This window comes from Lissotriton vulgaris, chromosome 4_1, assembly GCF_964263255.1.
Source record: "Lissotriton vulgaris chromosome 4_1, aLisVul1.2, whole genome shotgun sequence".
Lineage (NCBI taxonomy): Eukaryota > Metazoa > Chordata > Amphibia > Caudata > Salamandridae > Lissotriton > Lissotriton vulgaris.
The window spans coordinates 1,158,218,948-1,158,291,036 of NC_141691.1; positions in this window are offsets into that span (position 1 = coordinate 1,158,218,948).

The following is a 72,089-nucleotide window of genomic DNA, read 5'->3' on the forward strand; positions in this document are numbered from 1 at the left end:
AGTTCGGGCTGGACTGTTCTCGTGAGGAACAGGGTCAGACTGATTTGCATATAGCCATGTCTGAACTGGGGTGGCAGAGTGGGCTAAAGAACGGTGATGGATTAAACCCAGATCTTTTGACTGGGTGTGAGTGTTTGATTGGTTCAGATGCTCCGTCTATTACCACCCCCTTTTGTACCGCTTTTGGCCGCCATAAGTGTGGCGGGGTATGCTCAGACGAGAGTCCCTTGCTCACTTTGCCACTGGATTCAAGCAAGCCGAGCTGAAGACGGCTGGAATGCCAGTAACCGGTCCTCGGAAGCTTGTTTCCGGTCCAGGGAAGGCATGGCTTGGCAGTTCGGGCTGGACTGTTCCCATGAGGCACAGGGTCGGACTGATTTGCATATAGCCATGTCTGAACTGGGGTGGCAGAGTGGGCTAAAGAACGGTGATGGATTAAACCCAGATCTTTTGACTGGGTGTGAGTGTTTGATTGGTTCAGATGCTCTGTCCATTACCACCCCCTTTTGTACCGCTTTTGGCCGCCATAAGTGTGGCAGGGTATGCTCAGACGTGAGTCCCTTGCTCACTTTGCCACTGGATTCAAGCAAGCCGGGCTGAAGATGGCTGGAATGCCAGTAACCTGTCCTCGGAAGCTTGTTTCCGGTCCAGGGAAGGCATGGCTTGGCAGTTCGGGCTGGACTGTTCCCATGAGGCACAGGGTCAGACTGATTTGCATATTGCCATGTCTGAACTGGGGTGGCAAAATGGGCTGAACAACGGTGATGGATTAAACCCAGATCTTTTGACTGGGTGTGAGTGTTTGATTGGTTCAGATGCTCCGTCCATTACCACCCCCTTTTGTACCGCTTTTGGCTGCCATAAGTGTGACAGGGTATGCTCAGACGTGAGTCCCTTGCTCACTTTGCCAATGGATTCAAGCAAGCCGGGCTGAAGACGGCTGGAATGACAGTAACCGGTCCTCGGAAGCTTGTTTCCGGTCCAGGGTAGGCATGGCTTGGCAGTTCGGGCTGGACTGTTCCCATGAGGCACAGGGTCAGACTGATTTGCATATAGCCATGTCTGAACTGGGGTGGCAGAGTGGGCTAAAGAACGGTGATGGATTAAACCCAGATCTTTTGACTGGGTGTGAGTGTTTTATTGGTTCAGATGCTACGTCCATTACCACCCCCTTTTGTACCGCTTTGGGCCGCCATAAGTGTGTCAGGGTATGCTCAGACGTGAGTCTCTTGCTCACTTTGCCACTGGATTCAAGCAAGCCGGGCTGAAGACGGCTGGAATGCCAGAAACCGGTCCTCGGAAGCTTGTTTCTGGTCCAGGGAAGGCATGGCTTGGCAGTTCGGGCTGGACTGTTCCCATGAGGCACAGGGTCATACTGATTTGCATATAGCCATGTCTGGACTGGGGTGGCAGAGTGGGCTAAAGAACGGTGATGGATTAAACCCAAATCTTTTGACTGGGTGTGAGGGTTTGATTGGTTCAGATGCTCCGTCCATTATCACCCCCTTTTGTACCGCTTTTGGCCACAATAAGTGTGTCAGGGTATGCTCAGACGTGACTCCCTTGCTCACTTTGCCACTGGATTCAAGCAAGCCGGGCTGAAGATGGCTGGAATGCCAGAAACCGGTCCTGGGAAGCTTGTTTCTGGTCCAGGGAAGGCATGGCTTGGCAGTTCGGGCTGGACTGTTCCCATGAGGCACAGGGTCAGACTGATTTGCATAGAGCCATGTCTGGACTGGGGTGGCAGAGTGGGCTAAAGAGCGGTGATGGATTAAACCCAGATCTTTTGACTGGGTGTGAGGGTTTGATTGGTTCAGATGCTCCGTCCATTACCACCCCCTTTTGTACCGCTTTTGGACGCCATAAGTGTGTCAGGGTATGCTCAGACGTGAGTCCCTTGCTCACTTTGCCACTGGATTCAAGCAAGCCGGGCTGAAGACGGCTGGAATGCCAGTAACCGGTCCTCGGAAGCTTGTTTCCGGTCAAGGGAAGGCATGGCTTGGCAGTTCGGGCTGGACTGTTCCCATGAGGCACAGGGTCAGACTGATTTGCATATAGCCATGTCTGAACTGGAGTTGCAGAATGGGCTAAACAACGGTGATGGATTAATCCCAGATCTTTTGACTGGGTGTGAGTGTTTGATTGGTTCAGATGCTCCATCCATTACCACCCCCTTTTGTACCGCTATTGGCCACCATAAGTGTGGCAGGGTATGCTCAGACGTGAGTCACTTGCTCACTTTGCCACTGGATTCAAGCAAGCCGGGCTGAAGACGGCTGGAATGCCAGTAACCGATCCTCGGAAGCTTGTTTCCGGTCCAGGGAAGGCATGGCTTGGCAGTTCGGGCTGGACTGTTCCCATGAGGCACAGGGTCAGACTGATTTGCATATAGCAATGTCTGAACTGGGGTGGCAGAGTGGGCTAAACAACAGTGATGGATTAAACACAGATCTTTTGACTGGGCGTGAGTGTTTGATTGGTTCAGATGCTCCGTCCATTACCACCCCCTTTTGTACCGCTTTTGGCCGCAATAAGTGTGTCAGGGTATGCTCAGACGTGACTCCCTTGCTCACTTTGCCACTGGATTCAAGCAAGCCGGGCTGAAGACGGCTGGAATGCCAGAAACTGGTCCTCGGAAGCTTGTTTCCGGTCCAGGGAAGGCATGGCTTGGCTGTTCGGGCTGGACTGTTCCCATGAGGCACAGGGTCAGACTGATTTGCATATAGCCATGTCTGAATTGGGATGGCAGAGTGGGCTAAAGAACGGTGATGGATTAAACCCAGATCATTTGACTGGGTGTGAGTGTTTGATTGGTTCAGATGCTCCGTCCATTACCACCCCCTTTTGTACCGCTTTTGGCCACCACCAATGTGGCAGTGTATGCTCAGAAGTGAGTCCCTTGCTCACTTTGCCACTGGATTCAAGCAAACTGGGCTAAAGATGGCTGGAATGCCAGAAACCGGTCCTCGGAAGCTTGTTTCCGGTTCAGGGAAGGCATGGCTTGGCAGTTCGGGCTGGACTGTTCCCATGAGGCACAGGGTCAGACTGATTTGCAAATAGCCATGTCTGAACTGGGGTGGCAGAGTGGGCTAAAGAACGGTGATGGATTACACCCAGATCTTTTGACTGGGTGTGAGTGTTTGATTGGTTCAGATGCTCTGTCCATTACCACACCCTTTTGTACCGCTTTTGGCCACCACAAATGTGGCAGTGTATGCTCAGACGTGAGTCCCTTGCTCACTTTGCCACTGGATTCAAGCAAGCTGGGCTAAAGATGGCTGGAATGCCAGAAACCGGTCCTCGGAAGCTTGTTTCCGGTCCAGGGAAGGCATGGCTTGGCAGTTCGGGCTGGACTGTTCCCATGAGGCACAGGGTCAGACTGATTTGCATATAGCCATGTCTGAACTGGGGTGGCAGAGTGGGCTAAAGAACGGTGATGGATTACACCCAGATCTTTTGACTGAGTGTGAGTGTTTGATTGGTTCAGATGCTCCGTCCATTACCACCCCCTTTTGCACCGCTTTTGGCCGCCATAAGTGTGGCAGGGTATGCTCAGACGTGAGTCCCTTGCTCACTTTGCCACTGGATTCAAGCAAGCCGGGCTGAAGATGGCTGGAATGCCAGTAACCGGTCCTCGGAAGTTTGTTTCCGGTCCAGGGAAGTCATGGCTTGGCAGTTCGGGCTGGACTGTTCCAATGAGGCACAGGGTCAGACTGATTTGCATATAGCCATGTCTGAACTGGGTTGGCAGAGTGCGCTAAACAACGTTGATGGATTAAACCCAGATCTTTTGACTGGGTGTGAGTGTTTGATTGGTTCAGATGCTCCGTCCATTACCACCCCCTTTTGTACCACTTTTGGCCACCATAAGTGTGGCAGGGTATGCTCAGATGTGAGTCCCTTGCTCACTTTGCCACTGGAATCATGCAAGCAGGGCTGAAGATGGCTGGAATCCCACAAACCGGTCCTCGGAAGCTTGTTTCTGGTCCAGGGAAGGCGTGGCTTGGCAGTTCGAGCTGGACTGTTCCCATGAGGAACAGGGTCGGACTGATTTGCATATAGCCATGTCTGAACTGGGGTGGCAGAGTGGGCTAAAGAACGGTGATGGATTAAACCCAGATCTTTTGACTGGGTGTGAGTGTTTGATTGGTTCAGATGCTCCGTCCCTTACCACCCCCTTTGTACCGATTTTGGCTACCAGAAATGTGGCAGTGTATGCTCAGACGTGTGTCCCTTGCTCACTTTGCCACTGGATTCAAGCAAGCCGGGCTAAAGATGGCTGGAATGCCAGAAACCGGTCCTCGGAAGCTTGTTTCCGGTCCAGGGAAGGCATGGCTTGGCAGTTCGGGCTGGACTGTTCCCATGAGGCACTGGGTCAGACTGCTTTGCATATAACAATGTCTGAACTGGGGTGGCAGAGTGGGCTAAAGAACGGTGATGGATTACACCCAGATCTTTTGACTGAGTGTGAGTGTTTGATTGGTTCAGATGCTCCGTCCATTACCACCCCCTTTTGTACCGCTTTTGGCCGCCATAAGTGTGGCAGGGTATGCTCAGACGTGAGTCCCTTGCTCACTTTGCCACTGGATTCAAGCAAGCCGGGCTGAAGATGGCTGGAATGCCAGTAACCGGTCCTCGGAAGTTTGTTTCCGGTCCAGGGAAGTCATGGCTTGGCAGTTCGGGCTGGACTGTTCCAATGAGGCACAGGGTCAGACTGATTTGCATATAGCCATGTCTGAACTGGGGTGGCAGAGTGCGCTAAACAACGTTGATGGATTAAACCCAGATCTTTTGACTGGGTGTGAGTGTTTGATTGGTTCAGATGCTCCGTCCATTACCACCCCCTTTTGTACCACTTTTGGCCACCATAAGTGTGGCAGGGTATGCTCAGATGTGAGTCCCTTGCTCACTTTGCCACTGGAATCATGCAAGCAGGGCTGAAGATGGCTGGAATCCCACAAACCGGTCCTCGGAAGCTTGTTTCTGGTCCAGGGAAGGCGTGGCTTGGCAGTTCGAGCTGGACTGTTCCCATGAGGAACAGGGTCATACTGATTTGCATATAGCCATGTCTGGACTGGGGTGGCAGAGTGGGCTAAAGAACGGTGATGGATTAAACCCAAATCTTTTGACTGGGTGTGAGGGTTTGATTGGTTCAGATGCTCCGTCCATTATCACCCCCTTTTGTACCGCTTTTGGCCACAATAAGTGTGTCAGGGTATGCTCAGACGTGACTCCCTTGCTCACTTTGCCACTGGATTCAAGCAAGCCGGGCTGAAGATGGCTGGAATGCCAGAAACCGGTCCTGGGAAGCTTGTTTCTGGTCCAGGGAAGGCATGGCTTGGCAGTTCGGGCTGGACTGTTCCCATGAGGCACAGGGTCAGACTGATTTGCATAGAGCCATGTCTGGACTGGGGTGGCAGAGTGGGCTAAAGAGCGGTGATGGATTAAACCCAGATCTTTTGACTGGGTGTGAGGGTTTGATTGGTTCAGATGCTCCGTCCATTACCACCCCCTTTTGTACCGCTTTTGGACGCCATAAGTGTGTCAGGGTATGCTCAGACGTGAGTCCCTTGCTCACTTTGCCACTGGATTCAAGCAAGCCGGGCTGAAGACGGCTGGAATGCCAGTAACCGGTCCTCGGAAGCTTGTTTCCGGTCAAGGGAAGGCATGGCTTGGCAGTTCGGGCTGGACTGTTCCCATGAGGCACAGGGTCAGACTGATTTGCATATAGCCATGTCTGAACTGGAGTTGCAGAATGGGCTAAACAACGGTGATGGATTAATCCCAGATCTTTTGACTGGGTGTGAGTGTTTGATTGGTTCAGATGCTCCATCCATTACCACCCCCTTTTGTACCGCTATTGGCCACCATAAGTGTGGCAGGGTATGCTCAGACGTGAGTCACTTGCTCACTTTGCCACTGGATTCAAGCAAGCCGGGCTGAAGACGGCTGGAATGCCAGTAACCGATCCTCGGAAGCTTGTTTCCGGTCCAGGGAAGGCATGGCTTGGCAGTTCGGGCTGGACTGTTCCCATGAGGCACAGGGTCAGACTGATTTGCATATAGCAATGTCTGAACTGGGGTGGCAGAGTGGGCTAAACAACAGTGATGGATTAAACACAGATCTTTTGACTGGGCGTGAGTGTTTGATTGGTTCAGATGCTCCGTCCATTACCACCCCCTTTTGTACCGCTTTTGGCCGCAATAAGTGTGTCAGGGTATGCTCAGACGTGACTCCCTTGCTCACTTTGCCACTGGATTCAAGCAAGCCGGGCTGAAGACGGCTGGAATGCCAGAAACTGGTCCTCGGAAGCTTGTTTCCGGTCCAGGGAAGGCATGGCTTGGCTGTTCGGGCTGGACTGTTCCCATGAGGCACAGGGTCAGACTGATTTGCATATAGCCATGTCTGAATTGGGATGGCAGAGTGGGCTAAAGAACGGTGATGGATTAAACCCAGATCATTTGACTGGGTGTGAGTGTTTGATTGGTTCAGATGCTCCGTCCATTACCACCCCCTTTTGTACCGCTTTTGGCCACCACCAATGTGGCAGTGTATGCTCAGAAGTGAGTCCCTTGCTCACTTTGCCACTGGATTCAAGCAAACCGGGCTAAAGATGGCTGGAATGCCAGAAACCGGTCCTCGGAAGCTTGTTTCCGGTTCAGGGAAGGCATGGCTTGGCAGTTCGGGCTGGACTGTTCCCATGAGGCACAGGGTCAGACTGATTTGCAAATAGCCATGTCTGAACTGGGGTGGCAGAGTGGGCTAAAGAACGGTGATGGATTACACCCAGATCTTTTGACTGGGTGTGAGTGTTTGATTGGTTCAGATGCTCTGTCCATTACCACACCCTTTTGTACCGCTTTTGGCCACCACAAATGTGGCAGTGTATGCTCAGACGTGAGTCCCTTGCTCACTTTGCCACTGGATTCAAGCAAGCTGGGCTAAAGATGGCTGGAATGCCAGAAACCGGTCCTCGGAAGCTTGTTTCCGGTCCAGGGAAGGCATGGCTTGGCAGTTCGGGCTGGACTGTTCCCATGAGGCACAGGGTCAGACTGATTTGCATATAGCCATGTCTGAACTGGGGTGGCAGAGTGGGCTAAAGAACGGTGATGGATTACACCCAGATCTTTTGACTGAGTGTGAGTGTTTGATTGGTTCAGATGCTCCGTCCATTACCACCCCCTTTTGCACCGCTTTTGGCCGCCATAAGTGTGGCAGGGTATGCTCAGACGTGAGTCCCTTGCTCACTTTGCCACTGGATTCAAGCAAGCCGGGCTGAAGATGGCTGGAATGCCAGTAACCGGTCCTCGGAAGTTTGTTTCCGGTCCAGGGAAGTCATGGCTTGGCAGTTCGGGCTGGACTGTTCCAATGAGGCACAGGGTCAGACTGATTTGCATATAGCCATGTCTGAACTGGGTTGGCAGAGTGCGCTAAACAACGTTGATGGATTAAACCCAGATCTTTTGACTGGGTGTGAGTGTTTGATTGGTTCAGATGCTCCGTCCATTACCACCCCCTTTTGTACCACTTTTGGCCACCATAAGTGTGGCAGGGTATGCTCAGATGTGAGTCCCTTGCTCACTTTGCCACTGGAATCATGCAAGCAGGGCTGAAGATGGCTGGAATCCCACAAACCGGTCCTCGGAAGCTTGTTTCTGGTCCAGGGAAGGCGTGGCTTGGCAGTTCGAGCTGGACTGTTCCCATGAGGAACAGGGTCGGACTGATTTGCATATAGCCATGTCTGAACTGGGGTGGCAGAGTGGGCTAAAGAACGGTGATGGATTAAACCCAGATCTTTTGACTGGGTGTGAGTGTTTGATTGGTTCAGATGCTCCGTCCCTTACCACCCCCTTTGTACCGATTTTGGCTACCAGAAATGTGGCAGTGTATGCTCAGACGTGTGTCCCTTGCTCACTTTGCCACTGGATTCAAGCAAGCCGGGCTAAAGATGGCTGGAATGCCAGAAACCGGTCCTCGGAAGCTTGTTTCCGGTCCAGGGAAGGCATGGCTTGGCAGTTCGGGCTGGACTGTTCCCATGAGGCACTGGGTCAGACTGCTTTGCATATAACAATGTCTGAACTGGGGTGGCAGAGTGGGCTAAAGAACGGTGATGGATTACACCCAGATCTTTTGACTGAGTGTGAGTGTTTGATTGGTTCAGATGCTCCGTCCATTACCACCCCCTTTTGTACCGCTTTTGGCCGCCATAAGTGTGGCAGGGTATGCTCAGACGTGAGTCCCTTGCTCACTTTGCCACTGGATTCAAGCAAGCCGGGCTGAAGATGGCTGGAATGCCAGTAACCGGTCCTCGGAAGTTTGTTTCCGGTCCAGGGAAGTCATGGCTTGGCAGTTCGGGCTGGACTGTTCCAATGAGGCACAGGGTCAGACTGATTTGCATATAGCCATGTCTGAACTGGGGTGGCAGAGTGCGCTAAACAACGTTGATGGATTAAACCCAGATCTTTTGACTGGGTGTGAGTGTTTGATTGGTTCAGATGCTCCGTCCATTACCACCCCCTTTTGTACCACTTTTGGCCACCATAAGTGTGGCAGGGTATGCTCAGATGTGAGTCCCTTGCTCACTTTGCCACTGGAATCATGCAAGCAGGGCTGAAGATGGCTGGAATCCCACAAACCGGTCCTCGGAAGCTTGTTTCTGGTCCAGGGAAGGCGTGGCTTGGCAGTTCGAGCTGGACTGTTCCCATGAGGAACAGGGTTGGACTGATTTGCATATAGCCATGTCTGAACTGGGGTGGCAGAGTGGGCTAAAGAACGGTGATGGATTAAACCCAGATCTTTTGACTGGGTGTGAGTGTTTGATTGGTTCAGATGCTCCGTCCCTTACCACCCCCTTTTGTACCGATTTTGGCTACCAGAAATGTGGCAGTGTATGCTCAGACGTGTGTCCCTTGCTCACTTTGCCACTGGATTCAAGCAAGCCGGGCTAAAGATGGCTGGAATGCCAGAAACCGGTCCTCGGAAGCTTGTTTCCGGTCCAGGGAAGGCATGGCTTGGCAGTTCGGGCTGGACTGTTCCCATGAGGCACTGGGTCAGACTGCTTTGCATATAACAATGTCTGAACTGGGGTGGCAGAGTGGGCTGAACAACGGTGATGGATTAAACCCAGATCTTTTGACTGGGTGTGAGTGTTTGATTGGTTCAGATGCTCCGTCCATTACCACACCCTTTTGTACCGCTTTTGGCCACCACAAATGTGGCAGTGTATGCTCAGACGTGAGTCCCTTGCTCACTTTGCCACTGGATTCAAGCAAGCCGGGCTAAAGATGGCTGGAATGCCAGAAACCGGTCCTCGGAAGCTTGTTTCCGGTCCAGGGAAGGCATGGCTTGGCAGTTCGGGCTGGACTGTTCCCATGAGGCACAGGGTCAGACTGATTTGCATATAGCCATGTCTGAACTGGGGTGGCAGAGTGGGCTAAAGAACGGTGATGGATTACACCCAGATCTTTTGACTGAGTGTGAGTGTTTGATTGGTTCAGATGCTCCGTCCATTACCACCCCCTTTTGTACCGCTTTTGGCCGCCATAAGTGTGGCAGGGTATGCTCAGACGTGAGTCCCTTGCTCACTTTGCCACTGGATTCAAGCAAGCCGGGCTGAAGATGGCTGGAATGCCAGTAACCGGTCCTCGGAATTTTGTTTCCGGTCCAGGGAAGGCGTGGCTTGGCAGTTCGGGCTGGACTGTTCCCATGAGGAACAGGGTCAGACTGATTTGCAAATAGCCAGGTCTGAACTGGGGTGGCAGAGTGGGCTAAAGAACGGTGATGGATTAAACCCAGATCTTTTGACTGGGTGTGAGTGTTTGATTGGTTCAGATGCTCCGTCCCTTACCACCCCCTTTTGTACCGCTTTTGGCCACCATAAATGTGGCAGGGTATGCTCAGACGTGAGTCTCTTGCTCACTTTGCCACTGGATTCAAGCAAGCCGGGCTGAAGACGGCTGGAAAGCCAGAAACCGGTCCTTGGAAGCTTGTTTCTGGTCCAGGGATGGCATGGCTTGGAAGTTTGGGCTGGACTGTTCCCATGAGGCACAGGGTCAGACTAATTTGCATATAGCCATGTCTGAACTGGGGTGGCAGAGTGGGCTAAACAACGGTGACGGATTAAACCCAGATCTTTTGACTGGGTGTGAGTGCTTGATTGGTTCAGATGCTCCGTCCATTACCACCCCCTTTTGTACCGCTTTTGGCCACCATAAGTGTGTCAGGGTATGCTCAGACATGAGTCCCTTGCTCACTTTGCCACTGGATTAAAGCAAGCCGGGCTGAAGACGGCTGGAATGCCAGAAACCGGTCGGTCCTCGGAAGCTTGATTCCGGTCCAGGGAAGGCATGGCTTGGCTGTTCGGGCTGGACTGTTCCCATGAGGCACAGGGTCAGACTGATTTGCATATAGCCATGTCTGGACTTGGGTGGCAGAGTGGGCTAAAGAACGGTGATGGATTAAACCAAGATCTTTTGACTGGGTGTGAGTGTTTGATTGGTTCAGATGCTCCGTCCATTACCACCCCCTTTTGTACCGCTTTTGGCCGCCACAAATGTGGCAGTGTATGCTCAGACGTGAGTCCCTTGCTCACTTTGCCATTGGATTCAAGCAAGCCGGGCTGAAGATGGCTGGAATGCCAGAAACCGGTCCTCTGAAGCTTGTTTCTGGTCCAGGGAAGGCATGGCTTGGCAGTTCGGGCTGGACTGTTCCCATGAGGCACAGGGTCAGACGGATTTGCATATAGCCATGTCTGAACTGGGGTGGCAGAGTGGGCTAAAGAACGGTGATGGATTAAACCCAGATCTTTTGACTGGGTGTGAGTGTTTGATTGGTTCAGATGCTCCGTCCATTACCACCCCCTTTTGTACCGCTAGTGCCATCATTGTCTCTATCTTTAAAAAAAGGTGACAGAGTGGACCCTACATGCTATTGCCCAATTTTTCTTATAGACAGCACAGTGAAAGTGCTGGGCAGGATAAAGCCTGGAGAATTGGGCAACTGATAATGAGATCTTCACAATAGCTTAATTTTGGTTTAGGAGAGGACTAGGAACAATCAATCAATGCCTTAACCTCGCTCTCATCCACAGCAAGATTGTACGGTCCAAGAAAGTACCGCTATACCTCACCTACATGAACTTGAGCTCAGCATTTGACAATTTTGACAGAGAAAACTCTGGGTCAAATTGCTGGCCTTGGGAGTGGAGGCGGGCTGGAGCACATCCTAAGTAAACTACACAAGGATTTTGATGGCTGTGTTAGGTATGGTGTTAACGGGGAGTTGTTCCCCTTATTTCAAAATCAGTAAGGGAGTATGTCCTTGCCCTATTTCTCTTCAGCATGTACATCAGAGGTCTTCAAACTGTGGGGCGCGCCCCAGTGGGGGGGGGGGGTGTGAATGGGTTCCCAGGGGGGTGCAAATGCCTCTGTAATTGCAGGTAAATGAAGATGGCCTGGAAGTGCAGCGATGTTTATTTGCTGCATTTCCAGAATGTCTTCATTTACTTCGAGCCCTTGTGAGAACAGTGATCAGCATGCCATGGGGGCAGAGGTCAGGAAGTGTGCTGGAAGGGTCAAAAAGGTTGCTAAAATCAAAAGACATTTATGTATTTTTAACAACTGGCTGTTTTTATTATGATGCATAAACATCAATAATTTTCAAAGCACCTGATCCCACGTTCCTTGCCCCAGCAATTTTCAAATTATCAATAAAAATGCCAGGATAACTCCAGTGATTAATGTTCTTTCTGGGGAGAGACCGGAGCTTTGTCTGGAAGTGGAAGTTTCTTTTGACTCATCATAGCGCAGAAGGTTAATATGCCTGCTGCACAGAACATGTCCGATTCAGATCACAAAGAACATTCACTATAAATAGGTCAATGGGTTATGGTTTTTCTCAGAGAGATCTTTTTGTTACTTGCAGTTTAAAAGTTAAACTACTAATATATAGCTGAGTGCTATTAACTGTCACCAAAGAGCTGCATGCAAACTGCAAGGAATATATTACAGCTACATAATTTTTTGGCCAGTTTTTCCTTATCCTAGTATTGCAAAAAGGGTTCATTTGGGTAGAAATCAAGTCTTCTTAAAGAAAACCACTCACAATGGTGTTACATTTTAAATTCTGAATTTGTGCTTTTCCAGACAAAGGACTCTTAAACTATACTGCCTACATATATATGCATGACATGTGACTCCTACAACTTGTAGGCCGCTGTCTTATGTAACATTTCCCATACACTGATTAACACTTGTATGATTGTCTCCGTGCAACGTATGTGTGATGTAACGTGTTCTGACACCTTAAACTGGTATGAGTGGCGCTATAAAACTAAATTAATCTAAAAGACAGTGGTAATGGAGACTTGGGGGGCATTGTCAAATGGTGGTAATGAGGGAATCCGTGGTGAGGTGGTCATTGGGGGGTGAGGGGGCGTCACCAAACATTGTCGCACAGGGTGCTACCAGGACTAAGGCCGGCCCGGAGGCCTTTATTACAGACATTTCCTTAGTCCTGAATCTTGTGGTAGCAGCTTTTTTTCTGCTTGAATCATGATTATAATAAATGTGGTAATTACATAACAACAGTGTTGGTTAATTCAATTATTATTTCCTATGAGGTTTAAATGCACACCACACAAGGAGGGACTTGCAGGGCACTGGGTGGATTGGTAGGTACTGCCCTCTTCACCCCGGGAGATTTGGGAGTGGTAATTGCTTCACAGCACTCAATCCACAACCAAGCAGTTACTCTAGGGAAGCACTGAGCCTACTAGCCAACTCTGGTACAGGGACAATAGGCTTCAGCAGCAGGTTGAGCACTGGGAAAGAGCTGCAGTCAGAGAAAGAGGTATTAGTTATAGAGGCCAAGCTCATTAAAAGGCACCAAGGATGAGTTTAGAGGTAGCAGGGAAAAGAGCAACGGAAAGTATGAGGAGAATGGTGGAATGAAAGGAAGGCAGGCTTGGTTCAGGGGCAGATAGGCTGATTTGGTGCAAAGAGTCAGGAGAAAAGGCAAAAGGGTTTGTCACTAACGGAAGTTGTCAAGATTAAGTTAAAGAAGGAATTGTTAAAGGAGGTGGGAATTGCTTAGCGGCCAAGGGAATAGTTGATGTTTGTTTGAGTGCTGTGAGGACATATTAATCTGAGCGGCAATAAGCAGATGTTTTTTTTTGTACCTGAGCTCAAACGGCCTTATGACAACAGCAACAAGGTGGACGTGGTGATCCAATCCCAAAGTATATTTGGGAGATTACATGGCTTCTGAATCCACGCTCAACATATTTAAAAAACATGGCAGAAGACCACAAAAGAAGTGAATTGTGCAGCAAAATAAACCGAAACATACATAGAACTAGGTTCACTCAAAAACACAAGTGTGCAACAAAATGTATTTGTCTTCCTGTACTGCACAATAAAGTAGAACTTTTGAAAAGATATAAATCAGTTCTCCAGAATAGAATGTTTGTAAGTACTAGTTTACAGCACTGAAGAATTGGATATGCAGTACTATGCAGCAGATGATGGATAACGTAGCAAATGCGGTAATATAAGTGGCCTTTTTTTCTTTAAAAAAGACCATTCATTAGTGAAGCAGGTACTGCTGCCAGGTGTGTAAGTGGCCACTGCTGATTATCAATAACTAAGCAGATGCAGAAGGACTGGGGTCTATGGGTTTGAGGCGCCCACTGCATCACAGTTATCACTTTTTACCTTTAAAAAAGAGGCATAGAAGCTCATTTTCCTTTTTAGCATTAGGACAGAGGGCACCTTTGCAGAAAAAAGGGAGACCTGGTGTGGGAGCTTTATGTTTTTTCTGAAAGGAACAGAGAACTTCATTCAAAATCGGAGAGATGGGCAGGCATGGTGGGGAAGAGGTGAAAGATGTAGAGGAGATAGCCTGCTACTCAGGACTGCTGTTATCAATAATACAGCAGGTGGAGTTGCATTTGGGTCCAAGAGTGTGAAGGGCTACAACACCGCAATAATGGGGAGCAGTATTTATGGGACCACACATGTTTTTGTTTGATGCATTTGCTGTTTTATAAGTATCATACTTAGTGTGGTTAGGGAGCTATAGAAAAAGTATTCCTGAAATCATCTCATAAGCCCGTCCCTTGCACACAGCCATGTCCCTCCTGCACCACCAATCATTGCCTTAAAGTTTTGTAGGGGGGCCCGACCTCAAAACATTTTGCTTAGGGGGGGATCGGAGCAAAAAAGTTTGAAGACCTCTGATGTACATCAATGATCTGGAGAAATATTTGAGAGATATTGTGGCAGATGCCCAAAGGGCAGGGACCAAAGCCATCCTTGTATTAATGTAAGCAGATGACTGCGTCCTCATGTCAAGAACAGCTATGGGTTTACAGAGGTTTCTGGAGGGATTTCTAGCATTTGTGCTGTCTCAAGGGCTGCAAGCCAACAAAACAATGTTATTCAGCATGATCTGCAGCCGCTCTAACAAGAATACAAGATCATTCCATATCCAGTGACTGGAGACAGTGAGTAGATTTACACATTTAGGGTTACCTTTTCATAAAGCCTGCAAATGGAGACATTTGGCTCGGGTTAGATGCTTCCACTTGCAATAAAATATGGATGCTATACAAGTTTGCTGAGAAACTAGGCTCCTCGCAGTGGGTGTGCTGCCCAATATATATAAGAACAGCAGTGTCTCAGCAGCCACCTATGAAGCAGGGTTATGGGGAATACATGAGCCCTCACCATTGTACATAAACAGTTTTGGTCTCTGCTCAATTGCAGTTGCATTGTTTCTTTTTTGGGGGGCTCTACAAAAGGAATAGGAAGTTTCTGCTTGTCCCCTGCGTGTCGTCTTCTGTGGTCTCTGAAGATAAAGCAATGCAGACCTGCACTTCTATATTTACTGTTATTACAAGCATGCATGGTCTGTTATACTTTCTATGAGTACATCTCACCATCTGTAAGAGTGCAGCAGCTTGGTGGGAAAATAATCCTTAGACACCTCTATACATCTGTGCACTATGACCTAATAATTCAATAGGCTCTGCTCATAATGTTTGTAATCCATCAGATGCATAGGCTTTAAGACTACACTTTAGTTTGGAAACAAATGGATATCTAATGCATATGGCCAAGGTAGTGAACTCTAAGCACAACATATTGTTCCATACACTACACATCATGTGCCTTTTATTATCCATTTTATTATATCACATGCTGTATATTATCTCTGTTGCGATGTTAGTACATAGTTTTTACTCATGTTATTAATTATATTTTTGCATCTTGTAGAATTATAGGGACTTTGCAAACTCAGGCCCAAGTTAGCGAGTGTCTAACACAATTCACTTCTCTGCACTATACTTGCACTTTAATAGGCACACTACCAAAACACTATTTTGTAATCAATATTTTAAAAAACACTAGAATATGGCCTTTTATGCTGTTGGATGTATTTTAGATTAAACAAAACGTGGTTCTGTCGGGTGGCTAGACCAATTACTTTGAGTAAGGCTGTGTTAAGCTCATAAACGATTGTAAAGAATGATAATAAATTACATTCAGATACACCTCTCAAACATCAGATTTTAGTTCAAGTTTTTTATGTATGAAACAATCAACATTGTATTGTACTGGAATTACTTCATCCCAATTTAAATACAATAACATTTAAAAACATGTGAATAGGTGACTGTAGGTGAACATAGTGAATAGTGAAACAAATTGAGTGACACTTATTTTCAAATCTATACAATATTGTACAAGGGTGAGTGGGAACTGGGAGGGTTAGGGCAAGGTCTTTGGTTATGGTGGTCAGAGTTCTAAATGAGTGCTCCAAGGAAACAGATGGTCACTACGCCTGTTCGGTGGTCACAGCGGGTCTTTAGCAAGACAGGGAGGGGTGGGGGGGGAGAGACAGAAGGTCTTCGAGCCATTGCACACGCTTTCTTTCGGTGCTCGGACCTGCTACGGAAGCATCTCTCCGTTTGTACTGGATTGACCACAGGCTTTCCTTCAGGGTGTGATTACTCCATCCATCGATTCCCCGACCTCTTTTCCTCGTTTCATATTATCATGGTCGTAAACATTGGGCTGGTACATGGAGCAATCTTTCCCTTTAATTACTTGTTTGTCTTGTAAACTTGTCTCATAGGGGCATATGTGTGTACATGATGTGCCTTTTCTTCTTTCCCGGTAGTCTGCTGTGTGTGGGCATCAATGTCACCTTTGCTCCTCCAGGAGAGTACTCAGCTGTCACATTTGCATTTCCAATTCATTGTCAGTTGCAGCCCTTTTCAGTTCAAGTATCCTCCCTCTCTCCTCTTCAGAAAAAAGCTAAAGGACCTATTGCCTCTTCAATCATGGCACACATATTTCTGAAGTTATCAAACTAAAACCCTTCAGGGACGCCTACAATGAGACGCTAATAAAATGTGAGCGATTTTACAAACACTTCTTACACTCCCCTCTCGTTTATACATCTTGCCGCTTTAAATCTGAATTTGTTCTTAAAAAGCACCCCAATATACAAAGAGACTAGGTTGAAGCAGTCATGTCTGTGCGCTGGTGTCTATTTGTTGTATGAGTTGAGTGGGAATGAAGGGTCATATTAGCAACAAATAGCGATAATTATCGCTAAATGTCCATAGCGCATTTTTTATTATTGCCGCCTATCGCCAGATATTATCACAGAGATAATGTGCTATTAGCAACGATTATCTCTAAAGCGATAAAATAACCGGAGATAGCGGTTCAATGCGTGAATATCGCTGGAAATCCAGAGATATTCAGGCATTAACGCTAATGGAGACTTAACCTGAATATCCACCTCCCATTGGATATACAGGTTAAGTCATAGTCTGAGCAGGCGTTAGATTCTAGCAATATTCGCACTTAGCACGATTTTTTTTTTGCTTCGTCTGCCTTGCTAATAGGCGATAGCTGTGTTAACGACTGCTTTCAGTCTCTAACAGGTTGGGTACGCCAACTTTGCATGTCATTAGCGATAAATATCGCTGACATGCAAAGCGGGCCCTAAACCTGTAGCTATCGCCTACAAGCTGTCACTAACTGCTGTTAGCGACAGCTTGCTAATAGGGAGATAAAAATATCGCCGCTTTAGCAGGAAAAAGTCCAGCTAAAGCGGCGCTTTCGCCCGTGCTAATATGCCCCGATGTTCGGTAACATATTCTGAGAAATAATGTATGGGTTTGCCATTGTGGTCTAATTACTGGATCTTTGATGTGATTTTGGGATATTTGTCTGTACATTGTATTGATTTTCTCATCCTTACTTCCTCGATTGATACAAGTCTGCTTTTGTTCTTATGTTTGTATTTGCTGACAACCGAATGGTCTCGAGTCTGTATCATTCATTTGACCAATTGACCAATGAGACCCTTAAAGTTTAAGAAACATTTCATGGTGGTTTATAATGGACTATTTAAGTATGCTTCCCAGTAAAAAAAAAAAACGTTACTGCACAATTGTGACTGCTGCACCAGTGCTGCTTGAAAGATTTCTGCAGGTAAGTGGGCGGACTAGTATTACAAGTATTAGTTTTGAAAATGTAGATTGATCAGACAATTCCTAGTAATAGTGAAACATAAAAAATAAAACATTCCTTCAGGCAAAGAAATACTTCAACAAATAATGAAGACTAAACTGAAACAGTTATACTCTGGCAATTTTCATTGGGAAGACAGAGTGCAGTTCATTAATTATGCATTTAAATCACTTTATTCTGACAGTGACCCACGGGGAGTGGGAATGTGTCAACCATTCGGAGGACTGCCCAGATAATTACAGTGTTCAAAGTACATCTGAGGAGTCATAAGTCTTGTTTAAGTTAATATCGTGCTACTGAGTACCAGAGCAATCTCTGATCCATTTAAACGATGTATTAGCGAAGCTAAGGAAAATGTTTGCAATCCAATTAAAATCAGTCCAAGGAAATGTAACTTTGTGCGTGCTGCCTCAACGTGTGTTTTCGCCGATAGTAAAATGTATTAACACTATGAGAACCTAATTGCCCTTCTTCTGAATGCTGAGAAAGAGACACATCATTATAGATTTGCACTTGGTAGGAGTTGTTTTGTCAACAGGTCTGCATTTTGTAACTGCAGGATGTGTTTCATATTCACTTTATACATTTCTCGCAGTAGGATAACTGAAAGCTATACAGCATGAGAGAAGAAGAAGAAACTTTAAGCATCTTATATACTCACTGCGGAGCTTGTTCACAAATGCAGATACACTTGTATATATGTATCCATGTCTATATAGCCTGCTACTCCTAGGTATAATGCTACACTTTATTGCTATTCACCATTGAAAAGCTTAACATTGTGCTGTTCATCATTGAGAAGTGCAGTATTACACCTAAGTATAGGCTACCATGTTTGCACCTCTGCAAATTTGGGAGTGAGCTTCCGGCGACAGGATATGGAAGTGTAAAGTCACTAGTAGTAAATTTGCACACTTATGTGTAAATCTTTCCCACTGTGGCGGAGATCTCCACACAGGAAAGATGGGGGAGGCAGAGGCCTCTGCCTGTGAGTTTATGAAAGCATTTTTAGGTCTCGCTGATCCAATGTGCATGCGCTGTCAGCGAGACATTTAGTAAACTGGCTTTTGGAAGTGCTTCCAATGCGGCGACAAGCTTACTCTCACGTGCACAAGCATGTGCGATATCTTTCACATTCGTGCGCGCGACGTGCTCAGCTAGCTGTATCATAACCTTCACTGTCTCTCTGTTTGGCCCACTGTCCCTGTTTCTCTCATCTTTTATCACTCTGCCTTTTATGCACTGTACTTTCTACTCATATTGTTCTTTCCTTAGGTCTTCCTCCTTATCTCTTACGCACTCTGTACCCCACCCACTGACTGTCTCACTGCCTCTTTCAGTGCCCGTCTCTCTATTCCACTCTCCCTTAGTGACAATCTATGTGAATATTTCTATCTCAGACTCTCCACAGGTCTTGTTGTCTTTCGTGGCTAACACAATCCAAGGGCGAGGTGACAAATTGTGTCCATATACTGGAGGTTATCTGCCACCCTGATTAATACTGTGTCTCCCCCGGCCCAACCTACACACCGTGCACATGGGGGGGAAACAAGGCAAGAAGGAGGGTGGGCAACCAGACTAGCAGATTACATCAAAGGGTTTAGTGAAGCTTGCTAAAATATAGCTTTTTGAAGACTGTCCGCTGCTGGCACTGGTCACCAGAGAAACTATGCAGGGCTGAACTTCGTAATAATTTCTGACATTGGAGAGGCGCGGAACACAACAGTAATATGGTGCACATCTGTGGGACGGCACGGAACTTGACGAATACTGGCTTTAGTTATGGGGCTGTTTGAAAGCTGCCCTTCATACACCCCCTGCCTCCATGGCGCTGCTGCATGATGTTTCAGTTTTACCTGCACTAACAAGACATGTAAGATGATTGGCAATTGCATTTGGCATTACTAGATTGGTTATCCTACATCACTGGAGGACAAGTACAAGCCTGACACTCCAGACTTGGCTAGAAAATAAGTACACGTTTGCGGCCTTTGAATAAACAAGTTACATAATGATTGATAACTTACAGTTATTTAAAAGAAATATGTGATGCCTTTCTTAAAGATTGATCCCCCACCGCCCCCCTCATCCCCCTCCACCCCATGCCATGAGGCATTAGACTGCTAATAGTAAAGCACTGATTTGGGTTTGTTTAGTTGGCACACAGTTTCCGCAGATGTAATGTTTATTGGAGGCTTACTTCTTAGCATCCTTACCCCAATGGGAATAAAGGTCCAGGGAGACTTGTGTACCAGAGACGTTTCTCTCTTTAGTTCTCCCCAAAAAAGACTATCATTTGAAGGCATACAGGAGTCAGTCCACATCTTTGGCCTAAAAAGGATATGGTACCAACTTCTTATAAAGGCTCATCATACCGGTGCTACATTTATTCACATGTTTATTTTATATTTCTTTCTTATGTTTTTCTATTTTCTTTGGTTCTTTCTTTGTGCTTCCAGCACCACCCTTTTATTCTCATTCCCTGCATTTTTCTCATGCATTTCCTTCACTTTCCGCCACAATGTCACCCCTTGTGAACACTTTTTACTAGGTAACTTCTTTCCCCCATTCTTTTTCTTTCTCTCCCAGTCTCCTGTCCAAACTATATGAATGCCATACTCTAATCTACATTAGGTTCTTCTCTCCCTTCTGCCCCTACTTCACCTATTCCACTCCTTCCTTTTCTTCCACTATTTATTCTTCTCCTGTGTAGGCATACAGCCAGGGTAACCCGGTTAACAGTGGGAAATCAAGGCCACATTTCTGATGCTTCCTTCCATTTGGGTTTGCTTGGGCCAGCTAGGACCTAGGGCTAAAACCTCAGTTTCTTCTCTCCTGTGTCTCAATGAATCCTTTGTCATTCAATCCTGATTGAACATACATTACTCCTTTAACAGAGTTTCCAATATATTGTCCCTCTCTCGCTCATTGGTTGACTCTGTCGTTGATTGTTTACCAGTGCTTCAGACGTTTTGCTTTTCTTTTGTTCTTGCATGCATGCTCTTGGTTTAGCTCTGCATTATACACTGTGTTGGTTGAGCTGTGCATCCAATGAGTTGCTTCTCTGGTGACCCTATCTCACTTCTGGGCTTTACTGTGCCATCAACACATACCCCTCCGTCACTCCTGGGAAGCCTGCATATTATACTTCTTGGTGCTTTAACAGTGTCTCCAAACGATTTTTCCTCATTTCCTTCTGAGTAGCTCATCCTTCCCTCAGGGTGGACTACATATAATACCCCTCGGTGGTTTATCAGTGCCTTCAAAGGGCTGCTTTTTATTGTTTCTCTTGTGCTACTGAGTACGCTTCATATGATGCTTCTTGCCGCACCCACAACCGCACCCACACACAACCACCACCAAATGCCCAACTACACAATCACACGCACAACCACACAACCACAAACACACACAACCACATCCACAACCACACACACAACCACTCAACCACACACACACAACCACACACAACCACACACACAACCACACACACAACCCCACACACAACCATACACAACCACACACACAACCACACACACACACACAACCACACACACAACCACAAGCACAAGCACACACACAACCACAACCACAAGCAAAGCCACACACAACCACACACACAACCACATCCAACCACCCAACCACACCCACAACCACGCAAAACCACACACACACAACCACAACCACACACACAACCACACCCAACCACGCACACAAACACACTCAACCACACACACAACCACACTTACAACTACCCACCTAATCACACACACACACAACCACACACAACCACACACACACAACCACACACACACACACCCGCAACCACACCCAATCACACAACCACACACACAACCACACAACCACACACAAAACCACACAACCACACCCAACCACACCTCCACACACACTCCCACAACCACACCCGCACCCACAACCGCACCCACACACAACCACACGCACAACCACACATGCACAACCACACACAACTGCACACACACAACCACAACCACACACACAACCACACACACAACCACACACACAACCACACACACACAACCACACACACAACCACACACACACAACCACACACACAACCACACACACAACCACACCCTTGCCTGCCATCCTGACTAAATCTAAAGTAAGCATGGGCTGAAAATTCATTCAGCTCGCGGAATTTGCGGATTTTCCGCGATTTCGCAATCTGCGAATCTGGCGAAATCGCGGTAAAATCCACGAATCAGCGGGGACGAATTTTCAGCCAAGCACTTACAGGGTTACAGCAGCAGGTGCAAAAGTTGAAGCTAATTTTTTTTAACCTTTTACAAAAGGGTTACAAAGAAATTAACTTCAACTTGGGCACCTGCTGCTGTAAGCCTGTAAGTGCTTCCTGGCGCCTCATTGCCTACTTGCAACTATTCTCTGACTCTGCTCTGACCCTTGAAGCAGGGTCAGAGAATAGTTACAAGTAGGCAATGAGGCACCTGTCACGAAAATTAAACCTCAACAGGAAGCACTGACAGATATAAAAACAAGCATTTGCAATGCAATAGGTCTCGCATCAGGAAAGTTTGAGCTATTGGTCTTGTAAATGACAATTTTTTTTATTTATGTGTTGGTTTTGAAAATAGCTAAATTAATAGCTTTTTCATTTACAATGCCAATAGTTATAACTTTCGCAAATGTGACACCTATAGCATTTGTAATGCAACATGTTTTGTATTTACGTGACTTAGATATATTGATATTACAAATTACAATGGCTTTTATTTTTTTTAAATAACTAATACTTAAATAAAAGTGATTTTAATTTATAATGGCAATAGCTTAAACTTTTGTAAATAACTTTTGTGAAGATTATGTTCAGTGTATTTTATTGTGACGAAAATTCAAGAACAGAAGTGAAATATTAACATATTTTTGTGACATTTGTAATAAAGGTTGAAACATTGAGAGAACATATTTGAACCAGTTGTTGTTGAATAGTTGCGCAGATTGATGCTGGGGTGGCGCTGAGTGGTGCTGTGGTGGTGCTGAGTGATGCTGTGGTGGTGCTGAGTGATGCTGTGGTGGTGCTGAGCGGTGCTGTGGTGGTGCTGAGTGATAATGTGGTGGTGCTGAGTGATGCTGTGGTGGTGCTGAGTGATTCTGTTGTGGCACTGAGTGGTGCTGTGGTGGTGCTGAGTGGTGCTGATTGATACTGGGATGGTGCTGAGGGATGCTGTGGTGGTGCTGAGTGATGCTGTGGTGGTGCTGAGTGGTGCTGTGGTGGTGCTGAGTGATAATGTGGTGGTGCTGAGTGATGCTGTGGTGGTGCTGAGTGATGCTGTGGTATTTTTAAAGACAAGGGAACCCTCTAGGTAAACAAGGACCTGAGGTATTAATTATTAAATAAACAAAGGTCCTTGACAAGGAGAATATCGATTATAATAATTGTAGGCCACAATTTGCACTATAATATACAAGAAAAGTCCAGCCGGACTTAAAGATTTATTCAATACTTAATTAAATTGATTCAGGAAAAAACAATGGAGCAGTGGGACACACTCCTGCATCCACAGTGCTACACGTACATTTAGACAATACAAACATATAAGGTATTTCAGGCATGTAAGGAAAGGGGAGCAAAAATACAGTATTTACAGTGTATTTGCTTCACATATGTGGGAAACACAACATTTTAGGCACATAATAGTGAACTGGTGTTAGACCCACATATCATGTCGACGGCGTTTCGATCCAGTTAAAAATAGTGGATCATCATCAGGACAAACATTGCCTGCCTGAATTTAAAGCCTGTAAAGACAGGGAAGAAGGGGACATGTGACAGTACATTAATCATCTGTGTAACTCTAAGAATACTTCTAAAAAATGGACTCATACCATGCTTTACGGTGCTACTTGGTCATTCTTGTGAGAGAAGTGTCAGACATCTAGTGCTAGATCATCCACGGCGCATTGTGATTGTTCCATGCCACGAAGGGTATTGGTGTGAAGTTGTGACTATCATGTATCAATTTCAAGTGCCTAAGGCATGCCGTAGTGATGTATTGCTCATTATTTTAAAGAGAGTAGTGAGTCGTCAAGGGGCCGTAAGACGCATTGGGATAATTACATGAGCGCGAGGAGCGTGAAGTTAACCGCGCTGACCAGCTGTCGCCTGTGGAGGAGCTGGAGTTGATGTAGGGTACAAGGTGGAGCGTTGGGAGGCACCTATTAAGGGAGCAACAATTAGGGTGGGATCGACATGTCTCAAGGGCAGCTGGAGTACAATGGCCAAGGTTGTCTGGCTTACCTTGCTACGTGTTGTTATTGTATCCAGTATGGGGCCGTGCTGATTAGAAGGCTAGGGTTTTTGGCGCAGAAGCATACATATGATCTGAAAGTATAAAGTAATTGTTCTGTAATTCGCAGAATAAGAGACCTTGAGGAGGAAGTATATTCCGACAAAACATACTGCAGGAACGTGTTAATCGGTATCCCAAGGGTGGCAGCAGCAAGTGGATTATGCCCAGGATGTCTGGCTTACCTTGCTGCATATTGTTAAGGTATCCAGTAAGAAGCCTGTTCTGATTAGAAGGAAAGGGTTTTGGGCGCAGAAGCATTCATATGATCTGAAAGTATAAAATAATGGTTCTGTAATTCGCGGAATAAGAGACCTTGAGGAGGAAGTATATTCCGACAAAACATACTACAGGAGCCCGTTGACCGGTATCACACGGGTGGGTTATGCCCAAGCTGGAGCTTAAATTGCAAGTTTCTGGGCCGATCCCGTCAAGGCTTACCTGAGGTATTGGTAAACGGGTTGTCGGTTACTGAATTTTGAAGCCAGCTCGATGGCGGGAACAGAAGCCTACGATGGGACTTCTGGATTTGGTCTCGTCGTGGAAAACAACGGTGGACCTGAGGCCGGGTTAAGAAGTTTGAGTTAGTGAATGGCCGGTAGGTTAGACTCCTGGCGGTGGGATAAGGCTAAGGAGGGGGCATCTTACCTTGTTTATAATGCAGCGGCTTCCAATTGCGGTAGCGCTGTCGACTTTGAACAGGGCTCCTGCGAGGGAAAGGGGAACCTTTAATTACCGGAGCCCAACAGAGAGGGAATACAATCACTGGGATTGGGTGCCCTGCTTACCTTGGTTCACGGTGGAACTGAGGAGTGCGTCCCGGTGCTCGATCGCGCCGTGAAACGTCTGAAAGTGGGCGTGTTGGTTACAAATAACCGCGTCAGCCATGTTAACTCGAGGAATTTGGCAAGACGTGGCGGCCATATTGGAAGTGGCAGGAACCTATTCAGGAAGTTAAATTATTGGTTGGGTCATTAAAGGTCGATAATAAGGCGGTGAAGGGAAAGTGAGTTGTTTTGAAGGACGATATGATCGCGCAAGGCATGCAAGTGACTGAAGTGACTTTCTCACATTCCCTTATTTACAAACATGGTTACATTTTTAATTATGGCAGAGAAGAAGGAAGGAACCCAAAGTTATGATCTGTAGGTCGTTAGTAACTGAAAGATAGCTAGTTATCATAAAGGTGGGTCAAGGTGCCATAAATTTCTGTGGTATACTCAATGTTTCGGGATCAAGGCGGCTGGATTTCATAGAAGTGAGGTCCAATCCTCATTTTGGTTCAAGCCATTTTGAATACTGTCAAAAAGTAAAATCATTTTAAGTTCTTCTCTGTTGAGCAATAGTCCAATGTCACCTCCACGTGGTGGTAGCTTCACACTTCTCAGGACAGTCCATTTGAGATCATTGTCTGTATGTCCTTTGGCGCTGAAGTGATCCACCAATGGGGCGTTGGGAGTTTTACAACGGATTCTACTCTGATGTTGACAAATCCTTGTCTTGACTTTTTGTCTCGTTTGACCCACATATACAAGTTTACAGGGGCAGTGGATCAGGTAAATTACATCACTACTGTTGCAATTGGTGAATTTTTTACATTCAATGGTCACTTTATCAAACACAAAAGAATTTCCTTCAATTGTGAATTCGCAGACATTACATGAACCACATTTAACATGCCCTACTAGCGGTATTTGGGTCCATATGGAGTCTGTTGTGCTTAAATTAGGTGGGTTAGGAAGAGCAGCACGAACCAAATGGTCTTTCAGATTAGAACTTTTTTTGTAGGCAAATAGAGGGCGGTCAAAATGTAGAGTACCTGCATTGAGAGTGGGCCAGTGTCTCAGTATACTTTTTTTCAGTTGATTGGATACAGGAGAGAAAGTGGTTACACATGCCAATCTTGTGGTGGACTCTTTGTCTTTGGGACAGAGGAGCGCTTCCCTAGGGCAATACCAGGCACGTTTGACTGCTGTTCTTACCAGTCTATTTGGGTAGCCCCTGTGTTTGAGTTTGGCTGATTGGACAGCGGCCTCTTTAAAATAGTCTTCCTTGGCATAGCAATTCCTTCTTATGCGGAGGAACTGTGAATAGGGTAGCGAATCTCTCAGAGCTCTGGGGTGATTACTGTTATAAGATAACAGTGTGTTAGTCTCTGTAGGTTTGCGGTGCAGTCTAGTGTGTAAATCGCCATCAAGATGATATATATTGACGTCCAAAAAGGGGATGGATTCAGTATTAATGGCACTAGTGAATGTGAGCCCACAACAGTTGTTGTTTAACCAGTGAATGAATTGGTTGCCTGCATCACTGTTCAAAATTAAAAAAATATCGTCGATATACCGCTTCCAAATCACGATATTTGATAAAAATGGATTAGAAGCTGTTAGGATGGAATTGGTCTCTATTTGGTCCATGAACAATATTGCCAGATTGGGGGCAAAAACAGCCCCATGGAAGTTCCCTTAATCTGTTGGTAGTATTGCTGGTCAAAGCTGAAGAAATTTCTGGTTAGGCAGATTTCCAACAGTTGCAGTATAAAGACAGTAGGGACACGGTGTGGTCTGGGCCTAGTATCCAGGATATCACGTATGACCAACAGGGCAGCAGTCTGAGGGATATTTGTGTACAAGGACTCTACGTCCATTGTACACAGTAGCTGGTTGCCTGCACTAAAGGGTAAATCTTCAATGAAATTGACCATGGCCATGCTATCCTTAACATAACATTGGGTGTCAAGTACAAAGTCCTTGATAAAATAGTTCACAAATTTGCCCAGAGGCTCAAGGATCGAGCCTCAACCGGATACAATTGGGCGTCTTGGCGGTGCAGTGATGTTTTTATGTATTTTAGGCAAAGTGTAAATTACAGGCATTCGAGGTGATTTAATGTTAAGGAATTGGTGTTCTTTTTGGTTGATGATCCCTAAATCAAGAGCCTCTGTGGTCACTTTCGGAATGGTTGTCTGTAATTCCCTTGTGGGATTGGTGGGGAGTCTCATATAATGGTCAGTATTGGCTAGCTGTCTCAAGATTTCAGCAGTGTATTCATTCCTGTTCTGTAAAACAATACCTCCGCCCTTATCTGCACTTTTAATGACAAGGCTTCCTAGGTTTTTTAGCGAGTTAATAGCTTTCTTCTCTGCCAGTGGTAGATTATAGGGAATACATTTTTTCTTATCTTTCAGGTTGCTAAGGTCATTAGTAACTAGTTTTTCAAAAGTAATCACCTCTGGGGGCACCATGGATGCTGTCGGAAGAAAGGTAGAGGGTGGTCTGAATGGAGTGTTAGGCACAGCCATTGGTGTAGGGTTCAATTGAAAAAAGGCAACCAAACACACCTTTCTATAAAATCTGAGAAGTTCAGTTTGGAGCTCTAAAAAATCAGTGCGGATAGTAGGTACGAATGAGAGGCCTTTACTGAGCAGTGAAAATTCAACAATGGAGAGATTGTGTACAGACAGATTAAATATGGGGATAGCTTGGGAATCATCCATTGTGGAGTCTACCATTTGTAGAATTTCTGTCTCGTCTGTCGTTCGCCCGGAGGGTTGTGCCAACGAGGGACCCGTTTCCCTCTCCCCCTGGCCGGGGTATTGGATTGACCTCTGTCTAAAAAATTATTCCTGTTTTGGGCAGGGTTTCTATTTGAGGGGCCAGAGTTGTCACTAGAGTCTGAATTCTCAGATAAGTCAACCGAGGAATCAGAGAAACCAACCAATGTTTGGCGTTGATTAAACCTACCCCAAGGTCTTGAGTTGCGGGGGTTAGAGTAAGAACGTTCCAAGTAAAAATCTTTCTGAAGATAAGGGTACGCTGACTCAATGTGGAAGGACTTGATGTCTTTTTTGATGTTGTTAGTCTTTTTATTCTGCTTGATTCTTTGAAACTCATCAACAGTTTTTTGGACCTGATCCAGAAGTTTCTTAGAATCAGGGACTAGACTATCGTCTTTGATCTTTTTCTCAATTTCTTCGATCTCGACTAATAGAGGGCTCAGTGTCTCAGTAGCTATCTCTATACCCAAAACGAGCCAGTGTCTTGAGCAAGTTGAGTGATGCTGTGGTGGCACTGAGTGGTGCTGTGGTTGTAATGAGTGATGCTGTGGTGGTGCTGAGTGATGCTGTGGTGGTGCTGGTTGGTGCTGGGGTGGTGCTGAGTGGTAATAATGTGGTGGTGCTGAGTGATATTGTGGTGGTGCTGAGTGGTGCTGAGTGATGCTGGGGTAGCGCTGAGTGATGATGTGGTGATGCAGAGGGCAGAAAAAGGCCACGACCCTGTGTCGTTTCCTTGTTCTAGTGCGGACACTGGTTCACGAGGTCGTTTGAGGTACAAGTTTACCTTGCCCCACGTTGGGATCTTTTATCACTTAGTGGTGTTTTTCGGTTGAAGTAGTTGGTCTTAAGCACTGTTCTTTGTCAAGTGTTGGTTTGTCATTGTTTGTTGTTGAGTGAGTATGTCAGAAAAAGATACATTCTCATACAGTGAGGATCACATCCAAAGACTAATCAGTGAACCACCTGTCTTTTCCTCTGCTACGCTAAGCGTTACAGCTAAGACTCAAAATGAATCTGACAAGTTGATCAGATTGAGGAAAAAACAAATCAGAACAGACCTCCATGGTCATTTCCTATTACTACATCTACGAGCAGGTACAATACCGTCTGGGCTACAAATTAGAAATACCCCTATGGTATTTACGGATGACCCAGAATATAAAGAGGGCTTTAGTGGAATTGAGACCAAATGTAGCAGGGACCTGATGGTCTTGACCATTGAAACTGCACACAGACTTTCAATAAAGTGATTGGCGGAAATTGCGACGCTTGAGTCTGCCATTCAAACTAACCAACTTATTACAGACGCAAAAGGACTGTTGGAAAAAATAGAAAAAGAGATACTTGAATTTAAGGACTACACGGTAACACAGAAAGGCAGTAAATTCGACCTAGACCAAAAGAATTTCTTGTTGGAAGTGGTCTACCCTTATCTGCAACCAGATTTCTATTCCAGACCTGCTCAACGCCGGTTCTACCAGGATAATCAAGGCCGATCTCGTAATAAATACTTAACGTTCTCTGACACATCATCATCATCCTCGGGAGATGAAACCGAGACAAACGACCTAAGGAGTAACCAAAACTATAGAAGAAATCAACAAAATCAAACTCAACCTCCTCAGCCTTTTTTATCCAGAGGCCAGCGAAGGGCACAGGGACGCACCCGCCCAAATCAACAACCATGGGAAATGCGAACCAGAAATCAATATTACCGGAGTTAGAACAATCGCCCGTGTTTAACCTATCAGAACGAACCTTAACGGCATCGGAAATATCAATCTTAACGAAAGGGTTATCTTATGTTCCGGTACGTCCGACTGATTTTGTCAGGATGAAACTTGAAATCTTAGAATTTTGCCGGAAAATCAAATTAAAAACTTTTTTTAAAGACACTTCGGAATCAATACCTTTGGAAGTCACTGGGCTCCGAAATAAATCTTCCTTCTGTCCACCTGGTTTTAAGACCCCAAAAGAAGTTATCACTTTTGAGAAAACGCTATTATCAGGAATATCTTGCCTGTAAAACAAAAAACATTATGTTAATTACAACATCACAAAAGGAGAAAAAGAGGCGATTTTTGCATTAAAAAATGATACCGCACTAGTGATAAAACAGGCTGACAAAGGTGGAGCAGTAGTCCTGTGGGACATAAATAAATATGAAAAGGAAGTCAGACGACAATTGGATGAACCCAGCTGCTATCGGCTGATTAAGAAAAACCCTATGGACGAGCTACAAAAAGAACTTTTTTCTATTCTCCAAATAGGATTTGACCAAGGTATTCTAGGTCCAAAAGAATTCGCATTTCTACAAAACAAGCACCCTAAAACACCCATGTTCTACGTCCTCCCTAAAATCCATAAGGACGAAAACAATCCTCCAGGCCGCCCGATAGTCTCGGGATGTGCCTCTTTGACTGAACCAATTTCAAAATATATAGATTTTTTTCTAAAGCCATTCCTGGAAGAGATCCCTGCTCATTTAAAAGATACCACTGCTTTTTTGAACCAAATAAAAATGGTTACATTTGATGGGGCTAAACAACTATTGGTGACTATGGATGTAGTTTCACTTATTACAAAATACCCCAGGAACAAGCTCTTGAAACCCTCACATTCTTCCTTGATAAAAGAGAACGTCCCACACGAGTTTCCACAGCATTCATTGTTCAATTGGCAAAGTTCGCATTGCAGGAAAACTACTTCATGTTCGATACAGACTTCTACTTCCAGATCAAGGGGGTAGCCATGGGCTGCCCCTTTGCTCCAGAACTAGCAGTTCTGTTCATGGGATTATATGAGAATAAATTCATCTATAATAACAACCCATATACCGAGTACATCACAAAGTACATGCGCTACATTGATGATGTATTTATGATCTGGTCCGGCAAACAACAGAAATTAGATGAGTTTATGATTTGGGTCAACCAAAGGATGGAGGATATCAAATTCAGTTTTAATTCCTCCAATGAGACTATTACTTTTTTGGATGTGAGAGTTTACGCATCCGGCGGTATGCTGGGTACGAAACTGTTCCGCAAAGCCACTGACCGGAACAGGGCGCTCCACTGCACAAGCCACCACCCGAGAAGTTTAAAACAAAATCTGCCCTTTGGGCATTTTCTTCGTATTAGGAGAAACTGTTCAAGCAAGGAGGAATATTTTTTCCATGCAAATGAACTATCCCAGCGCCTGGTGGTTCGTGGTTACCCAAGTAAACTACTCAAACACACATTAAAAAGGGTTTGGTGGGTACCACGTGACACCTTACTTCAAAAGAAAGCACGCATGGAACAAAAACGGATTGTGTGTGTCACTACTTTCGGTCCAAATGCTAACCAGCTACAAAAGCTGGTCACGCAAAATTGGCACCTAGTGAAAGAATTACATGACGATCTCAAAGACCCGCCCCTTTTCGCCTTCAAAAAAGAAAAAAGCGTGGCACAACATATCGTAAGGGCGGCCTTACCGACAGCTACCAAAACAACGTTAAGAGGAATGCTAGGACTACCTCCAGTAGTCGGCCACCACAAATGTGGCAATTGCTCGTGCTGCACACAGACAAATGAAGGGTCTGTCTTCATGTTCAATGGCATCCATTGGAAGCATGAGGTTTTCACAAATTGCCTAACCAAAAATGTGGTATATGGGATCACATGCCCGTGCCCTAAACTCTATATAAGAAAGACTACACAGGAGGTCCGACACAAAATGATGCAACATAAGTCCAGAATACGAAAAGAGACACCCAACGCCCCCCTGGTGCAACATTGGGTCACAAAGAGGATGACCTAAGGTGGACTATCATCTCTAAAATTCAAAAGGACCCTTGTGGAGGAGATATTGAAGGGAAATTAAATCAGCGTGAAGCATTACTCATAATGAAATACAACACGGCAATAACAGGACTGAACGAGATTTCGAAAATCTTTAAAATAAATACATGAATGCGCAGCACTGTATAGAGTATTTCCTATGCTGAAAAAAGAAAAATACATCCTGCTGGGTTTACCCCTTGATGATGAGTTGACCGGCCGTGCTGCATAAGAATCCATCTCAAATACTAACATGGCACGTGCGTTTTACAGCTCTGAATACATGAGATCTTTTTCATCGCCGGTAAAAATGTGCAAATAGAGTTGATCTCTTTCAACCTAGTAACTAATAAAGTAACATTATTTGCAGCACTGGTGAATTGCCACTTTAATCCGCTTCGGACCTTGAGGTCAGGCGTACCATGTGACCATGTCATGCACCAATATCATACAGCGTAACTCAAAACCGTAGCAGACACTTAGCCATTGGGACTGTGAGAGACGCGGAAACAATTCCATTGAGGTAAACTGCTCGGCGCCGCCGGATTAAACAAGGCTCCGTTGGGAAATATTGCCAGCTTTCACTAAGCAATCTTTCCGTTCTTGTTTCCAGGAGGTGAATTCAAAAGCACCCGATCTTCAATTCAGACTGAAGTGGTGGACTTAACCCCACACGCGGTAAGAGCACTTTCAGTGGTGAACTCCACACCGAGCATTTTTACATTATTTGCATAGCGCGATCTGCTCACACACTGCCCTTTCTTCTCCCCCAGACTATGCCGCTGCACCAATAATTGAGGTGAGTTCCCCGCGATTGCGGCTCCTTTAACTTAGGTCCACGAGTGAAACGATATTGTATGCTAAGACACTGTTTATGTCTCTTTTGTCTAGAGTGCCTCATTACATCTATTCACCTGGATTTTGAGTGTTTTTCACGTGATTGAGGTAGGACTCAGGCATTGATAGGTGTCATTTAGAGGAGTTCAATGGGTTTTTGGACGTCATACTGACATGAATATCTGTTTGTTTTTTAGAAAGTGGTCCTGAGGAGAACCCCGCATCAGGGGGGTTCGAAACGCGTCGACTTGTTTTATGTACCTTTTGTCAATTGTAAATATATAGTGTAAATTACTGAAAAAACAGTGTATAATATCTAAAGAGCTATTGAGACTACAAAAAAATTGTGGAAATTGGCATCATTTACATGTACAGAGAATCCACCATTGACATTAGGTTTTAAGTGTATATTTTGTATGTGAGGATGTATGAGTGCGTGAGTTGGATGTGTTGTAAATTTGCAAATTGTATTGTGTATTGAAATTGTTATGTGTTGTATTAAATGTATCATATTTGTACATATGTAAACAAATCATTGAAATGCTGATAAAAGCAATGTTCCACTAGTGAGTAAATTAATGAATAAACTAGTGACGTGAGTCAACAGACGGACAGGTATGCTTTATTTCATAAAGGTCGGCTTTAATAAGTTAAAGTGACGTCCAGTACTGGCATTTGTGATGTTCTTTTTGTTTTTTTGTTTTTTTTTTGCAGAGGGCAGAAAGGCACAAAAAGCAGTCTAACAAAGGGCAGAAAAACAAGGGAAAAACGAGTCTAACAGAGGGCAGAAGGGCACAAAAAAACAGTCTAACGGAGGACAGAAGGGCAGAAAAACAAGGGAAAAATGAGTCTAACAGAGGGCAGAAGAGTACAAACAACGAGTCTAACAGGGGGCAGAAAGGCACAAAAATGAGTCTAACAGAGGGCAGAAGGGCACAAAAAACGAGTCCAACAGAGGGCAGAAGGGCAGAAAAACAAGGGAAAAATGAGTCTAACAGAGAGGAAAAGAAGGGCACAAAAAACGAGTCTAACAGGGGGCAGAAGGGCAGAAAAACAAGGGAAAAACGAGTCTAACAGAGGGCAGAAGGGCAGAAAAACAAGGGAAAAACGAGTCTAACAGAGGGCAGAAGAGTACAAACAACAAGTCTAACAGGGGGCAGAAAGGCACAAAAACGAGTCCAACAGAGGGCAGAAGGGCACAAAAACAAGGGAATAACAGAGGGCAGAAGGGCACAAAAAACGAGTCTAACAGAGGGCAGAAGGGCAGAAAAACAAGGGAAAAATGAGTCTAACAGAGAGGAAAAGAAGGGCACAAACAACGAGTCTAACAGGGGGCAGAAGGGCAGAAAAACAAGGGAAAAACGAGTCTAACAGAGGGCAGAAGGGCAGAAAAACAAGGGAAAAACGAGTCTAACAGAGGGCAGAAGGGCACAAAAAACGAGTCCAACAGAGGGCAGAAGGGCACAACAACAAGGGAATAACAGAGGGCAGAAGGGCACAAAAAACTAGTCTAACAGAGGGCAGAAGGGCAGAAAAATAAGGGAAAAATGAGTCTAACAGAGAGGAAAAGAAGGGCACAAAAAACGAGTCTAACAGGGGGCAGAAGGGCAGAAAAACAAGGGAAAAACGAGTCTGAGGGCATAAGGGCAGAAAAACAAGGGAAAAACGAGTCTAACAGAGGGCAGAAGGGCACAAAAATCGAGTCTAACAGGGGGCAGAATGAATCCCGCCCTGCGTGTTTGTACACGAAGATGCCACCTTTTTGTGCAATACCTCTACTCAACTGGAGTCATTTCTACTGTCTAATCAGTAAGTGCTCCCTCGTTGGCTAAATGTATAGGGGCAGATTTGCAATAACTGGCGCATCCCCAGGGATGCGCCAGTTATTGTGCGCCGCAGCTCCGCCACCCATGGTGCGCCGCATTTACAATGCGGCGCACCATGTGGCAAAAACGGCACAGATGCGTCACACATCTGTGAAGTAAAAGCAGCGCATTGCTGGAGCTGCGTCCCAAGCACGACGCAGCTCCAGCAATGCTCTGGGGGGCCCTATCTCCCCAATGCTGCGTCAAGCCTTGCGCCTGCTACAAGCAGGCGCAGGGTTTTGACGCCGCGTTGGCCTAAAAGTGACTGAGTGAAATCTTGTAGATTTCACTCAGCCACTTTTAGGAGGGCGTTCCTGCGCACCTTCCCCTGTGCCGGAACGCCTCCTGATGGCGCAGGGCTTTACAACGTGACGCATGTCTCAGATGCGTCACGTTGTTAATACCCTCACCTCATGATACACGACTCATGGAGCCCAGGGGGCACAGTCCCTTCAGTACCGTGCCAACCCCCATTGCCTGCAGTGTACCCAGCTATACCTGCTCCTGGTCCAGCTCCAACAGTCCTCCTTGTGATGTATTCCTTAGCCAACAGTCAATCTGAAATCAGAAAAACCACGTTAGCCAGCAATCACAAATGTTCCCGTTAACGCAGGCCCATTGACCCCAGTGCGCCGACACCTTTTTACCCATGATCAGTCCAGTGAACTTCCGTGAGGCGTGGCCCGACATCCTCTTCTGACTGATTGCCTGCATGGGCATAAATCAAGACGTCAAACACCCGACCCCTCCCCTCCTACACCTCCAATCAAGTAAAGAGGGTGGCCGGACGGGCTAGAAGAAAAAGGCATACAATTAATCTGCTGGTGATAAATTATATTTACCCTTGCCTCATATAATTTATACGAGACATCACCCAAACCCCAGACTAAGTAAGAAGGCATGTACTGTCTCCTCCCAATGGCGTGAGGGCACAATACATGGTTTATATAAAATGCACTATTCCTACTGGAAAGCGCTCATACACCATCAGGTGATATTCGTGCTGTATCTAGTCGATATAAACCTCAACACTCCAGCAGAGCCGTAACGTATGTTGTTGTGTTTGAGCGCCCTCCATTCAATGCAGTATTATACCTATATTTGTACTTTGTGCCCTATTGTAACCTGCACACGCAACACACAATCAACCTGTAATGCACATTGCCGGCAAGGTATGTATACCGCCTGCCCACGTTTGCCACCCTTGCCTCATGTAATGTAACGTCAGCTTTTGTAATTTGTTCTCTTGTAATTGCTCTCATGCATTATTTCTGTCTCAATTTAAAGCACTCTTAAACCTTTGAGTACATTCCGCGCTAAAAGACAAACGCATACAAACAATATTCCCCTGCAAAGCCTCAGTCCGCGGCCCCCGCCCCCCACCCCTATGCCAGAATTAGGCGGGCTCTGGGACCACGGAGGGAGAGGACCAGATCCCTCGAGAGCCCGGAACACCAACAATGCTAGCCTAATGGGAGGGCCGCCGGGAGCACGCCTGATCCCCGCGCCTCCTCCCCTACCAGACAAATGTGGGCGGGAGCAAGGGAAAAAGCAGACGAGCCCTGGCTCCAGGTGTGCACGCAGACAACCAGGCGCCTACCCATCGCGACCCCAGATCAAGTCGCCAAGGAGCCGCCGGGAGCCCCACCTCCCCCCTCGCATGAGGCGCGGCAAGGAAGACAGGCCACAAGGGGGACGATCACCCAAACTCTGCAGCTCCGCAGCCCAAGGGGAGCCCAAGGGGTCGAAAGCCCAAGACCCAAGCCCCCACCACCCCAACTCGCCAAGATCCCCCACTGCCCGAGCGCTAAGGCAGAGCACCGGCCCCCGCAGTACAGCTGGGCCACGGGACACACCAAGCCTGAGAGGGACGGAACCCGTCGCTATCGCTCAGGCGGAAGGCACCGAGAAGTAGGGTGAAGGAACCCCAGACCCCCTCCCCCCCACTAGTCCCGCTGGCCAGGACAGCTGCAAAGACCAAACTCATCAGGCCCGAACAGCGCACACCAGCAAGGAGAGCCCCTCCCCCCGGGGCACCAACCAGCCGAACAGCCAGCACGAGGGCCCGGCAGACACGCCGCCCCCCACACCGCCCGCAAGACCAGGCCCAGCACCATCGCCCCTACCCACAACCGCACGGACACTGCCCGACACCAACCCCGGACCCCGCGACCGCCACCCCCCTCCCCCATATCCAGGCAGCGCCCGCCCCCGGGGACCCAAGGAAAACAGGAACAGGGAGAGGGGTAGAGGGATGAGGGGGTGGGAGGGAAAATAAAAAAATTATAATAAATTATGAAAACCACTCACCTCGCTAAAAACAGCGTCCGGGCAGCACCACTCGTCGGGGTCAAGGGGGAGAGGGTCCGTCCACGCGGCAGGTCAGGGATCAAAGAGGGCGCCTGGCCCGCGGCCCCCCGGCCATATACCCTCGGAACAACCCCTCCCCCGCCGGAAGATACATCACTGGGTACCCTCCTGGTCCCCCAACACCAGACCGCTCCTTGGGGTCTGTGCCATCCTGTGGCACTAAGGGCGGCCGCCCTCTTAAATGGCCACCTTTGGTGGCCCGGGGCAGCCTGGCAGAAGGTCGACTCTCGTGTTTTTGTAGTGGAGGGGGTCACACTACAGTCCTATGAAAAGATCGCTTTGCTTGTGGAAATGCAGATTTGCTTACAAAGGGCCTCATTTACAGCCAAATAATAAGACAAAACTAATTTCAGGCAGTCAGAATTTCTGCAGAGACTCGCGTGGAAAGCAGTCACTGATCAAGTCTGCGCAGACTCGATTCCTGCTTCCTACCTGCCACACCTTTTCACCAACTCGTCAGAGGGTGGGGTCCTACCCATGCCCAGTAATGACTTGGAAAAGGGTGGGGTGCCAATGCTCTCCACTTTTCGTGGAGACTTAGCAATACCGGGCTTGGTTCTCAAACGCTCAGGTCTAACTTTGCCTCCAAGGTATCAGGAGGTGGAGACTCAGCCATGAAGCTAGGTCTTTGCCTAGCTGACGACCACACAGGCTTCAGGGCTGTGAGGTTATCAGCCCGCCAATACAATTGGCTTCATTTGGGACCGTCCTGGGAGGAAGCATTGCAGAGTCATACCAAGTGACACTAGTGACTTGACAGTGTTCACAACATCAGCTTCACGTTGTCCAGCTGGTGTCGGTGAGTGGGGAAGACAGTGCCTCTCTAAAATAAAAAATTACAAAAGGGGGATTTTTAAAATAGAGTTTGTTAAAACTGTTTACTTTAAAACATTTATGAGCAGCATTGATTGTGAATGAAACTGGGGTAGGGTGGAGCCCAACGCCCTATGGCAGAAACCGCCACTGTGAGCAGTAAAAAAACGTAGACTGCCGAAATTCATGCTAAATTCATTTTTTCCTTTTTGTAGGCCTGCATCTGCTACAGTCATTAAAGGTAGCAATCTACTCATTGAGAGAAGATCTTCAGCAATGCACTGCAAATATGTGCCAAAATATTCTAGCATGATAAATATGTATGTATGTATGTATGTATAAACCATTTTATAACGCGCTCTGTCACTTGGGAGTATCCTGGCGCGATGGAGAAAGACAGATCACAACAGGGGAACCAGCTTATACCACATCGATAAACAGATGAGTTTTCAGACTCTTCTTAAACTGACCCACGCACTGAATGGAGCGCAAGTGAAGGGCATTCTATGCCCTGGCAGCCACCACAGCTATCGACTGACCCCCTAATCGAGTCCGCTTAAAGCGAGGAAGAGTCATCTTATACAGGGAAGACGATCTAAGGCAACGTGAAGGAGCATAGAGGATGAACCGTTTCCTCAAGTAGGCTGGCCCTTGATCGTGAGTTGCTCTAAAAGAGAGCACTAGAGATTTGAATAGGATACGCTGCGCCACTGGCAGCCAATGAAGGCTACGCATGTGGGAGCGGACGCTCTTCCATCTCGGAACATTGAACAAGAGACGTCTGAGCAATGTAGGATCAGATTCTCAAACGTGTGTTGATTTTAGAAAATGAAACATTGAGGGCCTGATCACAAATGGTCTCCACACTGGTTTAATTGTTGGTGTAACTTTCTTTGTAAAGAGAATTCTCTGTGCAGAGATACCGCTGGACTGCGGGGCCTCTGCCACAAGTGCAGAGGCCCTTGGTTATTCAGACCCTATGTTTAACAGTAATACGAACTCTTAATTAAGTGTGATATGACAACGAGGCTGCAGGATACACCACAAAAGCTACTGAAAATCTCTCTTGATAAATGAAGTCCAATGATTTCAATCATGGTAGGGTTGAGTCAGGAGGTTGTCATAACAATGCTTATTTGAGTATTACAAGACAATGTATTGGTTGTCTGCACTGTACCAAGAGCGACCAGCAAAAAGCAATGCAGCATGTTGCATGTAGAGCAGGCATATCGTCAAGGGACATTAAAACATTGTTAGGTATGAAGAGCCTCTTGATTGTGAGGTGTAGTGTGTCTATTCTTTCAAGCATGTACTGATATTCATTGAGAATATGACACAGCTATTGTCATGACTTGTCTGTTGCCTTAGTAAAACTGCAATAACTGATCTTGAGTAAAGGAGTGCACTCGAATACACCTAAGCAATGAATTAAACACAACAACACCGGGGTGTATGTTAATAGCGCATTCATAGGTTGAGACCAGGGCTGTTAATGGCAACAGGTATAAGGAAGGATATGTTAGTCCTAAGTGGACAGGCAATTGTTATGATTACTGGGAGAACCTAGGAGGCCATAGTCTTTGATAACAGAGTCTGGGGCTTACTTGTCTTTAAGGTCAGATTGAGCAATGGATCGGGTTGTTTGTAATGATATAATTTCTCCCTTTTCCATAACACATCACTCTGAGTGGTGCTCTTTTTTCAGACTGCCAAGGGTCTTTTGAAAAGAGACAGCCTTCTTTCTCTGTTCCTGATCAGTGTTAGGTGTGTCCGTTGATAGTGAGGTGCAGACTCCTCACACATTTTCCCCTTCTGTTATGTGTGCTCCTGCCTGGAGATGACCCTGCTGGGATGAACATTGAGGCTGAGTCAGGAGGACAGCCTGAGGAGGAGTCATGAATAAAGAAGTCACCCAAATCGCACACAGACAATACACATGCCCCTGTCTACTATCACTGCAAAAAATGGGAGCTGTTTACCCACTTGCTGTTCTGGTTCCAATTTCTCTCCTACCATGGAGGATTGGTCCACAAATTACCATGAGGATTACTACACAATCTGAGTTGATGTCTACCTCGCAGCTATCTTCCCAAAGGCGAGGAGACTTCACCTGTAGACTGGTGTAGAGGAAGAACTACCTTTGTTTCCCTGGAGCACTTGGAAAGTCTTGGTTCGTATGGGAAAGAAGGAGTAAGCCAACCCTTCAGGAGGAGATGACTGCCAGTGTTGACAGGAATGATTGACCCTAGTGCTCTTATACATCCACCAAAGATGTAAGAATAGAGTGAGTGGTGTGTCTCCAACCTGGAGCCTATTACTGAAACCCAGAGAAGGTTCAACAGCACTGCTGAAGTGTGCCTGAGTGAATCCCATCATCATACCTATTGTCACATTCGTCGCACTTTCACAAATGTACCTGACTGGCCTCCACCACTGAAGAGGATACTGATGTAGCACATTGGCATCTGGTTTCATTGTTGGTGTGACTTTGACACTGGTTGATCTGTGTCCGTATGGTGCCTGCCACTGAAAAGAACCCTGTAAATCAGTGTCGCCTGCCCCAGGCTGCCGCAATCGAACTGAAGAATGGCTAGCCCCATCACTTGTGAAGTGTATGTTGCCTGGACTATGCTGTCCAGAAGCTAATGCACTGAGGCACCTTGTCCGTGTATGCTGAAGCACTAATTTGCTGCCCAAGGCTCTCTCAGCATGCCTGATCGAATGTTATTTCCCAAAAGTGCCCAGAAACTGCCAAGTGTTGTCCCCAGGACATGCATCTGGAAAGTGGACTGCATCACTCCCTTGCCCCAAGGAGGCCCCAGTGACTATCATCAAGACTCAATGGATCAGAGGAAGTAGGCCCATTGCCGCCACCAGACCTACCAACTTCTGATGCATTCAACCCCAGAAGAGGACAAACACCCGAAAACAGCCACCTACCACTGCTGCTTCCATGACAATACTTAACTGTAGCCAGTGCAACTCCATTGAGAACAAGCCAATATACAGCCTACCTCCACCCAAAGAGTAGGTGAGAGACTGAACACTACTATAGCTTAAGAAAGACTGATTGCAAAAGCGGAGAAGAACTTCACCTATACTGATTACTGCAGTCACTAGACCTGAGAATAGGAGAGGGGATGAGGGAGAGTAGAGTAAGGGAAAGCCAACATTCCTAGCTCTCTTAGGCTTGCATATCATTTATCTGGTACTTTGGTGTATAGTTATGGTATTGTGCCTTTTATCTAAAGAGAAACACTGGGTTGGACAATCATATTAATGTGTTGCTGGGTGTTTGTTGACCTCTGAGCCTGTTTAACCCACCACCTCAACCACCAAGAGTCTAGGGCTGAAAGGCTTATGCTTGGCCTAGTCTGCAGAGACATTGTAAGACAGACCCTGGGCAGTAGAGGCAAATGTTCCGAGCCCCCATGGCTTTGGCCCAGTAGGCCCTACTTGCCCCATGGCTCCCCGAACGGGTTCTGACAAAAGACTCAACAAAAATAAGAGTACTTTTCTCACCAAAAATGTGTTGACTATTAGGACAGGAAGAATTGATCTATATGGTTTTCAGGTGAATATTTCATGCTCTAAGCCTGCCATTTCAGCATTGCTAGTTGCACTGGTGGGCCCTCTCATACTTTTACATAAGGCGTTTTTGCTTCAGGACAACTGTTAGACTTGTCACCTTAGGGTGGTCTTCCCCCAACTTTTTGCTTCCTTACCTCCGTGGTTTGCTGTGTCTTTTGTTGGCCTAAGGACTCTGTGTACTTTACCACTGCTAACCAGTGCTAAAGTGCATGTGAGTCTCCCCTAAACTTTGGTGTATACTTGATTGGCATGTCTAGTTTACCTGTAATCCCTTATAAAGTGGAATATTTTATACACTGGGGCAATAATTGAAATTCTTCTAGTGGGCCTGCAGCACTGATTTTGCCACCCACAAAAATAGCCTTAGGTGTGTGCAGTTTACACCACTTCAACTTGCCATTTAAATCCACTTACCAATCCTTAAGCTCCCTTTTTGTTACACATAGGTTACCCCCTAAGGTAGGCCCTAGGTAATCCAATGGACGGGGTGCTGTGAAACCAAAAGGTGGGACATGTTATGTTATGTTAACACATATTTATAAAGCGCGCGGCTACTCCCTGGAGTGTCCCGGCGCTAAAAACATCCACATATCAAGTAACACAAACACAACCAAAGACTGCTAACAACTCATGCTGAAAGATCCACGTTTTAAGCCCTTTCGTAAAAGTAAGAAGGTCAGGACTCTGTCTGAGAGCGAAAGGGAGACTGTTCCACAACCGAGAGGCAGCTGCGTGAAAAGATCTACCCCCTATGCGGGCCTGAAACACCCTGGGAGTAGCGATCAAAAGTTAAGATGAGGAACTCAGGGAGCACTGAGGAAGATAAAGCTGAAATCTTTCCCTAAGATAAGAAGCCCCTATCTTATGAAAGGCTTTAAAAACCAAGCCCAATGCTTTAAACTGAATTCCCTTCCGGACTGGAAGCCAATGAAGGGAAGAGAGAAACTGGGAGGTCTGCGTTCTAGAGCCCAACAGAAAAATGGCCCTGGCTGCTGAATTCTGGATCACATGTAGTCGGCTCAAAAGATATTCAAGCAGGCCGAGAAACAAGGAATTAACATAGTCCAATCTGGACATTATCAGTGCCTGAACCACTGTCTTTATATATGGGATAAAAATCAATGGGAGGAAATGTTGCTACATGTTCAACAACCCAAAGCATACCCTGGCCACTGACTGTACTTGGGCCTTCATGGAAAGGGTGGAATCCATCTTGACTCCCAGATTTTTCACTGTAGAGACGGCCAACCCAGGGGGGGACATATCCTGGGGCCACCATTCCTGCCAGATGTCCGGTGGCTGAGGTCCATAAAAGATAATCTAGGACTTCTCGGGGTTGCCTTTTACATGATTGAAACTTAACCAAGAGAAGACTTTAGAAAGACAAGTATTAATTAAGTTGCCATCAAACTCAGCTCCCTTCTCACAGGTAAACAACAGCTGAGTGTCATCAGCGTATGACACTATTTTAGCACCAAAACTCTCGGCGAGAGGGGCCAGGGGGGCCATGTACAAATTTTAAAGCGTCGGGCTCAGAATAGATCCCTGGGGCACCCCCACATTCAGAGGGGGAACTGCCGCCGAGAAGGGAGGAGCCCAGATGGTTTGAGAGCGATTAGCCAAAAAAGATGCAAACCAACTCAACACCGTATCTCCAATACCGCTATCACTGAGTCTTTCCAGTAGTCTGGTATGGGGCACAGTGTCGTCGAAAGCTGCAGAGAGGTCCAGGAGCACCAAAACGCCGCTGCCTCCTGCTTCCAATACAGCTTTGATAGTTTCTGCAACTTCCAATAAAGCCGTCTTGGTACTAAAGTTGGCTCGAAAACCCGAATGGCTAAAGTGCAGCAGGTCATTGGTCTCCACAAAGTTCGTGAGGACCTTGTTGACAAATTTTCCTAGAACCTTCGAAAAGAAAGGCAGAAGCGAGATAGGTCTATAATTACATGCTACCTCAGGATCAGCTGTAGGTTTCTTCAATAATGGAAGAATGTTTGCATTCTTCCGCTTGTGTGGCATCAGCCCCTCCTGTAGAGCCATATTCAGAATGGTATTCACACAAGGATTAATCACATCTGCTAGTGAAGATAAGACCTTTGCTGGAAAAGGGTCCGTAGGCGAGTCAGACTTCAGAATTTTCATAAACATCAGAGATTGCTCTAAGGCAGAGGTCTTCAAACTTTTTGATGCCGAGACCCCCTTGTAAAACCTTTTTAGGCGTAAGGACCCCCTTCCGACAAAAGTTTCTAGAAACTGGTACTCCGCATCATCAACTTTTGACAACCATAAATGCGCCTGTTAGACCTCATCACATCCCTCCATCATTCATCCACCCACACTTTCACACATCCATCCATCCACCCTTTCATCCTTCCATCCATACATCCATCCTTCATCCATCCACCCTTTTATCCTTCCATCCATACATCCATCATTCATCCACCCACCTTTTTACACATCCATCCATCATTCATCCATGCAACCTTTCGTCCATTCATACATCCATCCACCCTTTCATCTTCCCATCCATCCTTCATCCATCTACCCTTTCATCCTCCCATCCATACATCCATCCTCCATCTATCCACCCTTTCATCCATCCACCCACCCTTTCATCCATCCATCTACCCATCATTCATCCCCCACCTTTTCACACATCCATCCATACATCCTTCAACCGTTCACCCTTTCATTCATCCATCCACTCATCATTCATCCACCCACCTTTTCACACATCCATCCATCCTTCAGTCTTTCATCCATCCATCCACTCATCATTCATCCACCCACCTTTTCTGTGCCTCTCTCATGGGGGTGGGTGGGGGGGGTCAGTATCTCTCTGCGTTGTCTTCCCTCTTCTTTCCCACTCATGGTCGGGCATCTCTGTGCCTCCCTGCTGGGGGCGGGGGACGTGTCACAGGACCCACAGCTCCAGGTGCGCAACATCCATTGAACTCAAAGGGCTACACTACAGTCACTCCCCCAGCCCCCCCCCCCCACCCAGCGCCCTTCCCCAGCTTGTGTATGTGAGCCCGGCTGTAACAGCTTCAGGGACGCACACACAGCCACACCCGAGTACTTGACAGGTCTTTACAAAACCCTTTTACTTGTTAATGAGGCATTGATGTTTTTCACACCTCGGTGTGAATTAGGCCTCCGCCGTGAGCACCTTCAGCCCAATGCCAGGAACAGCACTCTGCGGAATCAGCGACCCCCTTCCCAGGACTCCACGACCCCCCTGGGGGTCGTGCCCCACAGATTGAAGACCGCTGCTCTAAGGTAATCTCAGGGAATTCCCACAGGGAGGCCCTGGTGCTGGAACAGGCATCTAAATGGGGGACCTCAACACCCTCCCGATCCAGTAGCTGAACTTCAAAGGAATCCTGGATCAGTTTTACATGTCCTGGATGTGACAAAAGCTCAATTCATTTTTCACTGTAATTCCTGATTAGAATGGAGTAGCAAAATCATGTGCTGGATATCGGGCTATAGGAATGTCTGTGCCACATTGCAGATGCTGGCGATATGGTTCGCTCTGATTACAGGCCCCCACTGATAAGTCAGACGTCCTTTTAAAGTTGGGGATGATATATGGGTCACCCAACAATAGGATCTAAGACGCGGAATAACTGGAAGGGCATTCTCACTGACTATTGAATCACTCAGTTGATTATAAAGGAGGACCCCTTTATCAGGAGGATTGTACTACTTGAAGTTTCACAGAAGGCTACTGTCTTCAGGATTCTTACTTGTGTGGGTTTCTGTGACTATTTGGGAGAACGCAAATGCTTGGGACGACCGAACCCCGGCAATGCGATTTATTGAGGACACTCATATCCTTGACACATGTCACCAGCACCGGGGTGCCTTGTGTGTAAGCCCTGACAAAGTTTCCGTGGCACTAGGGGAAAGAAATGCGTTGACTGTGCCATTTTTATGAAAAGACGAATATGAATAAAGAGAAGAATTTTCAAAAAAACTTTCCACTCAACTGTCTCTTCTTGGAGTGCACCTTCCTTTTCTGTGGACATTTCTGGAGGGACTACAAGTAAAAGAACATCGTGGAAGGTCCTGTTATTGCCTGGAGCTGCTGATTTGAGCACAAAAGCACATTTGCTTTACAGGTCCCGGGTGCCGTTACCGTCCCAGAGGAGGGGCCAGGATACCATCAGTTCCGGCAGCACAGTGCTACAAAGCACCCAGTCATCCTGCAGCACTGGATGCCGTCAGGCCACGCCCCGGCAAAGGTGGGCATTTCCTGCACCTGTTAGCAACTGTCGGAGACTACGCTGGGCCACCCATCTTGCATCTGCTCCATCGCAGGTACTGTCTAGGTAACCTTTTATCCTATACTTACCCTGGGGCGTTTTTTTGGGTGAATATGGGAAAGTACAAGACTGCAGTGGCTCCATCACGGTGCCTGGTAAGCCCTTGGGGGGGTTCTTAAAGAAGGCAGTTAATCTCATCTTCAAGGAGCTAGAACTTGCAGAGTTTCGACTGATGCTTTCTTTTGCACCCAGTATCACCCTAAGTACTGCGCTAGCACAGATGGCTCCTGATAACTGTACTGCTGGTGGCAAAAACACTACCAAAGATGTGGAGTCTTCTCCTGACATGGATGCGTCCACAGTTTTTGATGTCTCTCCATCTGTTCTGCGACCAAGGTACCAACTCTATAACCTATAACAGCAACATAGTCACCAGAGGGCAAGGCGGGCAAATGGAAAAAATACTTATTTTGCACTAAAGCAAAGAGACTATATGTATCTAATATTACTCCAAAGTTGACCCAGAGTCCTATAAAATAGGATGCTATCATTGGTAAAATAAATGTTCTTTATTGTGATCTCAAGGTCTCTTATCTTAGATGTTAGACCTGACATCATTGGCTTGAGTCTCTCCTCCATTTTTTCTGTTTGCCTCCACTGTTTTTCGATGTTTTGCTGGTATATGCTTTGGGCGCCGTGCCACTGCTGATCAGTGCCACAGCGCAAGTGCTCCCGATGTTAAATTGATGTATCGATTGTATCCATGTTTGGCTTATTTGGTTTACTGTCAGTCCCTAGTCTAGTGCACCAGGTGTGCCGGGGCTTGTAAATACAAATGCCGCTCGTGGGCTTGCAGCACGTGTTGTGCCACCCACAAGAGCGGCCCATAAAAGAATGTCTACTGGTCGGTCATTGCGAGACCCACGTGCAGCCTAGTGCTGTCACGCAGGCTGCGCAAGTATACTTACTTGCCAGCCCCTCAAACCTTCCCTTGACTTCATGTTAGTCACACCTATGGTAGGCCCACGGGCAGGGTGCATTGTAAGTATAAGGTAGGACACGCCTGACCAAGTTGGCATGTCCTAATAGTGAATTACAGCCATCTTCGTTCTTCACTATTGCGAGGTAGCCTGCTCTCCATTAGTTAGAATGGGCCGCCGGGATTATTAATGCTATGATCCTAGCTGGCTCGGGGAGCATGGTGCAATGTCGAGTTTGGTATCCCTGAACTCGGGGTTTAATCACGCATCCGTTGGTGTGGATGGTCTTTGGACTCTGGGTTGGAAAATGGCACTTTTAGAAAGTGTCTATTTTCTTGTCTAACCATTTCTGGTTTCTGCTGGTCTTGCGTGTGTGTGACAGGAGCTGGGTGGCTCCGGAGGTCTGGATGAGTCAGTATGGGATGAGTGGGACATTTGCGTTGAGAGTAGGGGGAGAGTAGTTGCTGTCAGCCTGCCCTGCCTGATACAATGCTGGCTCCACCTCCTGCCAAGCGGCTGATGGCTCTGTGCCTGCCATGGACGATCGTAGCCCCACCTCCTGCCAGGAGGCCGATAGCTCTGCTCCTGCCAGTGTCAATGCTGGCTCCACCTCCTGCTGGGCGTCTGAGGACCCAGCCCTGCGCAATGAATAAGCCAGGTACTTCTGCCTGGCTCCGCCCACAACAGACCCAGGATGTTGGGAAAGTCCCCGGCATGGACAAAGGGATCAAAGCCGAAAAGGGGTATAAGAGAAGGACCTCTGAACTAAGAAATCAGATCACTTCTGACAAGGAACCCTGTAACCAAGGACAAGAGGCCTGCTGATCTAAGGACTTGCCTACCCCTTCTGCCAGTGTGCTGTTTGCTGGGGGGAATCCTGCAGTGCTTCTTTATTTTTGCCTAGGAACCAGGAGAGAGGAACTGTGTGTGTACTCTCACGCTTGCTAAGAAAATCTCCAAGGACTGGAAGAGTGCCAGTCTCCTGCTGAAGTCACAGGGCTAAAGGACTTCATCTGCTTAAAGTGCTATTGGCTGGAACCTGTGAATCCAGCACCTCTGAAAGAACCAGCAATCTCGACGCCGACGGACGTCGCCGAATCCAGCTCGACGTAGTGGGTAACGGCCCCAGTGTCCCGCTTCCTCGACGACCGGCCGCCAGGCCCGAACGACGCCAGCAGCAACGCCAGTGAGTGGGAGTATGGCTCCAGCTCCAAGGGACCTCGTGTCTGCACCGCTGCTGATCGCATCGCCCTCGTGCCCTCTCGACGCCGTGAGCGCTGCTCACACTCTGCAACCGCATCATCGACAACGACGCCTGCTGTGGCCTGATCGACACCGAAGACGCGACGCCGGATTGCTCGACGCCGCTGATCATCGTGTGCTTCATTTTCCTAAGGTACTGTGTTGTTGGGGGTCCGTGTGACTCCGGGCTCGACGTAGCGCTCCTCGTGGTCGACGCCGAACCTCTGGATTAACTTTGCCTCGACGTCGTGTGGCCCCCGTGTGGGTTACCTTGTTGCTAAGAACTGTGTTGCCAAAAAGAAGATTTGCGTAATACAAAAGACTTTGTGCTAAAGAAGAAACCACTTTTGAACTATCCTTTTTCCTTCCCAACGTATTTATTCCGATTGTGTACAGTTTTGTCGTTATTTGGTCTTGTGCTAAGCCTTATATAAAAATACTTATTTTTATAATACTACGGTGTTGTGTCCATTTGTAGTGCATTCACTTTATTACTGTATGTGGTCATAAATGCTTAACACACAGCCTCTGAGATAAGCCTGTTCTGCTCTGCCAAGCTACCAAGGGGGTGAGCAGGGGTTATCAAAGGGTGTGATCCCCTTGCCCTGACTAGAAAAGGTGTGTCCCTATTTGTCAGAAGTGTATACCTCTGCCAACTAGAGACAGCCGGTTCTAACATTGGATGCAGCGGTGAGGATTTGGACCTTGCATTTATGACCCATGTACAGTGATTAGTGGGCGCTACATAGTGAAAGCATACCATAGCGCAGTCACAATCTAAGTTGGAAGGATCCTATTTTTGGTTCTCCACTTTCCTGAAGCTTGATTTTTTGAACACTGCCAGTTTTGACCATGAGTGACACCGGAGTCACTACCCCTGTTGTTGTTGAGGAGGAATTCGACAGAGCGAAGTTAAACGACTACAGATTGGAGGAGTTGAAATCCTTTTGCAAGAAGTTTAAAGTTCCTACCAAAGGTCTCAAGGCTAAGGAAACCTATCTCAAAGCATTGCAGGCCTGGTTGGAGGCCAGAGATCCCACTGATCCGGTGGTGGTACCGCCAGTGGAAGGGAAAGAGGAGGCGCCAGCGAATGGGCCTGAGTCCTCTCCCGGAAGCAGTGTTTCCTCCAAAGGTCTTTCCCCTGAAGAACGAGAAGAAAGGGCAAAGGAGCGTGCATACAACATGGAAATGGCAAGGCTAAAGATAAATGGGCAGTTGGAGTTAGAAAATGCAAGAGGTAGAAGAGAAGCTGATTTGGAGACCAAAAGGTTAGATTTTGAAAGAGAGAAGTTAGCTTTGGAGCGTGATACCAAGTTGAGGGAGTTGGACATCCAAGCTAAGAAATTAGAATTGAATCCCTCTGGTGGCAGCATCCCATCTGGGCCTGCAGAAAGTAAGTTTTACTTTCCCAAAGATGTGATAAAAGATTATCATAGGAACGAAGATATTGGTCAGTGGTTTAAAGCATATGAGCTAGCATTGTTGGCCCACCAGGTCCCTGAGAAGAATTGGGGAGCGGGGTTGTGGGGTCGCTCTGTGAATGAGGGGAGAGATACCCTGTTAGAGTTGCCTGTTGCGGATAGGATGTCGTATGCTCATATGAAAGATGCTTTAATGTTGCGGTATGGCCTAACCCCCGAGAAGTACAGACAAGCTTTTAGAGAATGTAAGATGTTGCCTGGTACGACGTGGGTTGAATATGTGTCTTATTTTTGCAGAGCCATGTATGGTTGGGTAAAGGGCAGCAAAGTGGAAAGTTATGAAGCTCTTTATGATTTATTTGCTTGGGAGCATTTGTCTAATAACTGTTTTCCAGAGCTGCGCCAGCACCTTATTGATAGCAAGATATCTAACCCTAGAAAACTTGCTGAGGAGGCGGACCGCTGGGTCAGTACCAGGGTCCACAAGAGTCCAGTGGGAGACTCAGCCAAAGGTGGGCAGGGTCCCCAGCAGAAGAGTGGGGGGGACAAGGGTAAACAGAAGGAGTCTCAGAAAGGGCCCCAAAGTAATCCCCAAGGGAACCAAGGGAAAGGTTCCCAGCCTCCCCCTGAGAAGAAGCCAGGGGCCCGACGGGTAAACCTGTTCATAGGGGCCCCCTAACCTGCTACGGTTGTGGGCAGGTGGGACACCGGTTTTATGACCCCCAGTGTCCCAAAAAGGATTCGAATGCACCGCCGCGTGCACCCCCCCCGTCAGTTGGCGAGTGTAGCCCTGGGAGGGGAAGAGATGGTTGTCCATGGTGGGAGGGGTCCCGCAGAAATGTCCCTGGTCTCGCTAGGAGACATGCAAATGGTCCCTCCACCCCCTCTGCCTAGTAACACTAGTAAATATAGGCAGTGGGTGACCATTAATGGCCATAGAGTGGAAGCTCTCAGAGACACCGGAGCGAGTGTGACAGCTGTCAAGTGTCACTTAGTGTCCAGGGAGCAGGTGGTTCCCCACGCATTCTACCCTGTGATAGCTGCTGACAACTCCCAGAAAGAGTGTGAGGTAGCTCAGGTTTCCTTTGAATGGGGGGGAGTTTCAGGTACTCTTCAGGTTGCTGTGAGGCCCGCCATGCCTGTCGATTGTCTCCTGGGCAATGATTTAGAAGACTCCCCTTGGGCTAAGGTGGAGAGAGAGGCGCACTTGAAAATGTTGGGTGTGCCAGAGTGGGTGTGTGCAACCACTCGATCGATGACAGCGAGTAAGGGTGTTGATGGGGTCCCGGAGCCTGAAAGTACGGCCCAGGACCCAGCTGTGACGAGAAGAGGCAGGAGGCGCGGGAAACCGGCCCCCGTAGTTCCCGTGGTCCAGGAAGAGGAAGACCCTGAGGGGGATGCCCTGGAGCCCACAGGGGAACAAATTGCCGAACTGGGAGACCTGCCCGAGCTGACCCATTGGCAGCAGGATGGTGGTCCCTCCAGGGAGGAATTCTGTGCAGAACAGAAAGTGTGCCCTTCTCTTGTGGGCATGAGGCAGCAGGCCTCAGCCCAATCCTCAGTTGATCAGTCAGGGTCACATTTTGTGTACTGGGAGAACGACCTCCTGTATAGCGAGCCTAAGGCTGCTGAGCCTGGGTCAGCCCGTGTGCTGGTGGTACCCCAGCACTTTAGAGCCTTCCTACTGGGTTTGGCTCATGACGTTCCGTTAGCTGGACATCTGGGGCAGGACAAGACCTATGACAGGCTTGTCACCCATTTTTATTGGCCTCAGATGAGAAGGGATGTAGACATCCATTTTAAAACTTGTCACACTTGCCAGGCAAGTGGGAAAAGCGGAAGGAAGCAGAAGGCTCCCCTCCAACCTTTTCCAGTGGTCAGTACCCCCTTTGACCGGGTGGGCATTGACATTGTTGGGCCCCTGGACCCCAAGACAGCCCTGGGCAACAGGTTTATCCTGGTCTTGGTGGACCATGCCACACGGTACCCGGAAGCCATCCCTCTCAGAACAGTGACGGCCCCCGTGGTGGGACGGGCACTGATGGGTGTTTTCTCCCGGATGGGGTTCCCCAGAGAGGTGGTGTCGGACCGAGGCACCAACTTCATTTCGAACTATATGAAGTCTCTGTGGAAGGAGTGTGGGGTAACCTACAAGTTCACCACTCCTTACCACCCTCAAGGAAATGGGCTGGTTGAGAGATTCAACCGGACCCTTAAAGGCATGATTATGGGTCTTGAAGAACCAATGAGGCGGAAATGGGACGTCCCCTTGCCATGCCTGTTGTTTGCTTACCGTGAGGTGCCGCAGAAGTCTCTAGGGTTCAGCCCCTTTGAGCTCTTATACGGTCACCTGGTAAGAGGGCCTTTGAGTCTGGTCAAGGAAGGCTGGGAGCAATCTCCCAGGAAACCTCCCCAGGATGTATACAGCTACATGCTGGCCTTTCGGAACCAGACTCGGCGCTTCAGAGAACTTTCTCAGGCAAATCTGGAGGCCAGCCAGGAGGAGATGAAGCGTTGGTACGACCGGAATGCCACTCTGGTAGAGCTTCAGCCTGGTCAGGAAGTTTGGGTCATGTCCCCTGTGGAACCTTGTGCGCTCAAGGACAGGTGGACTGGACCGTTTAAGGTTGTGGAGAAGAAGAGCGATGTCACCTACTTGGTGGACTTGAAATCTCCCAGGAACCCCTTGCGGGTCCTGCATGTCAACCGTTTGAAGCCCCACTTAGAAAGGTCCGAAGTGGGCATGCTCCTAGCTACGGATGATGGAATGGAGGAGGAGAGTGAGCCTCTTCCTGACCTCCTGTGTGCTAAAGAGCAAGACGGGTCAGTGGATGGTGTTGTCCTCTCTGACACACTGCCCCCTGAGCAGAAACAGGATTGTCGCCAACTGTTGGGACAATTCCCGGATCTGTTTTCCTTGGTTCCGGGTGTCACTCATTGGTGTGTCCATGACGTTGACACCGGAGACAGCCCTCCTGTGAAGCACAAAGCTTACAGGGTGACTTACAAGGTTCGAGCATACATTAAGGAGGAGGTCTCCAAAATGTTTGTGTTAGGGGTGGTTGAGTCCTCTAGCAGTCCTTGGGCCAGCCCAGTGGTCTTGGTCCCGAAGGCTGCAGCGCCTGGTGCTTCACCGGAACTCCGGTTCTGCGTGGATTACCGAGGACTCAATTCGGTCACGAAGACTGACGCGCACCCCATCCCCAGAGCTGATGAGCTCATCGATCGGTTGGGGGCTGCCCGGTACCTTAGTACGTTTGATCTAACGTCTGGGTACTGGCAGATCGCCTTAACCGATGGGGCAAAGGAGAGGTCAGCATTCTCCACACCAGATGGGCTATACCAGTTCCGGGTGATGCCCTTTGGGATGAAGAATGCCCCTGCCACCTTCCAGAGGTTGGTCAACCAGGTCTTGGCTGGACTGGAAGATTTCAGTGCCGCCTACCTGGACGACATCGCAGTGTTCAGCGCCAGCTGGGAGGAACACTTGCGTCACCTCCAGGAAGTGTTGTTGGCCCTGCGCGGAGCAGGCCTCACAATCAAAGCCAGTAAGTGCCAGATTGGGCAGGGATCTGTGGTGTACTTGGGACACCAAGTAGGGAGCGGCAAGGTTGCCCCCCTGCAACCCAAGATTGATACCATCCTGGCTTGGGCGCCGCCCAAAACCCAAACTCAGGTGAGAGCCTTCTTAGGACTCACAGGATATTACAGGAGGTTTGTCAAGGATTACGGTAACATTGTGCACCCCTTGACTTCGCTGACTTCCCGGAAGCAGCCACGAAACGTGATCTGGACTGATGCCTGTCAAAAGGCCTTCAACACCCTGAAAACTGCCATGTGCACAGCACCTATACTCCAGGCACCCGACTTTTCGAAAGAATTTATTGTCCAGACGGACGCTTCAGAGCATGGCGTGGGGGCTGTTCTAGCTCAGGTGAATGAAGAGGGCCGAGACTTGCCTGTAGCCTTTATCAGTAGGAGGTTACTTCCCAGGGAAACGAGGTGGAGTGCGATAGAGAGAGAAGCATTTGCTGTGGTCTGGGCGCTGAAGAAGCTAAGACCCTACCTGTTTGGGACTCACTTCCGGGTTCAGACAGACCACAGGCCCCTCAGATGGTTGATGCAGATGAGGGGTGAGAATCCAAAACTGTTGAGGTGGTCCATTTCCCTACAGGGGATGGGCTTTACGGTGGAACACCGCCCTGGTACAGATCACGGCAATGCTGATGGTCTGTCCAGATTTTTCCGCCTTAGTGATGAGGACTCCCTAGGTCAAGGGTAGTTCTCCCCACATTTCAGATGGAGGGGACACATGTTAGACCTGACAATATTGGCTTGAGTCTCTCCTCCATTTTTTCTGTTTGCCTCCACTGTTTTTCGATGTTTTGCTGGTATATGCTTTGGGCGCCGTGCCACTGCTGATCAGTGCCACAGCGCAAGTGCTCCCGATGTTAAATTGATGTATCGATTGTATCCATGTTTGGCTTATTTGGTTTACTGTCTGTCCCTAGTCTAGTGCACCAGGAGTGCCGGGGCTTGTAAATACAAATGCCGCTCGTGGGCTTGCAGCACGTGTTGTGCCACCCACAAGAGCGGCCCCGTAAAAGAATGTCTACGGGTCGGTCATTGCGAGACCTACGTGCAGCCTAGTGCTGTCACGCAGGCTGCGCAAGTATACTTACTTGCCAGCCCCTCAAACCTTCCCTTGACTTCATGTTAGTCACCCCTATGGTAGGCCCACGGGCAGGGTGCATTGTAAGTATAAGGTAGGACACGCCTGACCAAGTTGGCCTGTCCTAATAGTGAATTACAGCCATCTTCGTTCTTCACTATTGCGAGGTAGCCTGCTCTCCATTAGTTAGAATGGGCCGCCGGGATTATTAATGCTATGATCCTAGCTGGCTCGGGGAGCATGGTGCAATGTCGAGTTTGGTATCCCTGAACTCGGGGTTTAATTACGCATCCGTTGGTGTGGATGGTCTTTGGACTCTGGGTTCGAAAATGGCACTTTTAGAAAGTGTCTATTTTCTTGTCTAACCATTTCTGGTTTCTGCTGATCTTGCGTGTGTGTGACAGGAGCTGGGTGGCTCCGGAGGTCTGGATGAGTCAGTATGGGATGAGTGGGACATTTGCGTTGAGAGTAGGGGGAGAGTAGTTGCTGATAGCCTGCCCTGCCTGATACAATGCTGGCTCCACCTCCTGCCAAGCGGCTGATGGCTCTGTGCCTGCCATGGACGATCGTAGCCCCACCTCCTACCAGGAGGCCGATAGCTCTGCTCCTGCCAGTGTCAATGCTGGCTCCACCTCCTGCTGGGCGTCTGAGGACCCAGCCCTGCGCAATGAATAAGCCACGTACTTCTGCCTGGCTCCGCCCACAACAGACCCAGGATGTTGGGAAAGTCCCCGGCATGGACAAAGGGATCAAAGCCGAAAAGGGGTATAAGAGAAGGACCCCTGAACTAAGAAATCAGATCACTTCTGACAAGGAACCCTGTAACCAAGGACAAGAGGCCTGCTGATCTAAGGACTTGCCTACCCCTTCTGCCAGTGTGCTGTTTGCTGGGGGGAATCCTGCAGTGCTTCTGTATTTTTGCCTAGGAACCAGGAGAGAGGAACTGTGTGTGTACTCTCACGCTTGCTAAGAAAATCTCCAAGGACTGGAAGAGTGCCAGTCTCCTGCTGAAGTCACAGGGCTAAAGGACTTCATCTGCTTAAAGTGCTATTGGCTGAAACCTGTGAATCCAGCACCTCTGAAAGAACCAGCAATCTCGACGCCGACGGACGTCGCCGAATCTAGCTCGACGTAGTGGGTAACGGCCCCAGTGTCCCGCTTCCTCGACGACCGGCCGCCGGGCCCGAACGACGCCAGCAGCAACGCCAGTGAGTGGGAGTACGGCTCCAGCTCCAAGGGACCTCGTGTCTGCACCGCTGCTGATCGCATCGCCCTCGTGCCCTCTCGACGCCGTGAGCGCTGCTCACACTCTGCAACCGCATCATCGACAACGACGCCTGCTGAGGCCTGATCGACACCGAAGACGCGACGCCGGATTGCTCGACGCCGCTGATCATCGTGTGCTTCATTTTCATAAGGTACTGTGTTGTTGGGGGTCCGTGTGACTCCGGGCTCGACGTAGCGCTCCTCGCGGTCGACGCCGAGCCTCTGGATTAACTTTGCCTCGACGTCGTGTGGCCCCCGTGTGGGTTACCTTGTTGCTAAGAACTGTGTTGCCAAAAAGAAGATTTGCGTAATACAAAAGACTTTGTGCTAAAGTAGAAACCACTTTTGAACTATCCTTTTTCCTTCCCAACGTATTTATTCCGATTGTGTACAGTTTTGTCGTTATTTGGTCTTGTGCTAAGCCTTATATAAAAATACTTATTTTTATAATACTACGGTGTCGTGTCCATTTGTAGTGCATTCACTTTATTACTGTATGTGGTCATAAATGCTTAACACACAGCCTCTGAGATAAGCCTGTTCTGCTCTGCCAAGCTACCAAGGGGGTGAGCAGGGGTTATCAAAGGGTGTGATCCCCTTGCCCTGACTAGAAAAGGTGTGTCCCTATTTGTCAGAAGTGTATACCTCTGCCAACTTTTAATCACTCTGAATATCTGTTTTTAAAAAAACTTGTTTGTATTATTTGCACTGCTACCCATTCTCTCACCTGATTGTTCTCAGGGAGACCACGATCGTTTCGTCATTCACCCACGCAGCAGAGCTAAGCTGCTGAGGGAACGCCCTAATCATCGGCGTCAGCGCCAGCAGCCTGTGAGCCGGTCTTTGGCCACGCCCACTCGCTCGAGGCCACGCCCCCTTCACCTACATAAACAGAGCGGCGTCTGAGCTCTGGTTAGAACCTTCTCCTGAGGCACAGCCGGGAGCGCTACTTTTAATCACTCTGAATCTCTGTTTTTAAAAAACGTGTTTGTATTATTTGCACTGCTACCCATTCTCTCACCTGATTGTTCTCAGGGAGACCACGATCGTTTCGTCATTCACCCACGCAGCAGAGCTAAGCTGCTGAGGGAACGCCCTAATCATCGGCGTCAGCGCCAGCAACCTGTGAGCCGGTCTTTGGCCACGCCCACTCGCTCAAGGCCACGCCCCTTCACCTACATAAACAGAGCGGCATCTGAGCTCTGGTTAGAACATTCTCCCGAGGCACAGCCGGGAGCGCTACTTTTAATCACTCTGAATCTCTGTTTTTTAAAAAACTTGTTTGTATTATTTGCACTGCTACCCATTCTCTCACCTGATTGTTCTCAGGGAGACCACGATCGTTTCGTCATTCACCCACGCAGCAGAGCTAAGCTGCTGAGGGAACGCCCTAATCATCGGCGTCAGCGCCAGCAGCCTGTGAGCCGGTCTTTGGCCACGCCCACTCGCTCGAAGCCACGCCCCCTTCACCTACATAAACAGAGCGGCGTCTGAGCTCTGGTTAGAACCTTCTCCTGAGGCACAGCCGGGAGCGCTACTTTTTAATCACTCTGAATCTCTGTTTTTTAAAAAACTTGTTTGTATTATTTGCACTGCTACCCACTCTCTCACCTGATTGTTCTCAGGGAGACCACAATCGTTTCGTCATTCACCCACGCAGCAGAGCTAAGCTGCTGAGGGAACGCCCTAATCATCGGCGTCAGCGCCAGCAGCCTGTGAGCCGGTCTTTGGCCACGCCCACTCGCTCGAGGCCACGCCCCCTTCACCTACATAAACAGAGCGGCGTCTGAGCTCTGGTTAGAACCTTCTCCTGAGGCACAGCCGGGAGCGCTACTTTTAATCACTCTGAATCTCTGTTTTTAAAAAACTTGTTTGTATTATTTGCACTGCTACCAATTCTCTCACCTGATTGTTCTCAGGGAGACCACGATCGTTTCGTCATTCACCCACGCAGCAGAGCTAAGCTGCTGAGGGAACGCCCTAATCATCGGCGTCAGCGCCAGCAGCCTGTGAGCCGGTCTTTGGCCACGCCCACTCGCTTGAGTCCACGCCCCCTTCACCTACATAAACAGAGCGGCGTCTGAGCTCTGGTTAGAACCTTCTCCTGAGGCACAGCCGGGAGCGCTACTTTTAATCACTCTGAATCTCTGTTTTTTAAAAAACTTGTTTGTATTATTTGCACTGCTACCCATTCTCTCACCTGATTGTTCTCAGGGAGACCACGATCGTTTCGTCATTCACCCACGCAGCAGAGCTAAGCTGCTGAGGGAACGCCCTAATCATCGGCGTCAGCGCCAGCAGCCTGTGAGCCGGTCTTTGGCCACGCCCACTCGCTTGAGTCCACGCCCCCTTCACCTACATAAACAGAGCGGCGTCTGAGCTCTGGTTAGAACCTTCTCCTGAGGCACAGCCGGGAGCGCTACTTTTAATCACTCTGAATCTCTGTTTTTAAAAAACGTGTTTGTATTATTTGCACTGCTACCCATTCTCTCACCTGATTGTTCTCAGGGAGACCACGATCGTTTCGTCATTCACCCACGCAGCAGAGCTAAGCTGCTGAGGGAACGCCCTAATCATCGGCGTCAGCGCCAGCAACCTGTGAGCCGGTCTTTGGCCACGCCCACTCGCTCGAGGCCACGCCCCTTCACCTACATAAACAGAGCGGCATCTGAGCTCTGGTTAGAACATTCTCCCGAGGCACAGCCGGGAGCGCTACTTTTAATCACTCTGAATCTCTGTTTTTTAAAAAACTTGTTTGTATTATTTGCACTGCTACCCATTCTCTCACCTGATTGTTCTCAGGGAGACCACGATCGTTTCGTCATTCACCCACGCAGCAGAGCTAAGCTGCTGAGGGAACGCCCTAATCATCGGCGTCAGCGCCAGCAGCCTGTGAGCCGGTCTTTGGCCACGCCCACTCGCTCGAAGCCACGCCCCCTTCACCTACATAAACAGAGCGGCGTCTGAGCTCTGGTTAGAACCTTCTCCTGAGGCACAGCCGGGAGCGCTACTTTTTAATCACTCTGAATCTCTGTTTTTTAAAAAACTTGTTTGTATTATTTGCACTGCTACCCACTCTCTCACCTGATTGTTCTCAGGGAGACCACGATCGTTTCGTCATTCACCCACGCAGCAGAGCTAAGCTGCTGAGGGAACGCCCTAATCATCGGCGTCAGCGCCAGCAGCCTGTGAGCCGGTCTTTGGCCACGCTCACTCGCTCGAGGCCACGCCCCCTTCACCTACATAAACAGAGCGGCGTCTGAGCTCTGGTTAGAACCTTCTCCTGAGGCACAGCCGGGAGCGCTACTTTTAATCACTCTGAATCTCTGTTTTTAAAAAACTTGTTTGTATTATTTGCACTGCTACCCATTCTCTCACCTGATTGTTCTCAGGGAGACCACGATTGTTTCGTCATTCACCCACGCAGCAGAGCTAAGCTGCTGAGGGAACGCCCTAATCATCGGCGTCAGCGCCAGCAGCCTGTGAGCCGGTCTTTGGCCACGCCCACTCGCTTGAGTCCACGCCCCCTTCACCTACATAAACAGAGCGGCGTCTGAGCTCTGGTTAGAACCTTCTCCTGAGGCACAGCCGGGAGCGCTACTTTTAATCACTCTGAATCTCTGTTTTTTAAAAAACTTGTTTGTATTATTTGCACTGCTACCCATTCTCTCACCTGATTGTTCTCAGGGAGACCACGATCGTTTCGTCATTCACCCACGCAGCAGAGCTAAGCTGCTGAGGGAACGCCCTAATCATCGGCGTCAGCGCCAGCAGCCTGTGAGCCGGTCTTTGGCCACGCCCACTCGCTCGAGGCCACGCCCCCTTCACCTACATAAACATGTGCGTCCCACGTACGCGCAGCGGACGGGCGCAGCGGGCGCGCCGTCAGCGCGCCGAAGGCGCGCCAAAGGCAAGCCCGTCTGGGCCCGTCCGGGCCCAGACGGACCCAGGCCCTGAGACTCTGTCGGATATCCCTTTTGATCGCGTGGTGTATACCGGAGACATGCTCCGCGCACTCCAACCGAAGGAAATCTTGGCCTGCTACCACACGCACACCGAAGTTAACCCTTCTTTAACTGTATGCGCTGCACTCCGACTCCCATTAGCTCAACAAAACCCGGACTTAAGATTGGACTTCTTAATTGCCGCTCCCTTCCAAAACATGCGCTCGAAACAAATCTGTTAATTCAAGATCATGACTTTGATCTGCTCTTTCTCACGGAAACGTGGCTATCAGACAGCGCCGACTCGGACATTGTCACGGCCCTGCCCCCAGGGTACCTCTGTCAAGCTTTACACAGACCCAAAGGGAGGGGAGGGGGGGTAGCCATAATCTTCAAGGAGCAACTTACCTGTAGAACTTCTAACGCCCATATCGAGGACTGCGAAAGCTGCCAATTCTCCATTCAATCCTCCCCAGCTCACTCCCTGTCAGGGTTATTGATCTACCGCCCCCCGGGTACCCCTGGGAAATTCCTTAATGCTGTCACTGAATCAGTCTCACAATTAGCATCTTCCGCCTCCAACTTCCTCATCCTAGGCGACCTGAATTTAAACTTCAAAGACCCCACGGACCGGATAGCCGCCGACCTCCTTCAAGACCTATTGTCACTCAATATCCGACTGATTAACAATGAGCCCACCCATGAGAAGGGACACCTACTGGATCCCGTCTTCACTAATGTGGCAACCATCACCACCAGGCCACCCTTGATCCTTCCATGGACGGACCACTTTCTTGTCCCTATCTCCTTGGAAATACCCACCACCAACCCCCAAACCACTAAAATTCAGGTCACTGACAGACGGTGGCACAAACTTGCACCTGAGGAATGGGCCGCTGCCCTTGCAGAGTCCACCCCTGAGCTCTCCACCGATCCTGCCACAGCCGATAAGCAGTTTAATGAATGGATCACCTCTTCTCTAGATGCACTCATCCCCAAAACCTCCTCCTTCAAACATTCTAAAAGAGCAGCCTCGGCTCTATGGTATACTCCAGAGCTTAAAGCCCTGCCCCAAGAGTGCAAGAGAACGGAACGCTCCTGGAGGAAAGACAAATCGGAAATAAACAAAGATGTATATTCTACCTCTCTCTTAAATTACAAAACTGCCATCCGAAAAACTAAAAGCGCTTTCTTCCAGGAAAGAATAGAGAAAGCAGTATGCTCCAGCAAGGAATCCTACGCCATCTTAAAAGATCTTCTGAAAACCCCAGTACTTGGACCGAGACACTCCACAGACCCCTAAGCGGACCAGATAAAATGCCAACAATTGGCGGATTTTTTTCATGACAAAATTCAAAAAATTCTCGATTCAAATCCCCCCGCGATTTCGTGCGAGGAAAACGATCTCCCGCACCTCCCAACACCCAGTTGTCTCTCCTCTTGGGGTCAAGTTACGACCGAAGAAGTGGGAAACACGTTAAAATCCATAAAAAGCGGCTCTCCCAGGGATTCCGCCCCGCTTCGAATCCTTAAGGAGGTAGCCCCCACGATTATTCCCCCCGTGACTCATCTGATCAACACCTCACTCCAACAGGGAGTTGTACCCCCGAGCTGGAAGGCGGCAGTCGTGAAAGCTCTGTTAAAGAAACCCTCCCTCGATCCCGAAAACCTGGCCAACTATAGGCCCATTTCCCTACTTCCAGGAATCAGCAAGATTGCTGAAAAACTGGTTAATAAAAAACTCTCACAGTTCCTGGAGGTCAATAACATACTAAAAAGTTCCCAGACGGGCTTTCGTCCAGGGCAGGGCACGGACATCGCCCTCCTGGCAGCGGTAGAGGAGGCCAGAGCGCTATTGGACGGAGGAGGATCAGTGGCAGTGATCCTCCTCGACCTAAGTGCGGCCTTCGATACCGTCAACCACCAACTTCTCATCAAAAGACTCAAGGGAGCTGGTGTAGAGGGCTCTGCTCTAGCCTGGCTTTCATCCTTCCTGGCTCAACGGACCTATCAGATCTGGGAGAATAACGCCCGCTCCTCCGAAATTCCCCTCCAATGTGGCGTGCCTCAGGGCTCCTCCCTGAGCCCCACATTATTTAATATCTATATGTCCACATTGGAGGAGGTCATCATCCCATTCGGAGTGAGCGTCGTCAGTTACGCCGACGACACACAATTAGTTGTATCACTATCTCACCCCAGACAACAACCAGCAGACTTATTTAACTGCCTTGCGCAGGTCCATCGCTGGATGAACACCTCAGCCCTAAAATTAAATGGGTCGAAAACGGAGGTTCTGCTCCTCGGCCCGAAAGGACTAACACTCTCCTCGAACATCTGGCCAGCCTGTCTGGGCCCTCCCCCTGAACCTAAAGAAGAAGTAAAAAGTCTGGGTGTGTGGCTCGACACCGACCTCTCGTTTACCGTGCAGGCAAAGAAAGTAGCCGGGACCTGTTTCGGGCTCCTGAAATCGTTAAGGAAAGTCTTGCCCCTCCTGCCCACCAACTCCCAAAAGTTGCTAATTCAAGGCCTAGTACTCTCGAGGCTTGATTATAGCAATGTGATCTACCTGGGCGCCCCCGAAGCGACGCTGAACAAACTTCAGAGAATTCAGAACACCGCGGCCCGGATTCTCACAAAGACCCCTGCCAGAGCGTCGGCCAAACCGGCCCTAAAACTCCTCCACTGGCTTCCCATAAGAGAGCGGGTCAAATTCAAGGCCCTGTGTCTAGCTCACAAACTACTACAAAATCAAGGCCCCCCTGCTCTTAAGAAACTCATCACATCCTACAAATCCTCAAGACCCCTCCGCTCGGACACGGAAAACTTCATCGCTACCCCCTGTTTCAAGAAAGCCCGGTCAGGAGGAAGACGTTTCTCAGTCCATACTGCACGTCTCTGGAACTCACTCCTTCGCGTCCTGTGACTCGAACCACAATATCTCCGCTTCAGGAAACGGCTCAAAACTCACCTCTTTCCTCAGTGAATCATGCTTGTCCTTATCCTTGATCTTCTGTGCCCCCCTCCCTTTCCTCTTCTTTCTCCCTCTTTCTCTCCCTTTTCCCACTGAACTTAGGAGATAGGATCTTTTAGCGCTGGGATACCTCCGGGTGACTACGCGCTCTACAAAATAAATAATAAATAATAAATAAATAAACTAGAGACAGCTGGTTCTAACATTAGATAAACTTGAGCATATGCTTGCTCCCTTAGAGGCCATTGACGCCAATAAGCTGCATGAGTACCCCCCAATTGCCCTAAATCTTACGCAGATGCTACCAGACGGAGAGGGTGAAGGAGGGGGTAATGTCCTTAAACACTTCGCCAGAGGAACAGCTGCCCCACATGTAGGGGCTGAGCAACGTACTTCAAAGCCTAAACCCTTACCTGTACCTCTGGCTGAGGGCTATGAAGCAAGGTTCTATAATTCTCAAAGAATTCCCCCTCAAACCCACACAAATAATACCCTTGCTCATAAAAATGCTTCCTGGTGTGACCCACCGCCTGCAGCTTGTCTATATGCAATAATTTTGGTGCAAGGTTGTGTATTGTGCCATGAAACCAACAGGTCTGCACTTGATTTAATCGATAAGTCAGTGCATTGGGTCCAAGGGAACTTCCAATGCAGAGATAATATCTTCCCAGAGATCATTATGGGCAGAGAAGTGGGCTGAGTGGGGAAGTTGAGCAAGGAATTTGATGGTGACTGTGTTATTGTTACCTTTAAGACTCCCAGGGTTGCATGTGATCTCTTGCGGGCTCTCAGGCAAGGTCATTCCATCCCTAGTAGAATCAATTGTATTTCCTTTGGGCTTTTTCTTTAGAGATCTGTTGTTGCACTACAACAGGAGGACAAGGCCTTTTTCTCCCAAACCTACCAACTCCCCCTTATTCCATGCACCAATTGAAAATAATTTTTCCATACTTCGGGATTGTCGGAAAATGACTGATTGAGCACCTACTATGAAGTTAAGAAGGGGAACGCCAGGAAATTGAAGATGGTCAAGGGCCAGCCTCAGGAGGAGCAGTGTCTGAATGAGACTCCATCAGTCTCTAGATGCTGTCCTTTGCCAGAGACGGTAGGGACCGGGTTGCTCCCAGGGGACATGCTCCCTCAAATTTCATTGACAAGACTCACAGGGAATTTTGTACCATTTGTTGCACACAACCATGTACTCGCGGCTCTCTTTTGCAACATTGCTGGGCTTGTAAGCCAAATGGGCTGTGAGGGGTGGGTAAAATGCTATCAGAAGTATGATGGAATTTCCTTCAGGAGACATGGAGGGCTGATAACCTTTGCTTCGATGGGTACCGCCCTTACTCTGTCCCCGCTGTTCTATTTCCAGCAGGGAGAGCCAGGGATGGGCTTATGGCCTGCATTAGTGTAACATTGGATTGCAGTATCAGTCTGGTCCCTTCTGATAGTGTTTTGTTTCATGCGCTTTTATTAAGGTGGACAAATTATATTAATATTGTTTTATAACTTTTTATAATGGGTTCTCAAAATGTGATAACATTGCCAAGTTTAATAAGTGATATGACTTTATGGTGGAGCTGGTTGTCAAACATGCATATTTGCACAAAGGGTATGAAATGATCTTTGGAATGGTAATAATAAATTCCCTTTAGTAGTAAAGTCAGATTTTACATTACTATTTAATGAATGTGTCTTTTAGAAAGTGGACATTTCTCTGCTCTTAACTTTGCTCTGTATGCCTGCAGCCTGTCACCAATGCACTTTTGGGCTGGGTCAAAGCTGCACTTTGTGCATTTCCTCTAGACTCCCACAAACACAGAAAGGGGTGGTGTGAGAGAGGACTCATCTAGATTCTGATAGCCTTCCTTGGCAGAAAGGGGGAGAGGGATCTCCCACACGTGAATAAGCTGTGTCCTGTCCTCACACAATTGACTGATTACCCCCTAAGATAGCCTAGCAGACAGGGCTAGGATGAAATAGGACCTGAGCACTACAAGGCACTGTTTTGAAGTAACCTCCACTTCAAAGGTACATTTGGGTATAAGTAATGGAGCTCTGACACTACCAGATCAGTACACTACTGGACAAGGGAGGAACCCCGCTGGAGTTAAGACTGCTGTGTTGTAAGGATTGCCACTTTGCCTTGACTGACTATTCTAAGGAACTGTGGCCTAGATGTATCAACATTACCTTTTGCGATTTCTTAATAGCGATTTTCAGCGAATCGCTATTAAGAAATCGCAAAATGTGATGTATGTAGGAAATCGCTATTTTTTGCGATTTCTTATTATTCCTTATTTGCGAAATCGCAATTTGCGAATTCACAAATAAGGAATAATTTCCAATTCATTCCTATGGGCCAGGAGGCCCATAGGAATGATTGCGAAATAATTCCCAAATTGCGATTCGCAATTTGCTAATCGCAATTTGAGAATTATTTCAAGGGTGCAGGGGTGTCTCATGGATACCATGCTTCACCCCTTAAACTTACATGTGTGTGCATATGGCGCACATACATGCCCTATGGGCATGTATGTGTGTCACATGCCACCTTCAAAATTGCCAAATTGTGAATTTTGAAAGAATTTCGCAAATTAACACCAACCTCAAGTTGGTGTCAATTTGCGATTTCTTAACCTGAATTTGCAATTTTAAAAAGCTTCATACATGGCATTTAAGGAATCGCAAAATTGCTATTCCTTAAATGCTTAAGCAAAATAAGGAATCGCAAATTTTTGCGATTCCTTATTTTGCTAATTTTACATACATGCCAAAGATGCAAAATGTCCGTTTGCGATTCGTTAAGGCCGAAATTCTGAGAATTTCGGCCTTAACGAATCGCAAAAGGCTTGATACATCTAGGCCCAAGTCCCTACTTTACTGAGCTACCCTGATGCCTGCTGAAGACTAGGGCTGGACCCATCTCACTTGGACACCGAGTGACTCCAAGGGCTTGCTGGCTTGCATACTGTTATCTGAAGTCTCAAGGACACAAAATACTTCCTGGAATTCTGATGTTGCTGCTGACAACTGTGAGTCCTATTCTTGCCTGAGGTGGCCCTTGCAATCACAGGCCTCATAAGTGGGTTCTGCAGCTATTTATCTACAAAAGTGACTCATTGCATCACTGTGCCAGTCAGAACTGACACATCGCCCTTCGATGCCAGAACAAAGGCTGTTCGACCACAGCAGTTCTACGGTCTACACAGCCCGACAATGATGCTCTGCACAGCTCAAAGACAATGCATTGCCTTAATTTCAACAGAGCTTGATGACGACACAGTGACCCCACTGCATGGGTGTGATCAACACATCGTGCCCTCAGCGTCCACGCTGTGCTCCAGCAAAGGTACTATTTCAGCATGACCTGCGTTACTCACAAAGCGGGTCTGCCCTCCATCACGATCAGCCTGAACTTTGGATTTAACCTAGTCCCTCGTGACCTCAAGTTACCTTTAACTTTATTCCCTTCTAAGCACTGTTTTTACATTTTTTTCTTTAAAAATGCATATCTCAACTTCTACTAATTGAATTTGGTAACTTTTGGTCTTGTTTTACTCCGATACATATTTTGTATTTTTCTAAGCATGAGTGGAGTTTTTTGTGATGTATTAACTGTGCTACTGTGTGTGTGTGTGTGTTGCACAAATACTTTACACATTGCCTCCTAACTTAAGCCTGGCTGCTATGTGTCAAGCTACCAGACGGTGAGCACAGGTTCATTTAATTGTGTATTTAGCTTACCCTTAGTTGAATTCTGGCCCCTATTTTGACAGGGTGCAAACCTCTGATTAGTAGAGACCCAATATCTAACAGGAACTTTCAGGCCAGATGATGATAAGTTGACCTACAACATGCATCAGTAGAGTTTTTCACTCGATGTAGGTTTTTGGAATCGACCTTCAGAGCAAATTGTCAGTTAGTTCCTAATGAACTAGGTGAAAATGTGTTCCTTTTTTTTTAAAGAGAGGTCACTAATAAAGGTAGATTTTCACCCCTGAGGGAAGTGGGCAGGGAAGTTTGCAAAGGATAATCATGCAGAAAGTGGATGCACATTCAACCATAGTCTGTTAACCAGTCAACCGTCGTGATCAACGTCTCTCACCTATGGCAACAGTTTATAATTCCTTGGTCTACAATAAACAACATTGCTCCATATGAAAAAGGACACACCACAAGTAAAGTGGAGGAGTAGCAGCTGTCATATCGGACACACTATGTAGTCTACAGAGCGGGGAGCTTCACAAGTATTAATTGAAGGCTAACCAATTCCTTCACACTTCTTGGGTTGGGATAGTGACACCCTCTTAGCATTTTTTAAAAAATCAGATATGGCTTTTAGACTACTTAAATTTGCACCAATCCATTACAATTGTTTGTGCACCAATTGCCCTGCGTATCTCTGGCTGCATTGAAGACCAGGGAAACAATCAATTTGCTCGATTTCCTTGGGTGACGCTCAGATGGTCAGGGAAGTGGAAAACGGGGGTGTATCTTCTATTGATGTGACAGGCGCAGTGGCACCAGGGCCCACAGGACTGTATCGCCCAATGAAGCATGATCATTGTTTTATTTTATTATTCAAACAGCAGCCATGGAGTCCATTTCATTCCTTGCACTGGGGCCCAGGACACAGGAAGAGAATGCCGCGCTGAGATATTTGATCAGAGGAAACTCATGCTGCTTGCAAAACGAGAGTAATGTCTAGCAAAAGTAAATGATTGCAAACATATATAAAATGCCAAAAGCATGAGACTTCTTAATGTGACATTGACAAATCTGTTGTGGATATACCAGGGATATGCAGACAGCTTGTGAGCTCAAATGAGGCAATAGCTCAGACCTGTCATGAACTGACAACGCAGCCGGGAGTTAGGGGCCACAATAATGTGTCCTGGATGGTGGCCTGCGTGTGTTCTGCTGATGCTGCTTGGGGGGAGACAGCAACTCTGCACCGGGTTAGGTTGTCAAGTTTTAAGTCCAGCTGTTGCTTAGGGCAGGATAGAGGGAGTGAATACGCAGGGCTTTGCCAGTGCGCCACGCAGTAAAGAAGAAACCTTCCCTGTACACATGCAAAAGTGTGCCTTTTATTTCCTCACGTCAGGTGCGTGCTTCATTTTGGAATGCAAATGAGACGCCGAGGAGATGCCACCAAAACATTAGTTATACAATTAAAAATGTGTTGCCCTACTTCTTTTATAATATTCTCCTTTTTTCCGTTTACATTTTAAAACTGCAATAATCAGTAGCAGTTCAGGCGTGGAAAGGACCTTCAGAGAAGCAGTATTATTACTCTGTCAATATTATTAAGTAGAGGGCATCAGAGCGCGACATGCGCTCATTTGCTCCATGCATGAAAGGCAATTCTAAATTATGCAAACAGCATATTCTAAAATTCAAAAGGATGAATGCCCTCTCACGTTATGTTCTTCCGCTGAGCTAGGTTTATTATTTCATGTTAAGCATGTATATCCACTGTCACTTGTGAGGGAGCTGAGATGTATTTTGAAGAATGTAATGAATATTCTTAAAATGTATACTGCAAAAACTACAAACCGTATGAAAAATAGACACTGAAAAAATAGCTTGAACATCTAATTTAGCAGCACAATACACACGAGCTTTTACAAAACGTTTTAAAGAGGGCGAAATGGAATAAGGTACAAATCTAAATCATATCAGAGGGAATGAATGAAATAAAAGTTTCCAATTGGCAACAATTACCTGGAGGTATCTAGGCGCTAGGCGGAACGGACAGCATGAGGACTTTGGGAAGGTCAGGTCAGGTCATGTATTAAAGGGCCAAGTCTTCAGACTCTTCCTGAATTCCAATAAGTTTCTCTTGGATTTTAGTTGTATTGGAAGTGAGTTCCACAGCCTCGGAGTGCTTAGAATAAATCCTCTCCCTCCCCAGTTGGTTTTCTTAAATCTAGGGATTGCGAGATTTCCACTAGTGGATGAACGCAGGGCGCGTGCTGGGATGTAGCATTGAAAACGCTGCTTCAGATATTCAGCCAGGGCCAGATTTAGGGCAGTGCGACTGGTGCGGCCGCATTGGGCGCTGACCTGTGGAGGGGGGGGGTGGGGCGCTGTGACATCAGGGGGTGCTGTGTTTAGCAATATCTTTTGATATGAGGAACACTTTTGTCTGGTGGCAGTGAGAGAATTCGAGTAGGTGGGCAGGGGACGTGGGGGCGCCAAAAGCGATTGTAGCACTGGGCACCACTAGCCCTAAAGCCGGCAGTGACTCAGGACCAGTGCCTTGAAGTGCTCTGAATGCAATACAGAGTGCCTTAAACTAGACCTGTTTGTGTATAGGAAGGCACTGTAATTGGATCAGTGCTTGAGATATTGATTCATGTTTTGGAATGCCTAACAGTAGCCGTGCTGCGTCATTCTGCAGAGCTTGTAGCTTATGCAGAAATTGTTTCCGAATTTTGATGAAAAGTGCATTACAGTAGTCTAATTTCAATGAGATAAGAGTAGTGACTACCGTTTACTGCAGCGTAGATGGAATAAAAGGCAACACTTTCCTCAAGGTTTTCAAAATAAAGAAACAAGCTGAGGTGGCATGATTTATTTGACCTTCAAAAGAAACTTTGGTGTCAATGGTTACTCCAAGATTGTTTGCTCTGTCACTGATAGATAAGTCCCCCAGTTCCTGGGGCTACCAAGTGATCAAACAGAATGAGGGATTATTGCTGAACAGTAGAGGGGCCATTTTAATATTGATAACCTAATTAATAGAAGTTTAGGAAGTTATAAACAGTTTTCACTTAATTTGATGGTCCCATTTCAATAAACTACCTGTATGTGTGTCTTGCCTCATCACCCTTGTCTCCCTCTGCTTTCATTCTTACTATCAACGCACTAACATTATAGCTATTATTGGGATAGGTTTTTGGTGGTCAAAAGCTCAGTTTCTCTGCCATGTATGTGTTTTTCATATGAAAGAAACACTGATTAAAGGAAAACAAAGGGGCAGTTGTACTAAGTTTTGGACAAGACAGCGTAGCAACCACAGGTGCTACGCCACACTGCGACAAAGGGTAAGAGAAAAACAGTAACATATCTACAAAGAAATGGCACTAAATATATGGCACTGTTTTTCTCTCCACACTGCTGGAGTACTTTAGGCTGCCATACCCCAATCCATACACACTTGTCCCTTTTTTAGGGGCTCCAGTTGCGCAAACCACAAAGTCATATTGATGAGGTCATGCAAAGCCACTTTGCATGGCTTTGAATAGCCTCATAGATATGGATTAAGGCAAGGCAGTGCAAATCACTGCGTTGCCGTACTCTGGCTAGGGAGGCATTTCTTGTGCATTGAGGTGGATGTTACCACACAACACCCATGGATTTTGATGGTTCTCCAGATTTACAAAACAATGTAAACCTGGGGATGCGCCGAAACCTTAAACCTCCACAGGGGAGGCTCAGTGAGGAGAAATAACCTTCTTGCTCCTTGTTTTTCCTCATTCTGCAGCACACATAGAAAGAGGAAAAAGCCTTCCAGGATTGTTTTTGTGAAGGAAGGTGCCCCTTCCGGCACCATGGTCCAAGTGTGCTTTTGTTGGCGCTAGGCTGTGGCAGTGGCACCAGCGCTGGGGTAAAGGAAGTGAATGCACCATATTAGAGATATGCAGTGAATTCCTGCTGTTTTACTTTGACTCAGGGTAGCGCTGCAAGGTGACTCGCTGCACTGCAATAGGTCAAATCCCCATAAATCTGTGCCTTAGTGTGAAAGGGTGTAGGTGTTCTTTCAAGGACAGGTTTTGTACTGGAAAGGCAACCTTCCAGTACAAAAGCTATGCTTTCATACCTTTCCTGCTTTGTATGTTTGGGGTATAGTGCAGCACACATGTAAAGTTGGAAAAATGTGGAGAGCTTTAAGACTTGCTCCACTCTTATGCCTGTCTTGAAGGTGTGTAAACTTTGGTGAAAATCTCTGTCTACAAATGTTAGTAGACAGGCATGTGTGTCAAAACTCATGGGTAGCTGAACGGGAATGCCCATGCCCCCTCCAAGGCACATGACCTTAACACAAAGTAGGTCAAAGCATTGCATACCAATACTTTGCTTTGATTTAGACAACTTTCGAATGCAAATCATGATTTTAGTTGCAAAGTCAATCCTACCCAAAAACTTGGTGATGGGTTTGCGTCAAATTTGTGAAGTAAACCCAGCACAAATCGTTAGAAAATTCCAGCCACATTGTGAAAGAGCAGTGATACTCCAGTCTGGTGTGTCCATCTGGCCTATTAAAAGTGATAATTTTGCAGAAGGGATACAGACTGGAACACAAAATAAAAAGTGCACAGCACATGAGGGTCTTGGTATCAGGGCAGCAGAAGTGTAAGTGGATCTGATGGGAGAGGAAAATAAAAGTGTTAGGGCAGAAAAAAATGGTAAGGTGTAGGAGAGTGTGGAAGGCAGGAACAGGCACATTGCTTAATCCCAAGTACAAGTGTCTTCTTCATTTTTAAAATTTTAAAACAAGAGAAGATGTATTGGGACAAGGGCAAGGATTCAAATGCAGTGAATCTGAATAAGGGACACTGATCTTACCTGCTGATACTCGGGACCTTTACTGCTAACAGTACAGGACGGGCCGCTGACTCCACGGGGACTGTGTTGGGCTTGATGCCACTGCCCACCACGCCGGGTTTGTAGTCGGGGACTACATCACCCAGAAGCCCCTCGTGTCGCGGTCTGCCGCGTCATACAGCTGCACCGGGAGGTGCTTAAATCCAGCAGAGCACTCCCGCAGCGCGGGACACTGCTCTTACCTGCTGATACTCAGGACCTTTGCTGCTAACAGTACAGGATGGGCCGCTGACTCCACGGGAGACAACTTTTGGGCTTGCTGCCACTGCCCACTGCGCTGGGTTTGTAGTCGGGGATTACATCACCCAGAAGCCCCTCGTGTCGTGGATTGCCGCGTCATACAGCTACACCGGGAGGTGCTTAAATCCAGCATATAGCCATGTCTGAACCGAGGTGGCAGAGTGGGCTAAAGAACGGTGATGGATTAAACCAAGATCTTTTGAATGGGTGTGAGTTTTTGATTGATTCAGATGCTCCGTCCATCACCACCCCCTTTTGTACCACTTTTGGCCGCCATTGGTGTGGCAGAGTATGCTCAGACTTTGCCACTGGATTCAAGCAAGCCGTGCTGAAGATGGCTGGAATGCCAGAAACCGGGCCTCGGAAGCTTGTTTCCGGTACAGGGAAGACATGGCTTGGCAGTTCAGGCTGAACTGTTCCCATGAGGCACAGGGTCAGACTGATTTGCATATAGCCATGTCTGAACTGGGGTGGCAGAGTGGGCTAAAGAATGGTGATGGATTAAACCCAGATCTTTTGACTGGGTGGGAGTGTTTGATTGATTCAGATGCTCCGTCCATCACCATCCCCTTTTGTATCGCCATTAGTGTGGCAGGGTATGCTCAGACGTGAGTCCCTTGCTCACTTTGCCACTGGATTCAAGCAAGCCGGGCTGAAGACGGCTGGAATGCCAGAAACGGTCCTCGGAAGCCTGTTTCCGGTCCAGGGAAGACATGGCTTGGCAGTTCGGGCTGGACTGTTCCCATGAGGCACAGGGTCAGACTGATTTGCATATAGCCATGTCTGAACTGGGGTGGCAGAGTGGGCTAAAGAACGGCAATAGATTAAACCCAGATCTTTTGACTGGGTGTGAGTGTTTGATTGATTCAGATGCTCCGTCCATCACCACCCCCTTTTGTACCGCTTTTGGCCGCCATTAGTGTGGCAGGGTATGCTCAGACGTGAGTCCCTTGCTCGCTTTGCCACTGGATTCAACAAGCCGGGCTGAAGATGGCTGGAATGCCAGAAACCGGTCCTCGGAAGCTTGTTTCCGGTCCAGGGAAGACATGGCTTGGCAGTTCGGGCTGGACTGTTCCCATGAGGCACAGGGTCAGACTGATTTGCATATAGCCATGTCTGAACGGAGGTGGCAGAGTGGGCTTAGAACGGTGATGGAATAAACCCAGATCTTTTGACTGGGTGTGAGTGTTTGATTGATTCAGATGCTCCGTCCATCACCACCCCCTTTTGTATCGCCATTAGTGTGGCAGGGTATGCTCAGACGTGAGTCCCTTGCTCACTTTGCCACTGGATTCAAGCAAGCTGGGCTGAAGACGGCTGGAATGCCAGAAACCGGTCCTCAGAAGCTTGTTTCCGGTCCAGGAAAGACATGGCTTGGCAGTTCCAACTGGACTGTTCCCATGAGGCACAGGGTCAGACTGATTTGCATATAGCCATGTCTGAACTGGGGTGGCAGAGTGGGCTAAAGAACGGTGATGGATTAAACCCAGATATTTTGACTGGGTGTGAGTGTTTGATTGATTCAGATGCTCCGTCCATCACCACCCCCTTTTGTACCGCTTTAGTCTGCCATTAGTGTTGCAGGGTATGCTTAGACGCGAGTCCCTTGCTCACTTTGCCACTGGATTCAAGCAAGCCGGGATGAAGACGGCTGGAATGCCAGAAACCGGTCCTCGGAAGCTTGTTTCCGGTCAAGGGAAGACATGGTTTTGCAGTTCGG